Below are 72,089 nucleotides of genomic sequence, written 5' to 3'. Positions count from 1 at the left end.
CAAAATGACTCCAACCCCTCCCTCTTCCTCCCCCTCCCCCCCGCATTCCAAATTTTCCCAAAACCATGTGCTCTGCAATCTCCAACGCTTTCCTGGGCCATTCAGAGGAATAACAAGGTTTGTTTACTCCTCTAAAGAGACAAACTGCAAGCTTATCACTTTAACTAGAGCTAACTATCACTTCAATTGAAACTCAGCAGGTTTAGATTATAAGTAAATCAAGTGTATTAACAAAAGGAGATAGGATTTTAAGTGAACTCAAGTATAAAAGATAGAGTTAGCAATAGTTACTTGCAAATAAAAGTGGAAAATGCTTGCTAGAGAATAAGACTTAACAAAATTACAGTCTTGGTTCAAGGTAAGACTTTACCACACTACCTTCCAGAAAGATGCATGATCACTCCCTTAGTCAGGATCTTCCACAAAGTCAAAAGTGCTCGGTTCCTTTGTCTTCTTAGGTGAAAGATAACATGGGGTTCTTTGCCCCTCTTTTTCTAATCCAATGAACCTTTGAAATGGATTCTTCTGAAGTAAAATTCATTCAAGCTGTGAGGAAGGAGACATGGAGCCTGGTGATGAAGGAAGTTCCATGCTGGCTTCTTTCCCTGCTAGTGTTTGCTAAATTGCAAATTGAACTGTTCCTGCAATCTCCTCACCCTGCCATGATGCAGAGAGGTTATCGCCTTCCCTTTTTAGTTTGATGGTTTTGTTTACCTTTTATGTAAATGCATTCCCATTGTCTCTTAAAGTACTTTGGAAGTACCTTCCAGGTGGTAGTCCTTTGTGTCAGGTGGGATAACATCAGCCCTGCCTGGCACACACACTTTAAGAATATAGATTCATAGATTCATAGATATTTAGGCCAGAAGGGACCGTTATGATCATCTAGTCTGACCTCCTGCACAATGCAGGCCACAGAATTTCACCCACCACTCCTAAAAAAGACCTCACACCTATATCTGTGCTATTGAAGTCCTCAAATTGTAGTTTGAAGACCTCAAGGAGCAGAGAATCCTCCAGCAAGTGACCCGTGCCCCATGCTACAGAGGAAGGCGAAAAACCTCCAGGGCCTTCCAATCTGCCCTGGAGGAAAATTCCTTCCCGACCCCAAATAGGGCGATCAGCTAAACCCTGAGCATATGGGCAAGATTCATCAGCCAGATACTACAGAAAATTCTTTCCCGGGTAACTTGGATCTTACCCCATCTAAAAACCCATCACAGGCCATTGGGCCTATTTACCATGAATATTTAATTACCAAAACCATGTTATCCCATCATACCATCTCCTCCATAAACTTATCGAGTTTAATCTTAAAGCAAGATAGATCTTTTGCCCCCACTACTTCCCTCGGAAGGCTATTCCAAAACTTCACTCCTCTGATGGTTAGAAACCTTCGTCTAATTTCTAATCTAAATTTCCTAGTGGCCAGTTTATATCCATTTGTTCTTGTGTCCACATTGGTACTGAGTTTAAATAATTCCTCTCCCTCTCTGGTATTTATCCCTCTGATATATTTATAGAGAGCAATCATATCTCCCCTCAACCTTCTTTTAGTTAGGCTAAACAAGCCAAGCTCCCTAAGTCTCCTTTCATAAGACAAGTTTTCCATTCCTCGGATCATCCTAGTAGCCCTTCTCTGTACCTGTTCCAGTTTGAATTCATCCTTCTTAAACATGGGAGACCAGAACTGCACACAGTATTCCAGGTGAGGTCTCACCAGTGCCTTATATAACGGTACTAAAACCTCCTTATCCCTACTGGAAATACCTCTCCTGATGCATCCCAAGACGACATTAGCTTTTTTCACAGCCATATCACATTGGCAGCTCATAGTCATCCTATGATCAACCAATACTCCAAGGTCCTTTTCCTCCTCCGTTACTTCTAGTTGATGCGTCCCTAGCTTATAACTAAAATTCTTGTTATTAATCCCTAAATGCATGACCTTACACTTCTCACTATTAAATTTCATCCTATTCCTATTACTCCAGTTTACAAGGTCATCCAGATCCTCCTGTAGGGTATCCCTGTCCTTCTCTAAATTAGCAATACCTCCCAGCTTTGTATCATCTGCAAACTTTATTAGCACACTCCCACTTTTTGTGCCCAGGTCAGTAATAAAAAGATTAAATAAGATTGGTCCCAATTCCCAATATGTTTGTAATTTTGAATTTGTCCTCCATACATATACCACACAATAATATTAGTGATCAGTATGGTATTAGCTTTCTATTGCTATCTTACATGACACTTTTTAGATATCGGCTCTGACATTAATGAGTTGGAGTACACAGAACTGGTCAGGCCAGCTGAAATTCACTACCAGAGACAAGCGAGCCCCTGGCCCTCTTGTATTGGGATGCTGTTTTGTGACCCTAACCTATATCAAGGTTGCCTAATATGTGGCATCAGAGGGGTTATTGCTACTAACCTCAGGTCATATGTATCCCAAGTATTAAGTGAAGGCCACTTGGGAATTGTAAAAATGAACATCCTTGTCAGGGGTTTTGTGTGGTGGCCAAAGAGGGATACATGAGTAGAGAAAACGGCAAAACAATGTCAAGGTTCTCAGCAAATGCAACAGATGCATAAACATACTTCTTTGCATCTTGGGGAGTGGCCAACCACCTGATAGCAAAGAATCCACATAAACTATGCCAGATCATTTATAGAACATGTGTTTTGGATTGTGGTAGACGACCATTCTAAATGTCCTAAAGTATTCTGTATGGATTTAACTAAATCACTGCACATGGTGGAATTGTTAAGACAATTGTTTTCATGGATGGGAATTCCTGATCAAATTGTGATCCTGGAACTCAGTTAATATCTGAAGAGTTTCAATTACCTATCAGATAAAAGTGGCACAAACACGTAAACCAGCTTTCGAGCACATATTCAGTGTCATGCTGTACTCCAGAGATGCCTGTTGAAAATACTGAGCCTACAACACAGTCCCAGACAGTGACTTGTTATAGTACTAGTAAGCCTCATATCCTTGTTTCTACTACATGAGACCCTAACGCTACAGAGCAGGAAGATGTTGCTGATACAGCTATACCAGAAAGTACAGACACTGTTTCACACACTGTTGTGATGCCTATGAGACTTTATCCAAGAGAAGTCATAATCCAACTCTCAGACTTGATTTGTAACATGTTGCTTATCTAAAGATAAGTATCTGTAACTCTTTTTGTTTATGTACTTTTACACTAAATGGGGAGGAGTATGTGGTGTATAGGAATTGGACAATCCCTTCAGCTGGAGCCCTCTCATGGCGCTCACTGTCTTCCGTGTTTCGGAAGTAAACAAACCTGGAGCAGCAGTGTGTATATGTAGCTAGGCCTTGGACATACCCCTCTGGTGTAATCCGGACCAGTGATCTGCTAGGTCACTCCAATCCTTGAGTCTAGGAGCCAGCCTTACCCTGCTCTTCTGTGAGAACCCCCATCCTGGGCTGTTCACGCACGGCCTCTAGATTGTAAGCTGCTCCCAGCAACTTGCAACTGAATGACACTAGCCAATATCTCCGGTCCCAGACACAACCCTAGGAACCTCTGTCTTGCAGTGTCTAGTTATGCCTGCTGGATACTGCAAGCTTATATGAGTTCATCAATTTAACAAAGAAATTGATATGTATCAGGCTTGTCATCCCAAGGGGAGTCTGACAAGATAAGTGTTCGGGGGATCCTGCACATTGACTGGCCCTTTGGGGAGCGGTCTCCCAACCCCAGAACTGTACATATGCAGAAAATCCAGCTCCCCTTTTGCAGTTACCCTGTGTTTCCCCCTCCCAGCACTGAGTCCTTCCCTGCCCCCTAGAGGGCTGTGATCTGTGCTCTCTGGGCTAGGTGTGTTTACCCTTTGATAAGACTCACCTTTCCCCAGCAGCTTTCCCATAACTGGTTGTTAGGATATAGATATTCAGGCCTGTCTGTAAAGGCCTATACTCTAAGAATTTAGGTGTATTCTTATCACTTAGCTAGTTATAGAGGTATAAAAGAAAGAATCAAAATCACTGTCTGCCGGTGTAAGGGCCTTCTCTTACTGTGACAGTCTGAGGCCCTGTTCTTAGGCTAAGGCCTTTGACTAAGCAGCAGAGGCAGCCATAAGCTGGGAAGCGAGCGGTCACATCCTTACATTCCAAACTAGTCCCATTGAAATAAGGTGCCATTGGGCTGTTAGGAATACAATCCTGTCCTGATAATGCCTATCACCTCCAGAGAAAGGGAAGAGCCTAGAAGATGTAAAAGGAAACTTAGTTTGATAGCATCTTGTCTGGCAAGAACTCACTTATCAATAGCTGGGATGTGAAATCCTCATTTCTTTGTTGTTCTAGCACTGTAGTCCCCATTTCCCTATTGTTTGTCTGTATAATCTCTGTCTGGTTCTGTGATTGTTTCTGTCTGCTGTATAATTAATTTTGCTGAGTGTAAACTGATTAAGGTGGTGGGATATAATTGGTTACATAATCATGTTACAATATGTTACGATTGGTTTGTTAAATTTCAGTAAAATGATTGGTTAAGGTATAGCTAAGCAGAACTTAAGTTTTACTATATAGTCTGCAGTCAATCAGGAAGTAAGGGGGAAATGGAATCATGTTTTGCTAACTGGGGGAATGGGAACAGGAACACAGGTAAGGCTCTGTGGTGTCAGAGCTGGGAAGGAGCACACTAAGGAAGGAAACTGGAATCATGCTTGCTGGAAGTTCACCCCAATAAACATCGAATTGTTTGCACCTTTGGACTTCAGGTATTGTTGCCCACTGTTCATGCGAGAAGGACCAGGGAAGTAAGTGGGTGAAGGAATAAGCCCCCTAACACTGGTCTCTGTATCTCACCAGCCTGGGGGAAAACTGTGACGCTCTGAACCTCGGGGAAACACCCTACACCCCCATGTTCATCTTTATAAAATGATTGTGTGGTATCCATAGGTTTGTCATGTTGGGTGTCTTCAGAAGGCTCATGATGCATTGAGCATGGTTGTTATAGTGATGTTACAGTAATGTTATAGTAAGGTTATAGGTTATAATTTCATGTATATAGTTATGAGGCTGAAAATGTATCCTCATGGCTGAAAGCAAGCCCAGGCAAAAACTCTCCAAGAGCAGAGGGGCAGTTCACACGTCAGAGCATGTATGGGATAAACCCAGCCCAGCCTCACAGGAACAAAGGACGCTGGCCTAGGTAACAACAAAAGGATCTGTTAGACTGTTGGGTGAGTCACCCCCCTTCCTTTGGTCAGTTTGGAACTGCAATGAGGTAATGCTCACCTGACTCTGAAAGGTGGGGGCAAAGCCAAGAGGGAAGAAAGAGCATGATAAAAGGGAGAGACGTTTGCCATGCTCTCTCTCTCTCTCTCACCTATATTTACAGACACCACACCAAGCGACTGAAGCACTGATCAAAGGGGAGCGCCTGGCTGAAGAGCAACCAGTCAGCCTGTGGTGAGAAGCATCTAAGTTTGTAAGGGCATTGAAAGTGTTAAGATCAGCTTAGAATGCATTTTGCTTTTACTTCATTTGACCAAATCTGACTTGTTATGCTTTGACTTATAATCACTTAAAATCTATCTTTATAGTTAATAAATCTGTTTGTTTATTCTACCTGAAGCAGTGCATTTGGTTTGAAGCATGTCAGAGACTCCCCTTGGGAGAACAAGCCTGGTACATATACATTTCTTTGTTAAATTGATGAACTCATATAAGCTTTCAGCGTCCAGGGGGCATAACTGAGCTCCATGTCTAATGAGTGTATACACTGAATTATTGCATTGTTTCACATGAAGATCCTTCAGAGTAATCTGCTGTAGATAGGGAGCCTATACTGTTGTATGTACTGAACTTGGTATGTGGATAAAGGACTTCAATCTGGACTAGCAAGCAAACACGTTTCATAAGAACTACGGTAACATTAAAAAATAAGGGGTAAACTTAGTTCTGTTGTAATAATGTAGGTACTAATATAGCTATCCCCAGCAAATCCCTGGTTAGAGAAGGCACGTCAGAATAAGAAACCCTGTGTAAGTCAGCTGTTCATCGGTAACATTGGGTTGCTTTTATCTGGTCTCCATTCCTGACTGAACTAGCCCATTCCAGATAAAAAACAAGAAATAAAGGAAACTCTCTATGGGCAGTTAAAATAACAAAGTAGACATGGAACACTTAACATTATTACAGATTGGCTGACGTGCAGAGCATGCTACATGAGATTTCCAACTCCTGCACTAATCATTAGCGCCAATAATGACTGTCTAAGAAGCGGGGGCAGTCGGAATACAGTTCAGAGACCTGGAAAAAATACTATTTTGAAGGCAGATTTACTTTAAAAAGTAATTGGGACAAGTGTCTCCAGTGATAAAACTTAATACACTCAAAAAGCTCGGCACTCACCTTTTAATTATGTCCCCAGACTTAACATAAGAAACTGCAGCATTTGAGGAAAAGAGGCAGAGGCTTCAGAGCTATAATATATATTTCCCAACTTGTGTGTACCATTCAGAACAGCCCAGCACTGGCAGCAGTACTGGATTTACCATGGTGTTGGGCCCAGAGTCAGAAGGGGCCCCGACCAGCCTGATCCCCAGGCCGGCTGAATTGGCCAGGAAAGCTGCCCATGCCCCACTTCTTCCCCAAAGCCCCGCCCCTGCTCTGCACCACCCCTGCTCCACCCCCACTCTACCCTTTCCCCTGAGCAAGGTCCTGGGGGACTGCAGCAGGGGTCAGGCGCACCCTGCCCTCACCGGGTGGCAGGAAGTGGAGCCAGGGGAGCAGAGCTGGGGGTCCATGAGTGCGGGGTCGGGCCCACCCTGCACTCACCGGGCGGCAGGAAGTGGAGCAACCCGGCCCCAGCCTGCTCTGCTGGCTTGTACTAGGGGTGGTTCCCTCCTGCCCCCGAAGCCTTGGGAGGAGATGGAGCAGTGGGGAAGGGGTATGCGATGGGCAAGAGAAGCGGGGGAGCAGGGGCTAGCAGAAAGGCAGTGGGGAAAAAGGGGGTGAGGTGGGGAGGAGATGGGGCAGTGGGGAAGGGGCATGGGATGGGGAGAAGAAGGGGATGGGAAAGTGGGGGCAGGGGGGGAAGTGAGGGCTGGGAGAAAGAGGCAGTGGGGACGAAGGGGGTGGGGTGGGGAGGAGATGGGGCAGTGAGGAAGGGGCATGGGATGGGGAAGAAAAGGGTATGGGGAAGTGAGGGCAGGGGGAAGGAAGGGGATGGGATGGGGAGGAGATGGAGCAGTGGGGAAGGGGCATGCGATGGGGAAGAGAAGGGGTGGGGGGGTGGGGGAAGTGGGCGCTGGGGGAAATAGGCAGTGGAGAAGGAAGGGGCATGGGATGGGGAGGAGAAGGGGATGGGGAAGTGGGGGCAGGGTGGGAAGCGAGGGCTGGGAGAAAGAGGCAGTGGGGACAAAGGGGGTGGGGTGGGGAGGAGATGGGGCAGTGGGGAAAGGGCAAGTGAGAGTGGGGAGAAGGAAGGGGAGAGTGGGGAGAAGGAAGGGGATGGAATGGGGAGGAGATGGAGCAGTGGGGAAGGGGCATGCGATGGGGAAGAGAAGGGGATAGGGGGAAGCGAGCACTGGGGGAAAGAGGCAGTCAGGAAGGAAAGGGGTGGGATGGGGAGGAGATGACATGGTGGGGAAGGGGCATGGGATGGGGCAGAGAAGGGGATAGGGGAAGCGGGGGGCCAGCATGAAGATCCCCTTGGCAGCAGCTGGGGCTCCCTTGTTAAGCAGGCCCATGAAACCCTCAGCCTGACAAGCCCCACTTCCCCTGCATCTTTACTACCCCAATGAGCCCCCCAGGCACCCTCCCCACTGAGCCCCAACCACCTACACCTGGACCCCCACCCAAATGAACCCCACCTCCCCTTCACCCAGACCTCCCCCTGCTGCGCTCCAACCACTTTCACTTGGTCCCCCCTGAGACTCCAATTGCCCCTGCACCTGGAACCTCCCTGAGCATCCAGATCCCCCACTGAGCTGCCTGCATCCAGGTTGCCCCACACAGAACCCTCTTACCCCCATCTAGATCCCCCCACACGAAGTCCCTCTGCACGTGGATCCTGCTGCCAGGCTGAACCTCCCTGCCCACATCTGGTGTGCCTGGCACAAAAGGAGCAGGGTCCCAGGGTGTTTCTGTGGCAGGCATGGCCCTTGTGCTGTATTACGGTCAGGTTCAGCCTCACTGCCAAATTCCTGTCCCAGGGGTGTGGGGGAGGCTGCAGGGTATTCTCCCACCTCCATGCAGCCAGTGACCTGTGCTCCCCAGTGCCATGGTGGAGCTTCCACATTATTTATTGTAAAAAAAAATTGCAGAATTTTAAAATATTATGCACAGAATTTGATGCAGAATTCCCTCAGGACTATGGGGCACTGTACAGCTGTGATGGTGGGACTGTGAAGGGGGTGCTGGACAGTAGAGGATCTGTGGGTGGAGGAGCTGGGCGGGGGTATGGTGTGCAGGGTGCTGTGCAGTTGTGGTGGGAGGTCAGTGAGAGGGGTGCTGGGCATAGTGGGTCCGGGGGCTTTGGGCATAGGGATCTGTGGGGGAAGGCTCTGGGTTGGGGAGTGCTGGGCATAAGGGCAGGGCTCTGGGCAGGGGGGCAGTGTGGAAGGGGTATGCTGGCAGCGCAGGGCTGGGCAGGTCAGTGTGCGTCTAGCAGTTGTGGGTTTGTAAACAGTGCCCTTTTGCTGGGCTGAGTGGGGCCACTCCCGTTGCACTGTGCATCATTGCCCCCAACCGACCCCTCACTCTGCGGACCACCGCCCCCATCACGTGCCCTATTTCCCCAATGGGGGCCAGAAATATGTTTGGTGCTGGGCCCACAAAAAGTTAATCTGAAACCTGACTGGCAGAGGATTGGTAAGAAGACCCAAGAGCCCTCTTCCTACTCTAGTTTTGTTTCTAGGCAGCCCTGATGACTTTTTTTCCTGAGTAACTTGTAGAGTTTGTGATGCTTTCATGGGGTGTCCAGAACTGTAATTCACTTTGTTACCCTTCTGCCTCAGCAAGAAAGATATTTGCTGCTACAAAACTGTGTGCCAACTTCCTGACACTCCAGTCTGTTAGACAGCCCAACAAACTTCTCAGGCCCCTGCCAGTCCTTACCTTGCCTTTCAGGGAACTCTTGGTGACCCCAGTCCAAATCCCCAGGAACAGCATTCCTCTGCAGCAACCAGCCCCTGTCACTGGATGCCCACAGAAATACCAAATCTGCTGTCTCCAAAGATACAGAGTACACACCAGCTTGCTGGCTCAGCTGGGGATGCACCCCTCACTTTAACATAACAGCACTGAGATGGATTTATAATTAAATAAGAATAAATTTATTAATAAAGAACAGAGATTTAAATGATACTAAGCAGAGATTAATAGAAACAGAAAATGGTTACAAATAAAACAAAAATATAATAATGCTTGCTAGTGACTAAAGCTTAATGGGTTACAATCCTGGTGTTGTCTTACCCCAAGACTCTTCTTAGCAGGCTCCAAGCTTTATAAAGCAGCCTTCTCACTTACAATTACTTCTCAGCATCAGCAACCCATATAGTTGGAGCTCCACTGTTCATAGATGCAAAAAGAAAAGGAAGACTTGTGGCACCTTTAGTGGGGGCTAACAAAGGGATTCTCTCCCCTTTCTCAGGTAGTCCAGTAACCCTTTGAGATGTGCTCTTTGGAAGTGTATCCCCAGATAAAGTTTTTCTCCCCTACTGCTCGTGTTCCAGTGAGCTGACGCCATGCTGTTTCCTCATCCTCCTGATAACTGGTGTTTACTTCAGATGCAAGAGAACTGCCCATTGTCTCTGGCATCATCCTGCTCAATTTACATGATAGACACAGGCAAATAGGCAAAGCAACAGTCCTTTGTCTAGGACAAACTTGTTTATCAAGTCCTCCTCCTGCAAACATATTTTGGGAATATATTTCCAGCATACATACATACATTTTACACACCATTCGTACATACATCACACAATGGTATGAACAACTGGTGTGTCACCAGCTTTCATTTGCTACACACATGACACTCTTTACAGCAGGAGTCAGCAACCTTCGGCACACAGCCCATCAGGGTAATCCGCTGACAGGCCGTGAGACATTTTGTTTATGTTGACCGTCTGCAGGCACAGCCCCCTGCAGCTCCCAGTGGCCTCGGTTCACTGTTCTCGGCCAATGGGAACTGCGAGGGGGCTGTGCCTGCGGATGATCAACGTAAACCAAATGTTTCACAGCCCGCCAGCAGGCTACCCTGATGGGCCGCGTGCCAAAGGTTGCCGACCCCTGCTTTACAGATTAATACTATGATGACAGTGCATTAGGTGAAGTGAGTGTGTCCATCCATGTAGATATCTGCACCTGTCTTTGGCATTGAAGGACTGTTATGATCACAGTGCTGAACAAGACACAACTGTAGGATTTTATGGACATGAAGATGCAGAAGATAGGCTGAACAGGCAGTCAGTTATGGGGAAGATTTAGGCCCTTCTAGTAGTTCCATCCATGTAGATATCTGCACCTTCACAGAGCCCTACTGAATGCAGTGAGGGAAGAAACAAGGTTTTTTTATTTAAAAAAAGGTGGCTAGTATTGAGTAGTGCATATATTAATTGGATTAAGATACTATGCAAATCCAAAATAAGATTTATATAGCAAATTTATTCTTCTTTTCTTATATTATTTTCCATGAATAATCCCCAGTAGACACTAGTGAAGTGGTTTGAAGAAATGCAAAGCAGAACTGAGCTTTCATCTCCCTGAGTGGGTGTTCCTGAGCAGTACTCATGAGAGATACTGGTCAAACTTGGCAGGGCAAGAGATGTTGGGTAGCACAAGCACAAAAGGAATATGAAAGCTTCACCCTGAGAGAGAGAATTTTTAAGTGGAATACAAAATTATGTGCAGAAACGTGGGCTCAACTCTCTCAAAGCTGAAAATTACACAGTACTTTCAAATGCAAATGATGTAAAGATGTCTTGTATATAAAAAGGTAAGAGTGCTCATTTAGTAATGACACATAATATCAAACACCTTTTAAGTTAAGCTATCTGGAGTGTATAAGAGTTGTGAAACTGAGCTATGCTACAGCAGAAGTAATTGAACAGATATATTTACTGAGGCTTTAAAAATATGCTATAGTGTGCATTTCTTACTCGAGATTCTGTGCCCCTATGAAGGCGGCAGCTTAAATTAACTTGATTTTTCTTTGCCACCATAATGGCACATGAACACTGCAATGTGGGGAAGTCAGCACTAGACTGACTTGGCACCCCGTTCCAGCACCCCTGGGGGCAGTAACCAGACTTTTGGTGTCCGGTCAGTACTTCTGACCGGACACTGTACAGGTCCCCTTTCAACCGAACTTTCCGGTCAAAAACTGGACACCTAGCATCCCTAGGAACCTGCTATCCAGCTACCTAGCCCTTCTGGGTGCAGGGCTGGCCCTTCAGACTCCCCTGTACTTAATCACACACTCTCCCAGAATTCCACTGAAAGGTATGAGCGTTCTGGTTTACTGTGTAACTCTCTTTGGAAGCTTGTAGCTTATAAAGGACAAGAGAGTACAGATCATTTAGAACACAACAAACATTCTAATTGCAATGCCCCTCACTAGCTCACCCTTCTCTTGGGAGTCCTTGGGGACCATCTGGACTCAGGAAACAGGCCGGGCCCGCTGCCTTGTGAGACTGCCACATGCCGGGCTGCTGCTCCTTCGTGGAGACTTCTTCCCCAGTGTCTGTGACCTTCCTCTCTCTTTCCCCCAGCTTCCAACATGTTTCCTTATCTAAGCCCCTCCTGGTTACCTGATTTCCTTTGTTCTGTGTCTGGTAACTTTCCATTGCTCCGACTTTCCTCTCCTTTCAGACAGAGGAAGAAGTGTTTGCTCCCTGTTGAGCATCTCCATTGTCTGTTCAAAGCACCCTCATTAAGTACCTTCCCATTGTCCTCAGCCTGGACTGTACCTGCTGCATATCCTGTCAGCAGTGGGGGATCCATATACATATAGGCTTTAAATGACACAGTAATTTCAGGATCCTGTTTTATCATCAAGAACTCATAAGATGTACAGACAGAGCCTCCCAGTTCATCACAAGAATATCACACATCCTTTAGAAATCTCTTCATCTCAGTGCCATCCTTACTTCAACAACAACATCATTTAAAAATGTATAAAGACTGTATCGTGAATTTGTTTGTGAAAATGTCAGTGGAGCTGCTCTAGAAAAATCATCAAAAAGGAACTATCTTCGTGATTGTCTTTAAATGGGCTTATATTGTAAAGTCTGAATTTTAAAAGAAATCATCTGGTCATGTTAGCTCTGTGCTTCTCTGGAGGCATGAGATCTTACAGTATGTGATGCAGAGGTTGCTATGGCAATTTTGCATTTTTTCAAGTATTTTTTTAGATTTCTTCAGTTGCTATTAATAAATTTCCTGAAATACTTTGGGAAAAAAAACCCCTAGTCTACCAAAATAACACTTGTCTGTCATAAATTAGCTGTTTAGAGTCCAATCTTTTTCCTTTCAAAGTCAATGCAAATCTCCCACTGACTTTATATGGGAATATGACTTGGCCCCAAATATTTGGAATTTTTAATATGATAGTGCCTCCTAAATATTGGGTGTTTTTTTTAAAATCGCAAAGTACTGCAAATGCCCTGAGTTCTGACACAAAATAATTGCATCAATACCTGATGACCATTTGCATTGGTGCATTCATCAGCCATGTATGCAAATTTTTGGAATGTGGTGAGAGAGTTCTTCTCTTTTTCAACTGTTGAGTCTTTCACTGTTGCACCACATGGGTCTAGCCAGTCAGTTGAGTTTCTTGCAGAAAGTAAGCATTTGCTGATCTTGTTCGGAATCAGTGTTCAACCTCAGGATGAACAAGTGACAATGCACTTAACATTGGCCTCCAGTTTGTAGTGTGTGGTATCTCTTGCCTAAATAGAAAGTATGATGCCACGGCCATGTTTGTTCGCATGAACTGTATTGTGTCTCCAGCATTCTTAACAGCCTCATTAACACTCACCAGTGCTGTCCTTGGTTAGTGGAGACTCAGAGTTCAGAGGTGCTTTCACATGAGTTTACCTCCCAGGTGGGGGGCAAGAAGGCATCTTGCTCGTTCCTCCAGCTGCTCACTGTTTGCTCTGGCCACTGTTTTTCGTTGTGCCACTGTTCACGCCATCGCTCTGTTGCCAGTGGCCCTGCGCTGTCTCCTTCTGCTGCCACCTGCCACTGTGATCTCTGTGAGTTGGTCTCTTGAGGTTCCACACAGCTTGCAGTGATTTCAGCTGCACTCTCCGTGGGGGAACCTCGCTGCTAGTGCAGACTGGGCCGTCTCTTCCACAGAAACACTGTCCCACAGCAGGTCTAAGCACTTAGACCTGATTATCAGTGATTTCAGCTGTAGTGATCACTTAACAAAACAAAGACTTCTATGGAGCCTAACCACTCTGTCTTTAAACAGTGGAGAGGGGCAGGTCAAATCGTACTTGTGACTCAGTCAGACCATCAAGCAAAACACCTGCCCCCACCGTCTCTCTTGATGCCCTCAATCAAGACAGGCTAAGTACAGTTCTACTGCCCTTTACTCATACAATAAGAATAACAACATTTCTTTACCCCCCCTCCCCCACATTCAAGTGATTTGTAACCCAACCCCAGCCAAAATCTATCACTTGGGCAACACAGCTCTGTTTGCTGGATACCTAAGTAGATTAGGTGTGAGTGTAAATACAATCTGGTCCTGAAGCCTTTCCCCCCAACCCCCAGCTCATCACTAGCTGTCACTATTAGGCTGGCCAACATCATCGAAATGAATGCTCTGACATTGCCATAAAAAACAACAGCTGTATAAGGAAGCTAGTCTATGTTCATACTTTTCAAATCCATTATACTTTTTCAGATACACGTATTTTATGATACATGTTATATGCCTTTAAAGTGTGTATTAATGTTTCAATTTCAATTCAAATTTCCAAACAATCACTAAATTGGTGACATTGCATGTAACTAGTTCACAAAACTGTGTGTTGGGGTGGGGTGTTGGGGAAATTCGGGGGGGGGGGGAAGAGTAAACACCCCAATGTGGGGGTTTAGGGAAATCCCCGCTCACATGTGAGATCATGACCTGGAGCTGCCATCATATGAGGCATACATCTTAAGACATCACACAGGCAAGATATGACAAAAACAAGCTCATTTAAGAATAGTATATGTGGATAGACTGGGTCTCTTCACCATTGTAAATCAGGATTAATTCCATTACTACAATAATATTGATAAGCAGCACCAAGTAATAAGTTATTTGTGAGCCATATTCTGAGCTCAATTCCACCAAGTAAATCCAAAAGAACTCCTATTAGTAGCTCTATGATAGTGTAATATCAGAATCTTTATATCTTTACTCCATCAGGGTGATTCTGAAATATAGAGTCAAATAACTATAAAGTCCCATTTCACTAGATGGAAACTGCACCTCTTAAGAAAGAGACCAAAAACCATTCAGTTTTTGGCTTCTTTTTCTGCTACTAGCCTATGAGGGGAAAAAAAAAATTGAGTCAAAGTGCCTTATTGGATGTAAGACAGTTCATCGGCAAGAAACTTAGCCTTCTCTCTGCTGAGAAGAATTACTGCTTAATCACCTAGAACACATCATTCTTCAAGAGACCTCAAGCAGTTTATTCCAACATGTCTTTTCCAGCATTATAGTCTGATACCTGCCTCACACATGAACACAGTGTGTCTGCTGATATGACTGAGAGATTCACTCTGGTCTTCCAGACTCAACTCCAACTGTGTACTGACAATGTTTTAAACAAATGGCTCCCATAACATTACCCTCTTTTCTTTTAAGGAACCCTGCATAGGAAGGGTGTATGTGCGGATAGAGCGGAGAATGGAGGGATGAAGCGGGTCTATAATTTGTCTTTCCATTAAAATAAAAATGCTTTCTCAAACACAACCAACAAGGGAGGCACCACTTGGCAAACAAATATTAAGTGAACTTGCTGGACACATTAATACTTTGTTCCAGAAAAGTGTACTGAGTGTATTGTTAGTATACCACCACGTTCAGCTTGTATAGTTTGATGTGGGGGCAAAGACCTTACAGAGAATTGAGGCATCTTCTTCCATATGATTTTTTAATTAGCTGCCATCCGCTGCAAATTGGCCCACTAAAAAAATGCTTGTCAGAGTATTTTTTATATATCCCAGGAACAATTCACCTTGTGATGTATCCGGGGGGCGGGGGGGTGAAGTCTATCAGTAGAAGGGCACTCACTCCAACCCTCCCCTCTGTTGGTGGTAGATTTTTAACAATGGGCTGTTGGGAGTGCCCAAGAACTCCTCTCCAGCACATCACTGCTGGACTCCCCTAGGATTAATTCAGGGGTGTAACAGAGCACAAGATCCATGAATGGCCCAGGGGGTAGCTGCCAGACTCCAACATAAGCAAAGAAAAGTGAGTTTCCCAGACTGCTTCTCCCAGTGCTGCTTCTGGTTGGCTTGTTTTCCATATTCACAGTGATTCTTTCTAACTGTAACTTATGTAGTAGCCCAACCAGGATTTATCTTTCCTTTTCAGGTCTTTTGGGACTAAGTAAAAGCAGCATGTGGAGGATGGGATAGTGAGATGTCCCTTAGCTACAGAGAAATCCAAGATGTAACACCTTTGACTCCCAACTTTCCTTTACAGTTTGAATGTAGACAAGTCAGCCAGAGGGTGTACACTCCCAGAAATTTCCACCTCTCTCCTTCTGTGTGCTCCTTTCTTTCCTATTCCCTTTCTCCTGTTTAAAAGCTATCTTCTTTGGCTGGTTTGCTGTGCAAGAGAATGAATCCAAAATGGAAGAAGACCTGCCATTTATAGAACCAGCCCCTTCTGCAAGTGGGATTGCACTAATCAGAGGGCTATGCTAAGGATTAACAGTGTGTGCCACAGCTCTAGTTGAGCAACCCTTCTTGGACACTCACCAGACTGCTTCAAGAGGACCCAGCTGCTGGACCCCATGTGTTTTAAGCCTTCAGAGTCTGAACAGAGCCCAGACACTGTCCCTATCTTGGAGTCCCTAGGCACACCCTCACAGTGCAGATCTTCTATCTAGCATCCCCTCTTGAGAGCAGCCTGCTGCCCAATCCCTGGAACTAGTACTGGCCCCTCAAGATTGCCTGTATCTTAAAAACACCCTCTCCCACAATCTCACCCAAGGTGTGAGCTGTCTGGATTATCATTTAACTCTCTCGGGAGGCACTTGATAAGGTGTAGCACATAACACATATAGGCTTTGCACAGGACTCAAACACAGCATTTACTTAAGCATGGGAAATACACAGAAAGTATAGATCATATAGAAAACAACAAACAACATGAATGCAATGCCCCTTACTCTAGCTCGATCTTCCTTTGTCAGTCCTTGGGGGACCATTTTTGTTCAGATAGGCAGGGTTCCCCCATGCCTCATCAGGCTCCTACAGCAGCTTCCCTCATCTTGAGTTCATGAAAATGGCTAAAGATCCTGAATTAATCAGCTCCTGCCCTTTATTAACCTTCCAGTCCCTCAGCCAGGTGACCTCCAGATAAGCCTCAACAGAGGATCACAGAACTCTGGCATGTGACTTTGTTGCCACGTGATCCCTTCCCTGACAAATCAATTCTCCAGCCTAGGAGTCAGCCTATTATGTAGATCGATCCCATTTCAATGGGAGAGCACTTAAGTCAATGACCCTCTATCTATAGTCAACCCTGTATCACTAAGACTTGGAGTTTTAGTCTGACATAGAGATAAGCAGACAGCAGAGAAGACAACTAGTCCCTACATTGAAAATGGAGTTTTCAGTTGGATAAACATACATACAGAGCATTCATAATCTGACACAGAATTCATAAATTGTACAGACAGATTTCCCAAGTCATCACAGCATTCATGCAGCTCTAGACCTGACTGCAGTGCTAGCTCTGCAGGACGGGGTGCCAGAGAGCCAGAATCCTTATTGTTTAATACGATTAAAGTCAAGTCTTTGTGCATATATTTTCATATGCAATGTATCATACCATCTTATTTGCTTTTCTTCATATTTATTTGCAGGCTCTGCAATTGTGTGATAACAATGACCAGCACCTTGTGTTGCCCCTGAAGGCTTGGTATATTACACTGTAGATAGGGAAGTGAATAGGATAGTTGTCTTTTGCCAGAAGTTAAATTTTACAATTAGAGTCTACAGCACCCCATGTAGGTGGATGTAAAATGTTACCAAATCAGCATTCCCCACTCACACTGGTGGGGTAACATTTTGTACCCACTTGACACAGTTGTAAATAACTCCACAAAATGCAAGACAGATGACAAACCTGTCCTGTGTTTTATATCCATGGATTATCACAATAGACACATAAAACCATACATAGCAGGGACCTGGTATATTTCTCAACTGCATTTTCAGAACTCAGTATAAATCACTGACAGGATTAAAGTATAGATTGGTAAAAGTGAAACTACTTTTCAATTTCTATGACAAAACAAACACCAATCTTTTGGGGGGTTTTAGTTAGAATATTCTTGAATCTCATCTCACTAGTAAACTGAGTAAAGGAGAATTATGATACTGACATGTCATAGTCCTCACTTGAACAGACTAAGGGTATGTCTACACTATGAAATTAGGTCAAATTTATAGAAATCTTTTTTTTAGAAATCGTTTTTATATATTTGAGTGTTTGTGTCCCCACAGAAAATGCTCTAAGTGCATTAAGTGCATTAACTCGGTGGAGTGCTTCCACAGTACCGAGGCTAGATTCGACTTCAGGAGTGTTGCACTGTGGGTAGCTATCCCACAGTTCCCGCAGTCTCTGCTGCCCATTGGAATTCTGGGTTGAGATCCCAATGCCTGATGGGGCTAAAACATTGTCACGGGTGGTTCTGGGTACATATCGTCAGGCCCCCGTTCCCTCCCTCCCTCCGTGAAAGCAGCAACAGATAATCGTTTCACGCCTTTTTTCTTGAGTTACCTGTGCAGATGCCATACCACAGCAAGCATAGAGCCCGCTCAGGTAACCGTCACCGTATGTCTCCTGGGTGCTGGCAGACATGGTACTGCATTGCTACACAGCAGCAGCAACCCATTGCCTTGTGGCAGCAGACGGTACAGTAGGACTGGTAGCCGTCATCATCATGTCTGAGGTGCTCCTGGTCGCCTCTGTGAGGTCGATCAGGAGCGCCTGGACAGACATGGGCGCAGGGACTAAATTTGGAGTGACTTGACCAGGTCATTCTCTTTAGTCCTGCAGTCAGTCCTATTGAACCATCTTATGGTGAGCAGGCAGGCAATTCGGATTGCTAGCAGTCCTACTGTACCATCTTCTGCCAGGCAGGCAAGAGATGAGGACGGCTAGCAGTCCTACTGCACCATCTTCTGCCAATTCTAGGCTCAGGAAACAAGCACAGACTGGTGGGACCGCATAGTGTTGCGGGTCTGGGAGGATTCCCAGTGGCTGCGAAACTTTTGCATGCGTAAGGGCACTTTCATGAAATTTTGTGACTTGCTTTCCCCTGCCCTGAAGCGCATGAATACCAAGATGAGAGCAGCCCTCACAGTTGAGAAGCGAGTGGTGATAGCCCTGTGGAAGCTTGCAACACCAGACAGCTACCAGTCAGTTGGGAATCAATTTGGAGTGGGCAAATCTACTGTGGGGGCTGCTGTGATGCAAGTAGCCAACGCAATCAAAGATCTGCTGATATCAAGGGTAGTGAGTCTGGGAAATGTGCAGGTCATAGTGGATGGCTTTGCTGCAATGGGATTCCCTAACTGTGGTGGGGCCATAGACGGAACCCATATCCCCATCTTGGCACCGGAGCACCAAGCCGGCGAGTACATAAACCGCAAGGGGTACTTTTCAATAGTGCTGCAAGCTCTGGTGGATCACAAGGGATGTTTCACCAACATCAACGTGGGATGGCCAGGAAAGGTACATGACGCTTGCATCTTCAGGAACTCTGGTCTGTTTCAAAAGCTGCAAGAAGGGACTTTATTCCCAGACCAGAAAATAACCATTGGGGATGTTGAAATGCCTATATGTATCCTTGGGGACCCAGCCTACCCCTTAATGCCATGGCTCATGAAGCCGTACACAGGCAGCCTGGACAGTAGTCAGGAGCTGTTCAACTACAGGCTGAGCAAGTGCAGAATGGTGGTAGAATGTGCATTTGGACGTTTAAAGGCACGCTGGCGCAGTTTACTGACTCGCTTAGACCTCAGCGAAACCAATATTCCCACTGTTATTACTGCATGCTGTGTGCTCCACAATATCTGTGAGAGTAAGGGGGAGACATTTATGGCAGGGTGGGAGGTTGAGGCAAATCACCTGGCTGCTGGTTACGCGCAGCCAGACACCAGGGCGGTTAGAAGAGCACAGGAGGGTGCGGTGCGCATCAGAGAAGCTTTGAAAACCAGTTTCATGACTGGCCAGGCTATGGTGTGAAAGTCCTGTTTGTTTCTCCTTGATGAAACCCCCTCCGACCCTTGGTTCACTCTACTTCCCTGTAAGCTAACCACTCTCCCCTTCTCCCTTTGATCTTGCAGAGGCAATAAAGTCACTGTTGCTTCAAATTCATGCATTCTTTATTCATTCATCAGACAAATAGGGGGATGACTACCAAGGTAGCCCAGGAGGGGTGGTGGAGGAGGGAAGGAAAATGCCACACAGCACTTTAAAAGTTTACAACTTTAAAATTTATTGAATGCCAGCCTTCTGTTTTTTGGGCAATCCTCTGTGGTGGAGTGGCTGGTTGGCCGGAGGCCCCCACACCGCGTTCTTGGGCATCTGGGTGTGGAGGCTATGGAACTTGGGGAGGAGGGCGGTTGGTTACACAGGGGCTGTAGTGGCAGTCTGTGCTCCAGCTGCCTTTGCTGCAGCGCAACCATACACTGGAGCATACTGGTTTGATTCTCCAGCAGCCTCAGCATTGAATCCTGCCTCCTCTCATCACACTGCCGCCAGATTTGAGCTTCAGCCCTGTCTTCAGCCCACCACTTACTCCTCCCAGTCATTTTGTGCTTTCCTGCACTCTGACATTATTTGCCTCCACACATTCGTCTGTGCTCTGTCAATGTGGGAGGACAGAATGAGCTCAGAGAACATTTCATCACGAGTGCGTTTTTTTTTCTTTCTAATCTTCACTAGCCTCTGGGAAGGAGAAGATCCAGCAATCATTGAAACACATGCAGCTGGTGGAGAAAAAGAAAAGGGACAGCGGTATTTAAAAAGACACATTTTATAAAACAGTGGCTACACTCTTTCATGGTAAACCTTGCTGTTAACATTACATACATAGTACATGTGCTTTCGTTACAAGGTTGCATTTTGCATCCCCCCACCGTGTGGCTACCCCCTCAACCCTCCCCCCTCCCCGTTGCTAACAGCGGGGAACATTTCTATTCAGCCACAGGCAAACAGCCCAGCAGGAACGGGCACCTCTGAGTGTCCCCTGAAGAAAAGCACCCTATTTCAGCCAGGTGACCATGAATGATATCTCACTCTCCTGAGGATAACACAGAGATAAAGAACAGATGTTGTTTAAACGCCAGCAAACATACACTGCAATGCTTTGTTGTACAATGATTCCCAAGTACATGTTACTGGCCTGGAGTGGTAAAGTGTCCTACCATCGAGGATGCAATAAGGCTGCCCTCCCCAGAAACCTTTTGCAAAGGCTTTGGGAGTACATCCAGGGGAGTCGCGAATGCCAGGGCAAATTAATCCTTTCACATGCTTGCTTTTAAACCATGTATAGTATTTTAAAAGGTACACTCACCGGAGGTCCCTTCTCTGCCTGCCAGGTCCAGGAGGCAGCCTTGGGTGGGTTAAGGGGTACTGGCTCCAGGTCCAGGGTGAGAAACAGTTTCTGGCTGTCGGAAAAACCGGTTTCTCCACTTGCTTGCTGTGAGCTATCTTCCTCGTCCCCAAAACCTGCTTCTGTGTTGCCTCCATCTCCACTGAGGGAGTCAAACAACACAGCTGGGGTACAGGTGGCTGAACCCCCTAAAATGGCATGCAGCTCATCATAGAAGCGGCATGTTTGGGGCTCTGACCCGGAGTGGCTGTTCGCCTCTCTGGTTTTCTGGTAGGCTTGCCTCAGCTCCTTAAGTTTCATGCGACACTGCTTTGTGTCCCTGTTATGGCCTCTGTCCTTCATGCCCTTGGAGATTTTGACAAAGGTTTTGGCATTTCGAAAACTGGAACGTAGTTCTGATAGCACGGATTCCTCTCCCCATACAGCGATCAGATCCCGTACCTCCCGTTCAGTCCATGCTGAAGCTCTTTTGCGATTCTGGGACTCCATCCTGGTCACCTCTGCTGATGAGCTCTGCATGGTAACCTCTGCTGATGAGCTCTGCATGGTCACCTGCAGCTTGCCACGCTGGCCAAACAGGAAATGAGATTCAAAAGTTCGCGGTTCTTTTCCTGTCTACCTGGCCAGTGCATCTGAGTTAAGAGTGCTGTCCAGAGCGGTCACAATGGAGCACTCTGGGATAGCTCCCGGAGGCCAATACCATCGAATTGTGTCCACAGTACCCCAAATTCGACCCGGCAAGGCCGATTTAAGTGCTAATCCACTTGTCAGGGGTGGAGTAAGGAAATCGATTTTAAGAGCCCTTTAAGTCGAAAGAAAGGGCTTCATCGTGTGGATGGGTGCAGGTTTACATCGATTTAACACTGCTAAATTCGACCTAAATTAGACCTAGTGTAGACCAGGGCTAAGGATTATTATTGCTGATAAGAATAAGATCTCTAAAGGAGTGACCAATTTCTGTCGGTGGTACTATGAACATTATGAACATACACAATAGCAATATTTAGGCATAGATCCAGGGAATTAACAGTTGACAGAATGAAGAAAATGTACATACACAGCATTTGGGATTATGTTATATATTATAACAGAATGATCCACAAAGCATAAGGCTGCATGTGAACTGGTGGTTAGGACAGGCAAGTGGGAGTAAAGAAACGTGGGTTTTATTCCCAGTTCTGCCACTGCTCACTGATATAGGGTGATGTAAGGATTCCACAATCTAGCATTAAGTGATGTTGGACAGTCATGACTTGCAACTAATTGTCCTTCTGGAACAGACCATCACTAATTTGCGGGGGGTCTTGGGAGGGAAATAGACCTATTGTTTTGGTTATGGTTGGCTGAGAAGCGAGTGTGGTCTAGCAGGTAAATGGCATCAAGCAGACTCCCGACTCCTGATCTCACACCAATTGTGCACCTCTGACCTACACCAGAATCAAGCCCCTAGGAGTCAGTGACATTGGATCTCTTTCTAGCTCTGTCACAGTGTGACCATATGGGTGCCAAGCACTTTACCTAACTGTACTTAGGTACTCAAACTGTAAAACAAGAATAGAACCAGACTTTCAGCCTGGCCTTAACCCAGCCTCTGATTTTGCTCCTGCAATTGATTAGGCTTAGTCATGCACTTATAATTAGGATCATCATGATATTTAGATACCAGACTGAACCTACAAATCAGGTCCAAGCAATCTAACAATCTTTCTGTGTACAGACTGCAGATCCGAAAACAAGAAGCCAACTTTCACAACCTGTCCGTAACATTTACCTACCTGACAAGGGAGTTATCAGAAAGCATGAAATGTGCCTGATTCTTCTTAGGCTTGCACTGTGTCACCATTGGTACCTGTGCAAATCTGAACGGTGACATTTTACACTTTGCACTGATGACACTAGGTGCAAGGCAGTGGCCCAGGGCCTGGTTCAAAGTTGTCTTGTGGCCGCTCACAACCCTCAATTAATTAGTTTGGTTCAAAGACACTTTGTGATCCCTGCCCCCACCACAACCCCTGAAAGCTTCAGTGCAGAGAGTATCTTCTGGGGCAGCTCAGAGGAGGGAGGGAGTAGATGAAGGTTATGGCTGGGGCCCTCCTCAGGGCTGCTCAAGCCTGTGTCAGGTGGTACACTGGTCCATGGCAACCCTTGAATAGGGGAAGTGCAAGCCACATCCCTTCTATCTCTGCACTGGCCCTAAGACATCTACCTCCCAGGGTTTATAAAGTGCTTTGGAATCTTCAGGTGCAGAGCACGATAACCATGCAACGTTCCCTACTAGCATTTGTATTGCTAATTATAACTTCACACTTCAGCTGATTAACTTATTTTCTCAATTAAGTGAGTATCTCACACACATATAAAGATCCTTTACCAAGAGTTCTCTTCCTTCTTTATGAACTGGAACATTTGAGTGCTCTGCGTGTTGCACTTTTTCTCCTTCTCTCATTTCACATGGCATTGTTGTCTTGTGGAAATATTCCTCTTCTTGTAAGCTATTATGCAGCATGAACATTAATTTTTAACAGTTTTCATACTGCCTGATAAAGGGCACCACCAGTTGTATCAAGAGAGGGCATATCCATTTTTAGTGTAATGCCAGTTCCTGCAGTGATGGATTTTTATAGCTCTGTGTGAGTTCTCTGTAGGAGAGGTAACTACTGAAAGCATAATCCACAATCACAGAAGGACAACCAAGAGAAATAAATTCATGCAGTGCTACACTTGCAAACAGATCTGCAACTTCAATGTCCTGCAGGAATTTGATCAGCTGACGGAGCTCAGACGGATGAATATATATTCATAGAGTAAACATTTTCTTCAGCCTTCTTAAGAAGAAAGAAAGAAAGAAAGATGTCAGAGAGGGGAGGGAAGGATTAAGGGAGATTAAAGTTCCTGATTGCCATTATACAGTATAAAAGATAAGGACCCCAGATGTCCCCATACACATCTTTATTATTAGACAATTTATAAATGACCATTTCATATGAAGCAGCATCTCTTAATGATGCAGCGTATTCCTGGGCTTTCAGTCTTGCCTTTGTCTCAAGAAAATAATTTTTCTTGGTGGTAGACTGATAATCCAAGCAATGTACCCTTTAGAAGTCTTAAAATATTGAATAATAACCCATCTAACATAAACAGGAGCTAGTTATCTGTAGGTTACCCATTTCATTCCTCCCCCCCAAAGCTTGTCTGAACACTCTCAAAACATGCCAGCGATTGGAGGATAACACTACAAGCATGTATCAGGTTCCTAACAAACAAAAATGGTCAGAGCCCAAGTTCTGCATCTCATCCAGAGGTGACCTCCTGCAGCACAAATGCTCCTAGCACCATGCAAGTGTATTAGCACATTGCTAATCACACAGCCTATGAGGGAGTCAGGCAGCCCAGGGAATAAGTCAAAAACATCTATTCTGGTTCTTTCCAAATGGATTTTTTTCTGTCTTTTCCTCACATGAAAAAAAATATAAAATTTTGACTTTTCATCCTGATTCAGAATAAAAGTTTTTTCAAAAAAATTGAACTTTTTTGTGGGAGAGAAAGACTTTTTTCTGGCCAGCGTTGTTTGTTACACCCACCTGTTGAGTCATGACTTAAACTGAAACTATCATTGCCTACCAACATGGAGCCCTGACCTGGTATGGGTCTGTAGGTATTAATGTAATACAAATATGAAATCAGAAGGAATGAATTCATGGTGTAATGTATTGGTACTAGCAAACACTCTGACACTGTCAACTAACCTATTGCCCCTTGTGCTTAACTGGACAGAGCTACATTCAGCTCATTTATTAGGCTCCACTAAATGGGGGATGAGGCAATTTTCCTGCAGGGAGCATATTACTCTAGTATTTTCACTGACTACCACTGTGATCCTGGAAAACTGCCTCTGTCCCCACGTGATACTGCAACAGTTGAAACCTCTCAGACCAATCAATCGAAAGTCCTCCCTGGTTTAAACAAGAGCAGGATGGAGGCTCTCTCAGGGAGTGGATCCTCCACTGGGGGATAGTAGCAACAACCAGGGAACCTGAGAGGAAAGCCACTTCATATCCCAGATCTGTTGACCTTTGGGACAATATTGCATGGCTGATTTGTTCTCAGGCTTCCTGGGAGGGAGTCATAAATTGCTGATTACAATCGGCATCCCATCATCCACAAGTTGAGTTATTACAGCTCTTTTTACAAGTAATTTTTAATTCTTCTAATATGGTTTAATGGGTCCACAATTTAGGACTGGGGCATATTTCCTAAAAGGGAACAAAACAAAACTGAATTAAATAAACAGAAAAGCTCCCCAGTGTGGGGCTCAACCAAGTCCTATGAGTCTGGCTGTGGAGCTCTCCCTCCCACAAGGGTTTTCGGAGAGGAAAAATGGTGTGATGGAAAGCAAGAGATCTGGATTCAATTCCAGGCTCTGCTATAGACTACCTATATGACCTTGGCCAAGTCACTTACTCTCTCTGAGCCTCAGTTTGCCACCTGTAAAATGGGGATAATAGCACTTCCTTACCTCTCAGGGATGTTGTGAGGATAACTACAATTAAAAATTGTGACATGCTCAAATATTATGGTATTGGGTGGGGAGGGATATATAAGTATCTAAGGTAGATAGATTTATTCTCCCCACCTCTGTTTTCCAAACATAGCCTGTTAGCTGAACATCTGTACAAAAAGAAGTTTAACCCCTTGTTCAATGGAGACAATGAAGTTTCCTTACCCTTTATCTCACTCCAATATAATTCCTAGATACTATGGTGACAGATAGATATGCTTAAACAGATTAAACAGAAGTCAAGATTAACCAAAGGTTAACTGTATCCCCCAGTTGCACTGGCTCAAGTGCTGTTCCTAACTAGGAGCTACCCAAGAGTGGAGCCCCTAGCTTTCATCCTGTGGAGCTGCTAAGCTTCTCAGAGTTGAAGCTAAGGTCTAATGCAGCTGATAAGCAGCATATGAATGGAGCCCTGCAAGAATTCTGCTTCTAATGGTGCTCAGCTAGTTTTGATGCCGATATCTGGTGTCCCGAAGTCCTTGGCAAAATTGGGATTCTGCTGTCATTTCAATGCACAGCTCACCTTGATTTAATCCCCCACTTCTTTAAGGCAGCACCTCTTGTACACTAATGTATCACTTTCCAGGATGTACACAGAGATTCAGCCATTAGGCTGGTTCCTTCCAGGCACCTTCAATTTACACTGAGTCTTAAAGTCATCGTAAACTATATTGGCAGCCAATGAAAGCATTCAGGAACGCTTACTATTGCAATAAAAATTAGTAGCCTAATGCCAGCAGAAACATACTGAATAAACTGTGTGTTACTGCACCAGGTTGGGACTGTGACAGGCTTAGGGAAGTTAGACCTGGTCTACACTCAGATTTTACATCGGCATAGCTATGTCTCTCAGGGGTGTGAAAAATCCACACGCCTGAGAGACCTAGCTATACCGACCTAACCCCCAATGTAGACAGAGCTAGGTTGATGGATGAATTCTTCCATTGACCTAGCTGTTGCGTCTCGGGGAGGTGGATTACCTACTTGGACAGGAGAACCCCTCCTGTCGGCATAGATAGTGTCTACACTGAAGTGCTACAGCAGGACAGCTGCACTGTTGTGGTGTTTTAAGTGTAGACATAACCTTAGTCACCCAATGCAAGCCAGAAGCTTTAGGCTCCTTTGAAAATCCTAGCCTCATGATACAGCTCTCTGTAGGAATCCAATTCAGGAGGAATTATAATAACCTACCTGGATCGTAATGAAAGTCTGAACTAGCAGCTCCACATCAGCACTTGAAAAGAGAAACTTCAGCCTGGCAGTATTTGGGAGATGATATCGAGCTGTTTTAGTTATGCTATTACTTAGTTCATCTAATGGTTGGCTGGAATATATAGTTACTTTGACTGTTGTCACTGGTTGAGTGTAATCTGTAGTAACTGAAATCCATCCACATAACCTGGGGGAAGGGAAAGTGAGAATCAGAATACAGGGAGTAATTAAAAGAGTGAAGCTGTAATTGATTAGAATTGTTAATATGCATAAGAGAACAATGCAAATAGAGCTCACTGATAATATACAAGGAACTTCCTGTAGACCAGGCCAGACCAAAGATGCCTCAAACTTGCATAAAATAAATGCAACTGTTATAATATTGGTTACAATTTAAAAAAGAAAAACGTATCAGTCAGGGGGTCCATCCCTTCAGATAAATCTGAAAGGGGTAACTAGGTGTAAAATATTTGAGAACTGGTTTTCTACATATGTCATTACATAATGAGATATATTTTGGCTGCAAGACAAACTTGGAAATATCATGACAGGTTTCAGAGTGGTAGCCATCTTAGTCTTTATCAGCAAAAACAATGAGGAGTCCTTGAGGCACCTTAGAGACGAACACATTTATTTGGGCATAAGCTTTTCTGGGCTAAAACCCACTTCATCAGATGCATGGAGTGGAAAATACTTTTTTCCACTATTACTATTTTCCATTCCAGGCATCTGATGAAGTGGGTTTTAGCCCATGAAAGCTTATGCCCCAAAATATTTGTTAGTCTCTAAGGTGCCACACGGACTCCTCATTGTTTTAGGAAATATTATGTGCAACATGGCCTGTTTAACTGAGACTTGAGTTTTGCATTTCCTTACTTTATGATTTTTAACTTTGCAGTCTCAATATTGCTAATGCAGTTTTATGCTTATAATTTGATTTTAAAACATCCTATTTCTTAATAATAGCATTTAAATGATCCCAATAAGGCTTTGAAGTTGACAGTGCATCTAGGACTTTGGAGTCAATGCGGGGCAAGTCCTTTGTTGAATACAATATTTGAGGAATACCATATTGGTAAAAAATGAGGCATAAAATAAGTTAAATAATAATATCGATATTTGATAAATGTGTTCAATTAATAATTTCCAAGCAGCCTTAACAAATGTTTATTACAGAGACTGTTTTGCAACGTTACCTATAGTGGTCACTACCAGTCATTGTTACTATAAGTTTATATTAACATAAGCACTTAAAAGATAACCCAACATACTTTAAAAATAATCACAGTAGAATCTTACCAGTACATATGTTCCATAACTGGCTCATAATACCAGCAATCTCTCCCCACTCCTCAAATATTTAATAGCAGATTACAGTAGAGAGCTCATATTATGTTGTCCTTTTGTTTCAAACTACAACTTTGAACACTTAGTAGTAGTAGCATGCTATGAAATATTAAACAATGCTTATCAGATAAATCAAAGTACATTCTGAGTACATGCAGTCTCTCATTTTTTCCGTCATGTTGGTTTGCTTGCTTACACATTTGAAAAATTTTGCACGTCCCAATGAATCATTCAGTCATTCATGTGAATAGACAAGGTCCAACTCTACTTAAATAATTTCATACAGGCATAAACTTGACAGATGAGACCATCCAACCAAATACCAACATACATATGTTTCCTTTGCTACTAATTCAGACTTTTTAATTTGGATGAAAGCTTTCATTTTTTTCTAGTCTCTTTCTGCTTGACTCCAAAGTAAGGTTATAATCTCCTGTTTATGGCAGAATGTGTCAGAGTGGAAATGAATGCCACCAATGCACTGCAGGATTGAATAGGAGAGGATGAGGATTTACTCCTCTTCAGCTCATTTATCTACATAAATAAATAATAATAACAATAACTAGCCCTTATCTAACACTTTTCATCCCTAGATATCAAAGTGCTTTACAAAGGAGGTCAGTATAATTTATCCCTATTTTACAGAGAGAAAACCGAGGCAGAGAGAGATATAACTTGCCCAAGGTAACCCAAGAGGCCAGTGGCAGGCTGTCAGTAGAACCTAGGCCTACTAAGTCCAGGTCCAGTGCTCTATCCACTGAGAAAAAATAATGAGGTAAAGAAAGTGCAGCATGGTTTAATGCTTTCAGTCTAATAAGTCTGAATGGTTTCCCAAGTATTTGCGTGATTGCCTGATATAAAATACAGAATACCAAGACATATTTAGAGATAGGGCCCAAACCCCCCCCCACCACCACCACCAAATCCTAGACTTAAGAGATTCAGATCTAAATTTATCTTAACTTTGAAGTGTGGTCCCCTTTCTAATTATATATAATAATTGAGGGCAGTCACTGGCATAATTGGCCATCTGTGTATTTTCATATGTGTGAAATGAACACTAGGAAAAGTTATTCATGCTTTTGCAGCCATGTTCACAGAGAGCTGATGGATAATAATCTTTAAGACTGGATTCCAGATTAAATGTATTTTCTGGATAAAATGCAATTTTCCTCAGTTATGTTGAGTGTTATTAAAGAGCCACAGGCATGACTGCAAAACCTAGTGGCTGGTGGGGCTATCAGGGGGACCAGAAAGATTCTAGCCTGTTTCTAGGGAAAATCCAACAGCATTTGCCATCCCCAGTCTTCTGTTTTCAGTTTAGTGTTCAGTCTTGTATAGCTTCCACTATTAACGACAGTACAATATTTCAGGGAGACGTCTTCCTAGCCATCTCTTTGAAGAAAACTGATACAATGTATTTACTACATGTGGCATTTATGGATACAGAAACTTTCAGGAAGGATAAAAATTAAATCAATCAATCATCCTCCACACTTGAAAAGCACAATGGGGGAAAGAAATCAATGCACAGCATAGGCCAAATGTGGGTAAAATATGAGAAGCAGTAGAACTTTACTCAAGAGATAAGATTCCATTAATATAAATGGGGGCAGGTCACATGCCCCAGTCCAAGTCTTTCTATGGTTAGGTTTCCACATAAAATCCATGTCTTTATGCAAGCCCACAGTAAAAGTGGCTGCAAAATAGCCCATCCATCAGTCTCCTGAAGACAAACAAGAATAACACTAGATTAGTGTAAACAGGGAAGAATGTGAAAACTGTGGTCCACTCGGACAATAATAATATTTTTCATTATTATGCGTCTGGTTCCTAAACACTGTGGTGATGGCTACCTTAGAAATGTTTGTATAGATGTTTCTTAGAGTTTTTGTGCTGTCTGTCTATCTGCACACTCAGGAAACCAGCTCTGCATTGGTGCAAATTCAGATGGTTTTCTTTGCACGCAGGAGCATTTGAAACTTTAATAAAACCTCACATTCTGTAGAAATCAATAGGGCCAGCAGAAAATTGATATAAGAACATAAGAATGGCCATCCTGGGTCAGATCAAAGGTCCATCCAGCCCAGTATCCTGTCTACTGACAGTGGCCAATGTCAGGTGCCCCAGAGGGAGTGAACCTAACAGGTAATGATCAAGTGATCTCTCTCCGGCCATCCATCTCCACCCTCTGACAAACAGAGGTGAGGGACACCATTCCTTACCCATCCTGGCTAATAGCTATTAATGGACTTAATCTCCATGCATTTATCCAGTTCTCTTTTAAACCCTGTTATAGTCCTAGCCTTCACAACCTCCTCAGGCAAGGAGTTCCACAGGTTGACTGTGTGCTGAGTGATAGTATGACATACCACCAATACTAATCCGAGACAATGTCTGTGTGAACACAAAGAAAAGGCTTGCATTTGCTTTCATTTGTAGTCAGTTCTTGTCTATATTTGCTTCTCAGGAACATCAGATAAGTACATATTTCTCCTTCCCCCTATACGCAAAGGTTACTCAACAAGTCTACTGATATATGAAGTGGCTGGATCAGCAATATTTGTTGTCATACCACCTTCTGCTGTGACCTTATCAGATCTTACAGGTCAATCAGGATTGTATCTGATCTGTAATTGGATGGGAGGCCTCAAAGGAAATCCTATGATGGTGCAGGAGAATCAGTAGGTGTCAGCCTTCCTCTTGAATTGGTATTGAAATAATGCCCAAATATGGTGCTAAATAGCACTGCACTGCTGGGGGTATTTTGGATCTTGCAGCTTTGGGCAAAAATGACATTCTACCCAATTGTGGTCCTTTAGGGTCCCTGACATATTTTAGAACAGAAGATACCCTGGCCATATTCTAATTTAGGCAATCACATTCTGCCAACCAGAGTTCCTTCTGCAGTTTCAGTGCATAAATTATTCATCATCCTATCCTAAATTGTGGTGGAGCTTTTCGTTAAACAACTGCTAGGTTCTTATGCCAGAGGTGGCTGCATGTAAGTGATTGGTGAACTCTGACCTTAATAATTTTGGAACCCCAGAAGCAGGCTATATGGGCTTGCACCTGGGTAAGTGGACAGCAGTATAAGCTATCCAAAACATCTGCTCTGCTGGGGGAATTCAAGGCAGCTGGCACAGTGCAGGAAGTAGACTGGACAGAGCCAGGCAGCCTCCTCCTGAGGAACTCCTGCTGTAAATGAAAGCTGTCTAAAGAAGGACAAAAAGAAAAGGAGGACTTGTGGCACCTTAAAGACTTACACATTTATTTGAGCATAAGCTTTTGTGAGCTACAGCTCACTTCATCGGATGTATAATGGTATAGGCCTCTGTCCCCATGGCCGTATTGAGGCACAAATTTACAACCAATAGACTAATGGGGGAGTGATGAATCAAGCCCATTTAAAAAAAAGTGCTTTTGAATCCTTTGAGATAGAAGGCACTATATATTTTAATATATTCTTTTAATTCGGATTATTTTCTGTGTTCTCACACAGTTCTAATGGAAGACTTTGGTTTATGGAAAAATACCCAACTAAGCTAATAATAATTAAGTGGTATCTTCACATTGCCAATAATGTTACCTTCATTTCCCAGTATTCAATAATATTTTTTCTATTAGATTTTGGCAAAGGAGGGATGCTCTCCCCTCTCTTGTTTAATGATATTCAAAGCATGTCGATTGTAGGGCTGGAAGAACTTTCCAAGAAGTTTTTTATGTCTCTTACTATAACTGTTGAAATTAAAATGCATGAGAGCAAAATGGCTCTTACAACACTTGGAGAGGAAATTCCTTTTGTTGCTTCTTTAAGATGTTAGTTCAATATTTGGACTGTCATATTTTCCTTAAATCATTTTCATCTACTTCAGTATTTCACCAGCATATATTTGTTTTTCTAACATTACACTATTTTATGTATTTTTCTTGGAAATTACAGTTCTAAACAACATACAGTACCTAGTTTTAGTTGTTAATTATTTAGAATCCACTTCCACAAATCCATGCTTTGAATGCACAATGCAAGGTGCAAAATAAATGAAAATATATAGGGCCTGAAGTCAATGGGATTTGGATCAGGCCCAAAATGCTTTCAAGTTTGTACACAAGACAGCTCTTAAAAGAATCTGCTAAACTGCCATGGGGTCAGCTGTCAGTAACCTTGTAACACAGTTAGAGGCATTTATCACAACTAGAATTGCAAGCACACACACACACACGTAGATTAAGGTGAATCATAGCAATCATCACAGAGATTAATTAGGGCTGGCCCAATCCTGACTTCTGTCAGAGTTCAGGGCATTCAGCACCTTATAAAGTGTTCTGCCGCTTGCCCTTCAATTGGGGGTCCAGGGTCCTGATATTCAAATTTATGTTGTTCCTGCCCTGCACAGTTTTCCAGAAATACTGTAAATGAGAAGCCTTCTGCAAAGTATAATTCAAAGGCTTTGTGCATGGAGAGCACCGCTCTGATCTACTCACTGCATTTCCCCTTATTTTAGGTAAAGATATCTGGATGTTTAAATATTCCTAGAGAACCAGATTAAGAAAATGCATAGCCAGTGCACTCATGATAAAAGAATATTAAGCTTGCATGCTCAAATATTGGCTGGAAATGAATTTCAAATTGCATGTTTTTTGATAATAATCAAAGCTTGCAATTTGCACTTGGTTGGTTGGTTACATATGCCATCCACTCAAGGAACAAAAGAAATGTTAATGTGATTTACTTATCTAACTAAACAAAGCAGGAATTTCAAAGCTCAAATATTTAATATTTGTTACAAATTATTTGCAGCTATGCAAGCAGGAAATATTTTTTGTGAAGGAATTTGAAAATAGTTTTGAATAATAAATACAGCAGCTGAGAAGTTTGCAATCTGCTTGCAAACATTTCACAAACAGAAAAGTGGGTGAAATGCAACCATTTATTATGAATTATACACTGAGCTCTACTACTAGACATTACATCACTTATCTTTCTCACATATGGCAATTTGTATTTTTGCAAACTCTTAGGTTATGATGTTACTACAGAGTTAGCCTGGGCTAACCCCCTTCCTGTCTACATATGAAATATTCTCACCCAAGTTTTCTGGTGGTTTCAACCTAGCTAGCTGGCACAGCTGGGGTTATAGACTAGAGCCCAGGTGCTGCTTTTACCCGGGTTGGTAACCTGCCCACTTTGCAGTGAAGATGCAGGATAAATCACTCAAGTGCTGATAGTCCTCCAAAGCCTTCCCACAATTCCCCCATGATGCTGGCAGACCAGGTGCCAGCTCATGCCAAAGTCCCCAGGCCTCACTGAACACTAACAAATGCATAGCTGGAAACCAATCTGGCTCATCCTGTGTTAGCACAGTTAAAATAGGCATTCGATTTATAGAAATGTGTTTAGTGTTAGACTTAATGAAATGCTTGTGAGTTGCTGCATGCATTAATTTCATTTATAATATCTGTACCCCATGCTATAAGTAAAATTTAGGTGTTTTGCTCTATAAAAGAGTTTTCTATGAAACTGGAAACCCCCACAGTCAGGAGAGAAGCATTACCAAGTGTGAAATACTAGTTTACCACAAGAGGTATCATCTCCTGCTAAACAAAAGAAGCCCCATAGCTACCAGACAAGCCATTGTGGAACATCAGTGAATAAAAGATTTTGTTGATTGCTTCCTCCCACACCCAGGAAGAGGAGATGTGCATAAACATTAATTCCATCAGCATGAGCTCTGGGGAAAGGGAATAAAAATAGCTGTTAATAAGAAATTGTTATCCCTATACTGCTTGGATTTCAAAGTGAGGGTAAGACTTCTAAGTATAAGCAAGGGATCCCGACTGTTTAGCTTGGAGTAGCCCTGATGAACATATAGAGCTTGCACATTACAGCAGCTTCTATTACTTTTAGAACCTAAGATTGTAACTAATTTGTGTGTGTATGTTTACCTGATTTAATCTTGTTGTGACGGAGGTCCTAGGGGGCCACGCTGAGGTTACTCAATTAGGGTGAACTGCAATCCCCAAAGCTGGTGGATATTCCAATACTGAGATTTACCAAGCCAGCACAAAACAGCTTCTATAATACCTCACTGGTTAACCAGAAGCCAACAACACAGTTCCCTTAAAGCAGCCTCAGGCCTCCACCCAGACACCCAAGTCAAATATGGTTAGGATTACTGAAAATCTTATTCATTGTATAAGAAAGTTCTACCAATCCCAAAGGATCAGACACATTACCTCCCAGGTTAAAGAATATTCCACATCTTACCCAAATACACACTTACAGCCAATTCTTAGTAACTAAACTAAAATTTATTAAAAAAGAAAAGAGAGTATTGGTTAAAAGATCAGTATACATACAGACATGAGTACAGCTCTGAGATCAGATTCATAGTAGAGATGGTGAGCTTTGTAGTTGCAAAGAGGTCTTTCAGAATTAGTCCATAGGTTATAGACCAACATTCATATTCAGGGTGATCCAGATTAGGACTGGAGATCTCAGCCTTATGATTCAAGCATCCCTCCATGAATCATCAAGCAGATCTGAAATAAAAAGGATCAGGACCCAAGGGGTTTTTATACAGTTCCAGACCTTCTCTTGACAGGTCAGAGTCCTTAGGCGAACAATAGGCAATCATGGAGACTTTGAAGTAGATCTATTTCCTAAGCATCACTGGTAATTAGCTACACGGATTAACATAAGGCAATTGCCTGTTTTCCACAATTTGCAGGTGATTTGCTATACTTTTCAAAGAGAGATAAATACAGCAATATCCTATGTTTACAGTTCATTTAAATGTTAAGATGTCCTTTTGATCTCTGAATTAAGAGAATACAGCATAAACAGGGACTGTTTGATTACATTGTTAGCCTCTAACTATATATAAACACCCAAAAACACAAATAGAAAAGGAGTACTTGTGGCACCTTAGAGACTAACCAATTTATTAGAGCATAAGGTTTCGTGAGCTACAGCTCACTTCCTCAGATGCATATCGTGGAAACTGCAGCAGGCTTTATATATACACAGAGAATATGAACCAATACCTCCTCCCACCCCACTGTCCTGCTGGTAATAGCTTATCTAAAGTGATCATCAGGTGGGCCATTTCCAGCACAAATCCAGGTTTTCTCACCCTCCACACAATCACCAGCAGGAGAGTGAATTTGTGTGGGGGGGTGGAGGGTGAGAAAACCTGGATTTGTGCTGGAAATGGCCCACCTGATGATCACTTTAGATAAGCTATTACCAGCAGGACAGTGGGGTGGGAGGAGGTATTGGTTCATATTCTCTGTGTATATATAAAGCCTGCTGCAGTTTCCACGATATGCATCTGAGGAAGTGAGCTGTAGCTCACGAAAGCTTATGCTCTAATAAATTGGTTAGTCTCTAAGGTGCCACAAGTACTCCTTTTCTTTTTGCGAATACAGACTAACACGGCTGTTACTCTAAAAACACAAATGTTATCTACCAAAATGTCTCTAAGGGTTGAATTTGGGTCATCTATCCTGCAGTATGCTTAACCCTTTCTGGCCATGCATCACACTTGGAAGTAACTTTTATTTCTTCTTCTTAGTTAATAGATCTTCAGTTAGTTTGTTATAGGATTGGCTAAAAGTGTCACCATTGTTTTGAGATCTGAGGTGCAATTGACCTGGGGTGAGTGACCCTCCTTTGGGACTGCGAATAACCTGAATATTGTTTCAGAGTAGCAGCCGTGTTGTTGATTGTTGTGATTTTTGGTGTAAGGAACCATCTATCACAAAGGCAGGCTTGCCTGTGTGGCAAGATAGACCACAGCATGCAAGGGGACTGTGTGTGACTCCATGTTAAGGCTATTATAGCACTTGAGGAGTTAACACTTGATAGCTGGTTGGTGAAATCTAAGTATAGAACTAACAACCAGTGTGGGGTTTGTGCCCTGGTCTGTGACAGGCTGCCCTGAGGTTGGTACTCTCGTTGGTGTGCCACTCCAAGCAGCTTGACACCCCTGTGTGCCTAGAAGGACAGACAAGTTTAACCACAATTCACTAGGAAAGAATCATAAAGTGTCTCAATTTAGTGCAGTGCAAAGAACCCACAGTTATTCCCCCAGAAGTCATAACGACATACATGTGTGAGTACAGCACCAGTGAGGACACAGTAACAGGTAGACCTGTGCTATGTGGCTACTCAGAACCAGGCTAGGCTAGCCTGGATGCTCAGACCTTAGTGCTGATTACCTAAATTAATTCTGCAGTGAAGAGATATTCTTAATGTCTACCTATCAGTAACACCATTACACACATCGGAACTTTTAGGTGAAATCAGTGCTTCTTACAATGATTGCAATGGCGTTGATTTAAAATAAAACCATTGAAGGCTGAAACTATAGGAAAGCAAAGTTGAAAACCTCTCTGTAACCAGCATCCCACTGAGATGTGGGAACAAAAGAAGAAAGGCCAAGACAAATGCAAGTAGTGCTGGGGAGATGGAGGAGGGAGTCACACGCCCACATTCACCATTGCCAAGCAACCTGAAAACACACTGTATATCAGAAAAACATGGGTTTTGCACTGAATCTGAAGGCTTCCAGCAAAGCCATCTATTATAGGAACATTGTTAGTAGATGGAATGATGATACACAGAAGGAATTGCTGTTTTAGGAAGGTGTTTGAAAAATTAAGTTAAGAAAAGCATCTGCTAAGAAGACTACTGCTGGTGCAGTGCTGGACAACCCCAAAGGAAAAGAGAATGAAAATAGTTAAGGGACAGGCAGAAAATCCATGGAGTGCCTTATTGGCAAACGTTATCCAGATTTCTCATCCACCAAACAGTGCACACTGGAAAGTGACATTCTGCCCTGTATAGTTCAGACAAGTCCCAGATTGTAATAAGTGTAGGAGAAGCTGCATTACAACCTGAGTGTCTTTGACACACACACACACCCCTTCACTTTCTCTCTGCCTCTCCTGGACTTATGTCTGACAAGAGAACTAATGCATTGGACACTATCCACAATGGATGTAGGATTTGTTTGTATTCCAAGTGTTGGGCCCAACATGAATTTATAACACATTATTTTACCTAACTCAATCCATCTGCTTTTCTAATTCACCTATCACTGAGTGACCAGGTGCCAAATGATTGACCAAACATGAGGATATACAAAAAAGGCTGACCATTACAAATGGCAGCCCTTACAACCCATTTGGAGGGCCTGGTGCAATGAATGTGAACACCTGCTGATCATGTAGTGTGGTGTGGTTGAAGGATGAATGCTCAGGGAGAAGGGGATTTAACCAAAACACATCAGGAATACTCAGACCTTCCCCACCAATGTGTTGTCCTCTGCTTTTCTCTGCCTTGTTGCATGGTGTGTTGTACTGCTGAGCTTTTCGATAAGGTAAGGTAGATTCAGACTAGCCACACAGACAGCTGGGTTCAGACGTTAGTCTGTATTTCTTTATCCCAAATGGCTACTTGAACAGGGTACAAAGGCAAACGGGGTACAATGGCAATACTGTCTGCTTTCTCAGCGTTTCTGGAGCATGAATCCACCCCATTTTTTGGTGGCTTCAATTTTTGTGTTGATGATATATCCAGCACCTTTAGTCCCCTGCCTCCTCCCTCTTGCTTACTCTTTTGTCTTTCAACTCTCCTACTTCCAAAATGACCACCCACTTGACTTTGCATTCACTAAGAATTGCTCTCAGATCTTTCTATCACTAAGATCCTTCCTGCCAATGACTACCTCATCTCCTTTAACATTCTCCTTCCCCCCCACCTCTCCATGCAGCTTTTCTATTGCCTCCAAATCATTTAGTGTCTTGACTTGTCAGCTGCTCAAAGTCTCCCACCTGTTATTCTCACATCCACTGAGTCAGCTGTTGTCCATTCACTCCACTCTCTCTTCCACTTTGACTCCCACTTTGCCATCTGTTACTCTAACCCCAACCCTGGCTCATGCTCAACATGTGCTTTTTCCATTCCTGCTCCTAGGCTGCAGACTGCCTCTGGAGAAAATCCCATGACCCTGGAGACTTCCTCCATTACAGATTTGTTCTCTTTCAAAGTAACATCATTGGTAGCTATCAGATTGCATCATTATATTTAATTGCTCATTCTGCTTATGTAATGTGTACAGGAGTTAGATCTTCAGAAAATGCTTATTGACAGCTGTGATACAGTTCTTCTTAGAAGCTGAAGATATCAGTAATAAAATTGGCTTCCTTCCTAATTTTTTCTGGCTGAATCTCTCTGAGAATCCTTCCAAGGAGTAAGTACTGCCAACAGGTTACTCCACTGTAAGTGAACAAAACATTACTAGGTGTCAGAAGCCCTGTAAGTGCAGAAACAAGCCCAAGAGAGGAACTGGCCAGGATAATGCATCTGCCCCAAATGAATTAGGAAAATGTGTACAAAGTTGAAGGACAAGCAACATTTAGAGCTCATTTTCAAACATCCCAGATAACCCAAAATTGAGAAAGAAAAATACTGTTATCTGCTAATTTGCGCTGGGAAGAAGGGTTGTGATACTTACACTTAGATATGTTAGCTGAAGAGAGGGAAAAAAAGAGCCAAGGTCATATTAAAATGGTTTTGATGAATGTCATCCCAAAAGCATTGAGAGTACAAGAGGCAAGTGAACCCACAGAGCAGCTTGCGACAGAGTAAAAGTTGCCATTTAAAGACTGTGCCTTTACTGATATCAGTGAAATGATTTGAGACACAAGAATGTTTGGGACTAACTCACCCAAAAACTGACAAATCAAGGAAACGAGCTTGATTTACATAAAGCATCAGACACTGGTGTAGCCCCTTTAAATCTTTGTCCTGAGGGGGGGAAGTGCTGATTGTTCCAGGAAAAGGAAGTGTTTTGGGTGGTTAGGGAGAGCATGGAGAGAGGGAGAGCAACAGGATGTGTGCCTGAAACTCCAGATGGAAGGGCTGCAGCAAGCAGGCCCTCACAGAGTGAAGCAGCCAAGAAAGTGCCCGAAGTCTGGGAGGGACAAGGCGGCCGACCGGGGACACCCCAGGACAGGAGCCATGAGGAGCACTGCGCCAGGGAGGAATCTCCTGAGAAGGACAAATCAAAGCTGGATCCAATGTCACGGCTGCCCGGAGTTATATGGGGCTGTGAGTACTGGGGCTTGTGACTACATTGAGAATAAGGAGAGAGGCTGTTAGCTAGTTAAGAGGGGAGGTGGTCACTCTCTGTGGCTTTGCAGAGAGCGGCAGAAGAGGGCACCAGAGGGGTTTGTTGGAGAAAGTTCACTGGTGCTGTCAAGGTTCCTCTCGCACTCTGAACTCTAGCGTACAGATGTGGGGACCTGCATGAAAACCTCCTAAGCTTACTTTTACCAGCTTAGGTTAAAACTTCCCTAAGGTACAAATTAATTTTATCCTTTGTCCTTGGAATAACCACTGCCACCACCAAACTCTAACTGGGTTTACTGGGAAACGTAGTTTGGACACATCTTTCCCCCCAAAATCCTCCCAACCCTTGCACCCCACTTCCTGGGAAAGGTTTGGTAAAAATCCTCACCAATTTGCATAGGTGACCACAGACCCAAACCCTTGGATCTGAGAACAATGAAAAAGCATTCAGTTTTCTTACAAGAAGACTTAATAGAAATAGAAGTAAATAGGAGTAAAGGAATCACCCCTGTAAAATCAGGATGGTAGGTACCTTACAGGGTAATTAGATTCAAAACATAGAGAATCCCTCTAGGCAAAACCTTAAGTTACAAAAAAGACACACAGACAGAAATAGTCATTCTATTCAGCACAATTCTTTTCTCAGCCATTTAAAGAAATCATAATCTAACATATACCTAGCTAGATTACTTACTAAAAGTTCTAAGACTCCATTCCTGTTCTATCCCTGGCAAAAGCAGCATACCGACAGACACACAGATGCTTTGTTTCTCTCTCTCCTCCCAGCTTTTGAAAGTATCTTGTCTCCTCATTGGTCATTTTGGTCAGGTGCCAGCAAGGTTACCTTTAGCTTCTTAACCCTTTACAGGTGAGAGGATTTTTCCTCTGGCCTGGAGGGATTTTAAAGGGGTTTACCCTCCCCTTTATATTTATGATAGGTGCCAAAGATGACCAGGAGCACGCAAGACTCACCATTGGACTGGAACTTTGTCCAGGACTCCTGAACTCTAGGTGCAGACACATTGCTTAGTGTCTGACCTTTCAAGGCCTGTGGGGCCTTGTGTTGAATGCAGCCCAGTTTTAGCACTCCCCTTATACTTCCCCCTGTGGTTTTTCTCCATTCATCTTTCTGTGAATAAATATTTATCTTTCCTCTATTCATTGTAACCAAAGGTGGATCCAGATGGCTGGCACTTAACATTAAAAAGGTTGCAGAGCAGTTTTTAAACTAAGAGATGGGGGAAAACCAATTGCTACAGAAAAGGAGTACTTGTGGCACCTTAGAGACTAACCAATTTATTTGAGCATGAGCTTTCGTGAGCTACGCTCATCTGATGAAGTGAGCTGTAGCTCACGAAAGCTCATGCTCAAATAAATTGGTTAGTCTCTAAGGTGCCACAAGTACTCCTTTTCTTTTTGCGAATACAGACTAACACGGCTGTTCCTCTGAAACCTGTCAATTGCTACAGAGGCTCACGTGGATCGGACGGAGACTTCTCTTAGAGGAGGGTCTAGTGATAGAGATTCTCTAGGTTTTAGTCAGGAGGAAAGGATGGAAGAGGATAAAGTATGGGCCAGATCAGACGAGAAACAGATTCTTTATGTGAATGACACATCAGAAAAGGATAGTGACAAGTTTTTAAAGTGCTTGTACACAAATGCTAGAAGTCTAAATAATAAAATGGATGAACTAGAGTGCCTCATGTTAAAGGAGGATATTGATAGGCATCACAGAAACCTGGTGGAGTGAGGACAATCAATGGGACACAATCATTCTGGGGTACAAAATATATCGGAAGGACAGAACAGGTCATGTGGGGTGGAGAGTGGCACTATATGTGAAAGAAAATGTAGACTCAAATGAAATAAAAATCTTAAATGAATCCACATGTTCCATAGAATCTCTATGGATAGTAATTCCATGCTGTAATAAGAACATAACAGTAAGGATCTATTATCAACCACCTGACCAGGACAGTGATAGTGACGATGAAATGCTAAGGGAGATCAGAGAGGCTATCAAAATAAAGAACTCAATAATACTGGGGATTTCAATTATCCCCATATTGACTGGGTACACGTCACCTCAGGACGAAATGCAGAGACAAAATTTCTCAATACTTTAAATGACTGCTTCTTGGAGCAGCTGGTACAGGGGAGAGGCAACTCTTGATCTAGACCTGAGTGGAGCGCAGGATCTGGTCCAAGAGGTAACTGTAACCAGACCGCTTGGAAATAGTGACCATAATATAGGGCCGCCCGCCAAAAACTCAAAAGGTAATAACAAAATGTTTTTTAAGTACATCAGAAGCAGGAAGCCTGCTAAACAACCAGTGGGGCCCTTGGACAATCAAGATACAAAAGGAGCACTTAAAGACAATAAAGTCATCGCAGAGAAACTAAATGAATTCTTTGCTTCAGTCTTCACAGCTGAGGATGTTAGGGAGATTCCCAAACCTGAGCCGTCTTTTGTAGGTGACAAATCTGAGGAATTGTCACAGATTGAAGTGTCACCAGAGGAGGTTTTGGAATGAATTGAGACACTTAACAGTAACAAGTCACCAGGACTAGATGGCATTTACCCAAGAGTTCTGAAAAAACTCAAATGTAAAATTCCGGAACTATTAACTATGGTTTGTAACCTGTCCTTTAATCAGCTACTGTACCCAGTGACTGGAAGATAGCTAATGTAACACCAATATTTAAGAAGGGTTCTAGAGATGATCCTGGCAATTACAGACCGGTAAGTCTAATGTGAGTATTGGGCAAATTAGTTGGAACAATAGTAAAGAATAAAATTGTCAGACACATAGAAGAACATAACCTGTTGCCCAAAAGTCAACATGGTTTCTGTAAAGGGAGATCATGTCTTACTAATCTATTAGAGTTCTTTGAAGGGGCAACAAACATGTGGACAAGGGGATCCAGTGGACATAGTGTACTTAGATTTCCAGAAAGCCTTTGAAAAGGTCCTTCACCAAAGGCTCTTAAGTAAATTAAGTTGTCATGGGATAAGAAGGAAGATCCTTTCATGGATTGAGAACTGGTTAAAAGACAGGGAACAAAGAGTAGGAGTAAATGGTAAATTTTCAGAATGGAGAGGGGTAACTAGTGGTGTTCCCCAAGGGTCAGTCCTAGGACCAATCCTATTCAACTTATTCATAAATGATCTGGAGAAAGGGGTAAACAGTGAGGTGACAAAGTTTTCAGCCGACACTAAATTGCTCAAGATAGTTAAGACCAAAGCAGACTGTGAAGAACTTCAAAAAGATCTCTCAAACCTAAGTGACTGGGCAACAAAATGGCAAATGAAATTTAATGTAGATAAATGTAAAGTAATGCACATTGGAAAAAATAACCCCAATTATACATAGTGTATGAGGGGGCTAATTTAGCTACAACTAATCAGGAGAAAGATCTCGGAGTCATCGTGGATAGTTCTCTGAAGACGTCCATGCAGTGTGTAGCGGCCATCAAAAAAGCAAATGGGATGTTAGGAATCATTAAAAAAGTGATAGAGAATAAGACGGAGAATATCTTATTGCCCTTATATAAATCCATGGTATGCCCACATCTTGAATACTGCATACAGATATGGTCCCCTGTGATGGGGCAGAGTGGCCCCACACTGGTACCGCAGGGGTTAACCCTTCCTTCCTAGCAGAGGAAACCATGCCCCGGAAGCTCTGCTGGGCATGCTCCAACTGGAGAACAGGTATAAAAGCCTGCAGAGCTGCTCAGTCTGGGCTGACTGCTGGAGGGGAAGGAGGCATGCTGCCAGTTCCTGAGGGGGGACAGCCAGTGCACCAAGATATGGAGGCCAGCCAAGCCAGGATGCAGCCTGATACCCAGATGGGTATGTCACAGGAGGGGAACAGACTGGAGGACTGCCCAAAGTGGAGAACCTGGTGTTAATGGTAGGAAGTGACCCAGGGGAACTTTAGAGGCAAACAGCATTAGAACCACACAGATGCTTGGTGTATTGTGGGTGGATCCCTGCTGAGCTGGTGGCAAGGGGAACTTGCCACTACCAGGGCCCTGGATTGGGACCTGGTGGAGAGGGTGGGCCTGAGGTCCCCCTACCACCCTCCCCCTGCACTGTGGGAATCCTATGGACTCTGGCTGCTAGGCCACACTACCCTGCTTATGAGAGGGATTGTATGGACTCTGGCCATTAGGCTGCTTTGCTCCCATGTGGGGAGTGAGTTATATGGACCCTGGCCATTGGGCCACACTGCCCTGACACTTGGTGTGAGTTTCATGGACTCTAGCTGCTAGGCTGCACTACCCTGACCAAGGGGTGATTGTGTAGAGGGAGGCCATTAGGCTGCAACCAGCCACCCACAGAGAGGTGGGGATGTGAACTTGTGAGTGGTGAGGTCCTGACACCCCACCCCTACCACAAAGCGGTGTGTAGTACCAGGCCTGCCACATCCTCTGACCTCAAAAAAGATATACTGGCATTAGAAAAGGTTCAGAAAAGGGCAACTAAAATGATTGGGGGTTTCTAACGGGTCCCATATGAGGAGAGATTAAAGAAGCTAGGACTTTTCAGCTTGGAAAAGAGGAGACTAAGGGGGGATATGATAGAGGTATATAAAATCATGAGTGGTGTGGAGAAAGTGAATAAGGAAAAGTTATTTACTTTTTCCCATAATATAAGAACTAGGGGCCACCAAATGAAATTAATGGGCAGCAGGCTTAAAACAAATAAAAGGAAGTTCTTCTTCACTCTACACAGTCAACCTGTGGAACTCCTTGCCTGAGGAGGCTAGGATTATAACAGGGTTTAAAAGAGAAGTGGATACATTCATGGAGGTTAAGTCCATTAATAGTTATTAGCCAGGATGGGTAAGGAATAGTCTCCCTCGCCTCTGTTTGTCAGAGGGTGGAGATGGATGGCAGTGGAGAGATCACTTGATCATTACCTATTAGGTTCACTCCTTCTGGGGCACCTGGCATTGGCCACTGTTGGCAGACAGGATACTGGGCTGGATGGACCTTTGATCTGACCCAGTATGGCCATTCTTATGTTCTTATTTCTTATTGTACTCTTCCAGTGAGCATGCGTTCACTCTGGGGGGTTTGGAACAGGTGCCCCTGCAGTGGAAGAGATTATCCCTGCTGTGTCCTGAGGGCACCTTTTCTTAGCCAGAGCTGCCTGCAGAGCGGACTCCATCTTAGCCACAAGGGCACTAAAGTTACACTGGTAAAACCCATGAAATGGCACATTCCCCACTAAAATCCACACCTAAAAAAGGTGGTGTATGAAGTAGCAAAACCTCATTATTATTTATTTGTACTATGATAGTGCCCAAGGGCCACAAGCAGAATCTGAGTGCTGGGCACTGGACTGAAATAATTTCTGGTCTAGATTAATACAAGATGCAATAGCTGGCTGTAGAGGTAGTGAAGGAGGTTTAGAAGAGGGTACCAATGTGTGGAATGCATGTTGCATAATATGATCCTAAATTTGCTATCTATTTACTGAACTCACATGGACATGAACTCTCTATAGGATGTCTCCTACCTACTTAGTCAGCACCCTGACAAACAGTATGTGGGCTGGCTTGAGACCCTTTGCAAGGAGTAGATTCAGTTAAATGTATTTCATGGCTCTTCACAATTATTTAATGGCACCCAAAAGGTTCGATCCTGCATGCCATTAGCATGTGGACTTCCTATCCAGTTTGAGAGTTCTGCATGCCAAAAGCTTGCAGGATAGGGCCCTCAGTCCAAAAGCAATTCATTAAATTAAAATATAAATCGGACCCACAATTCCTGTGAAACTCTGAGACAGTCGCTTAACTGCAGTTTTCAGTGGGGTGTGCTACTTCAAAGACTTCTGCTGTGCATCTTCTTAAGCCTTTTTGAGAAGATCACAAAATTAATCTTAGCCAGATCATCCCACTCATTTTCCTACTGCTTAAAAAAAGGATGTGTGCAAAGCTTGTGAAAGTATTTATGATTTTCCTGAGCATTTTTGGCATTAGCTATTTTCTTATGAGTGTGTCTATATGTACATTTATTTTATGGCAACCTGGGGTGTGAATCTAACCTGCACTAACTTGCTGCTTGTGGACCCTGCTGACACACAATAACAGTTCCTCGGGGCACTTTGATGTACCCTGCTTTGAAATGGGAGAAGATTAAAGTGCAGGAAAGATCAGCAGGGTTCACATGAAAGCTTAGGGCAGCAGATTCACACCCCAGCTTGTCGTGAACTATGTTTGGATAGACAAACCCTGTGATTAATTTTTATTATTCCCCCACATAAAATACCACAAATTACAACAGAAAAAGGAAAACATAAAAAAAATCCCTGGAAGAGAATTAACAAATAAGATTAAAAACAGCATATTAGTAATAGTTTAATTCTGTATTTTGGGGCTAATGACATGTTGTTAATCAGTATTCAGCACACTAAATAACACTTAACTCTTATTTTTCATCATTAGATCTCAAAGCACTTTGCAAAAAATCATCCCGCTTTTACAGATGGAAAACAGAGGCACATTGTCTAGTCTACTGTCACTCAGCAGGCCAGTGAAAGAACATTTATCATAGAATATCAGGCTGGGAAGGGACCTCAGGAGATCTAGTCCAACCTGCTGCTCAAAGCAGGACCAAGCTGCAATTTTTGCCCCAGATCCCTAAATGGACCCCTCAAGGATTAAACTTATAACCCTGGGTTTAGCAGACCAATAGCTCAAACTACTGAGCTATCCCTCCCGGATGGAGTAGAACCCCAGTTTTCTGAGTCATCCCTGATCCCAGCAGGCCTGAGAGCTGCAAAGGTGTTACTGAACTGGTCTGAGAATTGTCTTAATCCTAACCTGATACCCCATTGTTGACATGTCTGAGAACAGGAAAAGCACAGTCTTGCCTTTGTGTTCTCTATCTCCATAGAGTCAATTTCTTGTCTTTCTAGTCAGTGAAGTTCTATATTCAGACTATGGAAAGAAATCACAAATTTTGGTTGTGTTAGCTCCTTTACTCTGCTCATTTCATCAGTGTGCTCATTCTAAGGTTCAGTAGGTTTCGTGACTCCTTGAACAATTTAATTGTCAGTCATAGTCTGAGTCATTGGTCATGAGCATGGAGCCACTTTTCAGCTGCCTTGCAAACATTTTCTGTCAATTCAAGTCTTTCCATCATCCTCCCAATTTCCTTCTCCTACCGAGTGCTTCTGTTTCTGGCCAATATTTTAAATACTGTACAGGCAAATGTGAGCATGACTTCTGCATGTGTACCATGACTGCCTGCACAATTGTGGTCTTTAGACACTCAAATGACCAATAATGTGTCTCACTACCCATTTGCACATGCATTACATAGGCTAATGTGATTCAATAGTTACTGGGACAATATTGCATCTGAAATTCTAAATATGACATTTTTTCCTCCTTTTTTTTCCAGAATACATACCCAGCAAATAGTGCACCCAATAGTTTGCAACATGGTAACAATTCAATTCACTCCACTGCACAGGTGAAGCCGTTCACAAAGTCAGGCTTTATCACATGTTCAAGGATAAAGCCTCACAAGACAGAAGCCATACATTGATCCAGAGATTGAATATAGAATGTGATGTTTGGGGGTAGAAAACCATACTTTCTCTCCTGTCAGTGTTTTCATAGGCAGGACTACTGAGTGGTCAGGACACTTGTCTCTAAGCAGAATGGCTTTGGCAGACATTTTGTTGCAGCAGAGAAAATTTTTAACAGAAGGCACCCAGTTTTTTTTAAAATCTTCAGTAGGTCTTCTAGCTGTTGGCAATGGTACTGTGTTATAGGAGTGCTTGTATGTTAATGTGTCCAGCATATCAAGGAGTTACATAACAGCCAGTGCAGAAAAGCTCATGGCAATCAATTGCAGGGGCACAAAACTACAGTTGGTCTATTCTTCATCTTTTTGTAACCCTTGTGTGCTGTCTCCCTGGTGCTCTGAGCTAATGGGTGAGTGGATATCATTTCCCCAAACACAGATTCATCAGCATTCTGATGAATGATGATACCTTCTCAGCATTCAGAACACTTTCCTCCATGATTTTTTTTCTGTAAGTACAGAGCGCTGCCCCAACATTGGCTACCAGGTCCCCTTAAGTGCTGAGGCCCAGATGTGGGTGGAGGTCAGAGGATTCCTGGCTTAGGGTAAGGAACCAGGCACCTGTACCACCCCAACAGAGAGGCAAGGGGCCAGAGGCCCAATATACTAACTGCTAGACTGCCTGGCCCTCCGAGCACCCTATCACATCCCTGCCCCATAATTCCATACAACTGTGAAAATTTAAATAGATGAAAAGCTTAAAGTGTACAGATCAATATCTGTCAAAAACAAAAAATAATCAAATTCTGCCAACTCTAGTTATAATTCTTTCTTGTATGAATGTAGTGTTCTAGCTGAATAAGGGGCAGTGGGAAAACAGGCAACACAATAACTATAAAAAAGCAACCTCCCTGCAAACACAGGGGAGGCAATTACAAGACAGTAGCATTCTTCCAGGCCCCAGGCCAAAGTGACACAACTGCCAATCTTAAGAATTAAGAGATCAAAAGAACATTAAACAATGAAAAAGCCTTTCTCAGGAGAAGACAGGGAGCAGGTGTCAATGGTCAAGAGCTGTCAACGAGCAGGCTGATGCAGAAAGAGGCTCCATGGGAGTGTCTGAAAGCAACTGAGGCCTGAGGGAAAGACAAGCAAGAGTGTAGATGGTTTATTGTTTTCTCTTAAATGCTTTGATTCTAAAGAAATAATACTTTGCTTTAAACAAGCTGTTGGGTTACTAGATATCACTGTCATTGCTCCTGAAACAGAACTGCAGTGTCTAAGCCTAAGTCAGACTGGTTGAGGTAATCATGTTTAGTACGAGGAGCCTGCAGACCAAACCCAGTCTGAGAGTGGAAGAATCATGTGACTGCACCCTTAAGACTGATGCCGGCTAGTGTCCTGACACCTGAGAGGGCATGCGCTTGAAGAAACCAAAGGGGGTTAGAGATATAGTTAGCCTAGGGTTAGGTGTCTCTTGTAACAAAAACCCTTCTTTAGACTTTCAATAGCATTTAGTCTAAGGCCACTTTTGCATTTTTTTTCCTCTGGGCTCCATTATAGTGGTAAAATCTCTCCTATAACTATACACACATGCCTGAGGTAACAAAACGCTTAGGAAAGCAATGTCCAGCATAAGAATGTGCTTGGTCTGGAATGGAATATCATCTGCAAGATCATCAGCCTCAGTGTCACATGTAGCGGCCTGACCTTATGAATGAAAGACATATAGTGGGCTAGATTCTGCTTATCCAGCCACCTGTAAGCCCCTTCTATAAGAGGAATCCCCAGCTGGGTCACAACTGGAAAAGTAGCTCTTATTCACCATCATTCTGGTTCGTGGTACACAGGTATTTCTGGGGAAAAGGGGATATGGCTGGAGCATCTTGGTGCTGTGGCTATCCCTACCTGTTGTACTGGCCCTTTGGGGCTCTGACTAGTCAGGCATAAGTCACATAGCCTGAGAGGTGCTGTGTTGTATTTCAGGCTGCAGAGAAGAATTGTCCTCAGATGGCCCCAGGATCCAGACACAAAAACAGTGGTATGAAATCACCTTTCTCCTCTTTCCTGATCTTGTAGCACATCACAGCCAGACCATAAAATCTGGTCCAGTATTTTTTCACCACAAACAACACACCTATTAAACAAGGGGGAAATGTAATTGTTTGTGACATGTTACTTTAAAGACTTTGAGTGTAATTCTGCTGAGGCTGTTTGTCACCAGTAAGTTTTCCACTCATGGCACAATTTGCAAAACTACTCTAAGTGAATGGATTCACTTTCTTTTAAAATAAGAATAGGGAAACATCCCTGATTTTGCATGCTTATATCTAAAAGCTATAAAACAAGGGATACCATCTACATCGCTGAACTAAAACTTTATATAATTTTTTTCAAACGGGCATGCTGAACTAAGAGCAATCCATTTATTTAAATTCCACTTATTTCATGTTCAGGAGACTGTTTGAACAGCAGACTGCAATTAATGACTATGTAAATAAGCTTAGTATAAGCAAAGGACATGTGCTTTCCTCTCCATCTACAGAGCATCTGGTAGAGGGTTTAATTGACCTTCTCTGCTTGCTATATATTGCCAATATGCATAGCATCAGTCTCTATAGACTTCTACACACTTTGTAAAAGCCTGAAGTATCTTCTAATTTATGGCAATTAGTCAGTTCTTAATTAGAAGACAAAAGGTAATGCTGATAGTATGCAATACTTCATTGTCAGATTTTCCTGCGCACTTCAGAATAAGTGATACAGACTATCAGAGCTTAGAAAAATATGATGAATGCCAATTGTCATGTTTAACTTCTCCCCAGTTTTTCTATTGTTCTGAAATAGGGCAAGAGTTGGTCTGATCTTGACTGAGAATCAGAAGCTGTTTCTAAACAATAACAAATGAAGTACATACTAAAGTCGTGGCCGCAGGAATAGCAATACCATCCCCCAAAATCAAATTCTGCCCCCACTGAAGTCAATGTCAAAACTCCCATGTGTGTGTCTTTAAACAGGATTTCTTATACCACTCTACATCTCTGAAATATAGAAACTCACTCTCCACTAGCTAAATTTCACAGCTGTGATGTAAGTGCAGAGCTAATTTTCTTCAAAGCTGGAATAAAAAAAACCCACCTGGGGGAGATACCTGAGTTTCAGCAATTTAAATAAAATGAAGTAAAACAAACACCCATCACCAAAATAGTTTTACCCTGACAACTGATATCCACAGTGGTGTCCCTGTGAACATCAGGCAGTCCCTGTGCTCCACTCACTGAACTTCCAGTGTGGGGCCCAAAACTGGACACAGTACTCCAGATGAGGCCTCACCAATGTCAAATAGAGGGCAATGATCACATCCCTCGATCTGCTGGCAATGCCCCTACTTATACAGCCCAAAATGCCATTAGCCTTCTTGGCAACAAGGGCACACTGACTCTCATCCAGCTTCTTGTCCACTGTAACCCCTAAGTCCTTTTCTGCAGAACTGCTGCCTAGCCATTTGGTCCCTAGTCTGTAGCGGTGCATGGGATTCTTCTGTCCTAAGTGCAGGACTCTGCACTTGTTCTTGTTGAACCTCATCAGATTTCTTTTGGCTTAATCCTCTAATTTGTCTAGGTCCCTCTGTATCCCTACCTTCCAGCGTATCTACCACTCCTCCCAGTTTAGTGTCATCTGCAAACTTGCTGAGGGTGCAATCCACACCATCCTCCAGATCATTAATAAAGATATTGAACAAAACCGGCCCCAGGACCGACCCCTGGGGCATTCCACTTGATACTGGCTGCCAACTAGACATGGAGCCATTGATCACTACCTGCTGAGCCTGACAATCTAGCCAACTTTCTAACCACCTTATAGTCTCTTCATCGAGCTCATACTACTTTAACTTGCTGGCAAGAATACTGTGGGAGAGCGTGTCAAAAGCTTTTGTAACTCTCTGAAAGAATGTGCTCCATTGTCATTTCTTGAAGATGAGCAACCTATATAATGTTAAAATTTGTTTTGCTCTCATCTTGAGTCTGTAACTTTGTATCTGAGGACACTATATATTCAAAGTGCGTGTATAATTTGCCTGCAAAGTTTGTTCCAAAGAATAAAAAGTTATAAGCTTCTGTTTCACTAAACAAATAAGGGCCTGATTCTCATTTCACTTACACCAATATAAGTGAGGATTAAGCCTGTCTTCACTAGAAATGCTGCAGCAGCACAGCTGCGACACTTCAGCCATGCCTCTGTAGCGCTTCAGTATAGACATTCATTACAGTGATGGGAGGGGTTCTCCCATCTCTGCAGTTAATCCATCTCTCCAAGAGGTGGTAACATGGTTGACGGAGGAATTCTTCCATCAACCTAACGCTGTCAACACCAGGGGTTAGGTCTGCTTAACTGCATCTCTCAGGGGTGTAGATTTTTCACACCCCTGAACAATGTTGATACCAGTCAGCTCTGTGTTCTTGGGGAACCAGGGCGCAGTATCCAGCCTGTCTGACTCATGAAAGACACCCCCCCCCCCGCACCAGCCTCTGCTTAAACCAAAACCCATTAGAGAAAAAACTTGCAGAGAGCAATGAAGGGTGGATGGGAGACACACCTAGACCCCTCCTGACAAGGGTGACAAGAATAAGACATTTCCATTAGCATACAGAATGGAAAACAGACAACTCCCCTAGCCTCAACTGCATGAAAGATGGGACAGGACACATCTCAATTTGCATACAGAATGGAGAACAGAGAACTGCACTGAACTGTGGGACCAGAAAAGCAGGGAAGCACGGCATCATGGGATCTCTGCTCCAGCTATTAATGAACCTATGCCTGCACACACCCAGCTCAGCAATTATAAGACCAATTCTAGTATAAATCCTTGATTTATAGCCAAAATACTGAAGCAGCCTAGTTGCATTGTGAGCTCCCTGGAAGAAAACACCACTCATAGCCAAGAGGGATTAGGCTAGACAATAGGAGCTGAAGAAAACCCTTGAGGCATCAGCTTACCTATACACAAATCTAGTGTTCTCCCTTGAACCATTGTATTTTCTCTACAAAAATCCTTACTTACCCTCCAGTCAGTGTTCTGATGCATGGACCCAAACTCCGTATCAGTTCCACTGGGACTCCGCTCCTGACTGATCATGCTGGGGGCTCTGCCTGTCTCCAGTACTCAGGACCCTGAACTAGCTCCATCACCTGGGGATCCTGACCAGTTCAAGCTCCATGGAGTGGCTGAGATCTCCCCCCCAGCCCCCCGTGTGTTTTCTTTTCTACCACAGGTGTTAACCTTTAATAATGTAACTTATGTATGTTTAGCGCTCCTTGTGTAGTTATCACTATTATTTAATAAATAACTTATGGTTAAGCTGGTTGCCTCTCTCTCTCTGAACTTTACTCTCTTGTGTTTTTAGCTTCCCCCATTTACTCTGCAGCAACGCTTCTTTTACCTAAGCTAAAGATCCCAGCAGCACCCAAAATACTGTGGGGTTTGCTCATCAAGTGGGTTACTACCAGTACAATTGACATGAAAGTGGGGATAGGGACGTGTTAAACCTGTGGCATATAAGGGGGGGGGGGCAGCTGAAAGTGCTGCTTGACCCAGCCCATTGAGTATAGGGATATATAAGGGGGTCAGCTTGCAAGTGCTGATTGACCCGGTCCGCTCAGACTTGGGGTGTGTGTGTGTGTGTGTATTCATCTGGTTCTAGGGCTGGAGGAGCCCAGTCCTGGGGAACCTAGGTCCTGCAGGATAGCTTCACTGGGAGGGGACTTGCAGAAGGAAGGAGTAGAGCTCCATATGAACGCACAAGTGACATAAGCAGTACGTTAATAGAATTACAGAACCCCACCCGCCCCAGAAGAGTAATCCTAATAAATAAGCATACCCCAAAGTAACGGGCACATCTGGTAACAATGTAGCTGGGTCAACTGAACATTTCAGTGTAGATCTGGCTGTCTCCCCTGTACTCGGTGCATTTACCTCTATGCAAAATTGGTGCAATTGAGAGGAAAACCAAACCCTGTCTGTTTACGTGAGAAATTTCTTACCCAGCTATGTCCAGACATAGATATTTCTAAAATTAGAATTTAAGATGCAGATTTTTATCTGACTGCTCAGCTGACAGCATTTCAGGTATGAATTCCAGAACAACATCTGAAGCAAAATGGTGGAAACCTTGTGTTTTCCTTGTGCCAGGCACATTTTTGTATGTGGAACCTGGTGTCTGGCACCTTAAAGAAGAAGGGTTCACCACCCACCATGATCCCATGGTGTTGAATGAGAGGGAGAAGTGGCATGATCAGGCCCCAACTTCAGACCCAGAAGTTCTGGGAGAATGGGGTGAGGGTGTGTAGGAACTTAACCATGTTTGCCATCCTGTTTGATATGAAAGGGGAGGTATATGATAGATGTGGGGGTGCTTTGTGGTGAATATTGATCTGGACCCCAAAACATGTTATATGTATAGGCTGTTGAGGTGGTGTATTGGAAAATCAGGAACAGAAGACAGTTTATCTCTCTCCCCCACCGGCACACAACCTTTGAATTTACTCAAATGTAATGACAGAGCTATTTCTCTTTTGCTGTTGTACGCAATGTACAAGACTCATTTTTGTCTAAGACCTCCTCTCCTGACATATTCCTCTGCACCCTGTTCAGCTAAATTCAGAAAGGAGTTAATGTAAAGTTCTTTAATATGCATATCTGTAACTCATCAACCCTAAAAAAGTAATGTAAGTTCTATGTGTGCGTGTCAATCGTGATGCATTAATTAGAAGAGCGGTTCTCAAACTATTTACCATCCAGCCCTTCTTTTATCAAAAGAAATAAATTAGGAGGGAAGGGAGTCAAGACAGTAATAGGAAATGGATGGCAGTTCATCTGCCTCACAGCTGAGGAAAGAATAAGTGGAGTCAGCATCTGATCAGCTAGGGAGAGCTGTGCATTTTCTTGTGCATTCCAGATTGACTTGTCAACCTGCAATTATCACATACACACATTGGCAAAAGAATAGAGAGGAGTTAAAAAGTCAAAGACTTAAAAAAACATACTTAGAAGGTTTTTCAAATCTCATGATTTTTAGGTCAATCTTATGATTTTTGGGGGTCTGATTCATATTTTTGATCTCTCTTGAGGGTGTCCCACTTTGATTATTGATCACTTGAAGTTAGCAATACTTCTGGGGCTGCCTTTTCAAAACCAGCAATCATGGGTGGGACCTTGAAGGAGTTAAGGATTGAGATGATTTCTAATTCCCAGTTCTTAATTCCAGTAATGAAATTTGGTCTTTCCTGTGTTTTTGAGCACATCGAAGCCAAAGAGTAGGGGGTGGATCTGGATCCAGCATTATAGATCCAAATGCTCCCAGAACACCAGAGGTGTTTGGGTCCATCTTTAAATCAAACTGTGACCTTACAGGTCTCGCTGCACTTCTGCCCACTGTCTAGTGTCTCTAAGAGCAAGCCTAAGGTTTTGGCTTCTTGCCATTACCTGTCTGTGGAATCTCACAGTTCTTAGAATCTTTGACCAGGACCTGGATGCATGACCGGGTGGATAACAATCGCTTATTACTGCACAGACCTGTCTCAGCCATTCTACCTGCATGAGCCTTCCTTTGAGAACCAGTGAAATTGATCAACCTTAAAAGCAAATATTTTTACTTAGCACCTGGAACAAAGCTTTAGAGAATTTTTTAGAGAACATTTTAAAACAACGAACAGCCTTCCTGCATATGAATGCTCATCTAATCTTACACATCCTCCTAGAAGCAAAGATCCACCGTGAACACAGTTGATAACATTCCCTGCAGTTTTTAACCCACCTGCCTTCCTGGTGTGAGGTCAGGTCTATGCTACAAACTTTTGCTGGCATATCTGGGTCAGGGTTGTGATGAGATATGATTTGTGACTGACCTTGCTGTGCCGTCAAAAGCCTCTAGCATAGATACAGTCATAAACTGTTTTGCCGATAGAGCTTATTTCACTTGGGAGGACTGGAATAAGCTGTTCCAGCACAACAGTTGGAGATGCTTTAGAAATATCAAAGGAAAAACTAGGTTAAAAAAACCCAGTAGATAAGTGGCAATCAGCCAAAGATTCTCACCAGGTTGAGAAGAATTCTAGAAGCATGAAAATATGGCTGATATATAGTTGTGGGTTGTAACCTAATAGGAATCTCTAGGCCTAGCAGCTTGAAATTTCTGACATATAAAATGAACTTGGTGAGTGTGAAGTTAGTAGAGTAGATTTATAGTAATAACTTGCTAAGAAGGATGGAATCTTTGCTGAGGTGGTCTTGTAGATTTTTATCTAGAGGCTAGAAATTAAGGGGTGTGCTATAAGCATTATGGCCAGTTGTGCAATTTCATGGGGAACAGATAGATGTAGATCCCAAATGTTAATAGTGGCGGGATACGACACAATCCTAATACAATGGGGTTCTGATCCATGACTGGGGTTCTAGGCTCTACAACAATAAATAACTACAAACTTTTAATTGTATTCGAAAGCTATGAAGATCTGAGATAGTAAATATATGTAGATTAAAACATAACCCTTAGGAGAATAACCCAGATATACACAGTGTGTGTTCTTCTAAGCATTAATTTGCCAGCAATTTGAAAAATGCCAGGGTCAAGGGTTAACTTAAAAAAACCCAGGAAAATCTACTCGATGTCCTGAATTAAATTCATATACTGCTCTAGGTCCATACCAGTAACTCTCATAGATGGAGATCTTGGGAAACATATTGCACTTCATAAATTCTCTTCATAGTCTCTTAGAATAAATGATATGCTGTAGATGGAGGGATCAACTTGAGATGCATATATTTTTCTGATACACAGTGCCAAGGGACTGAGTATATTGCAGCTTCCCATGCTGTACTAGTTGAGATTTTTTTATTGTTTTTCTTATAAAGATTGAATAAATTGCATTTGACATTCATAAATATACTTTTTCCTTTCTATCTCTACCCCTTTCCTTTGCATTTAATACCCCATTCAGATCTTGAATCAAGGAACCTGTGATATATATATATATATTCTGCATGGGAGTGGATGACGAGAGACTTCTGAAACACCACCCTATGGTATAATTCCCCTTTGCTCTCGCAAACTGCTTTAGTCTAGGACTCTAGAAAAAATAGATCTTGCTTGTTAGCGGCACCCACGTACCTGTCTTTGAGCGGTGTAATACAATGTGGGAAAACAATGCTGACAGCATTTTGATATGAATTTGGATTCCTCATATTCATATGTGTTGAATAAATTGGAGGTGCGGAATGATCCAGACAATTTTAGGCAAGGCACTACCCATTGCTATCCACTTGAGTATGTGTATAGTAATTTGGTACTGTTACCAAGTGAAGTTCCCACCCTACTCCAGCATATAACTGCATGGTATATAGTCCAGACTTCCTCCCTTGTGAAGTTTGACTTTACCAGTAACTTAAAAGGCTCAAATGGGACTTATATGGTGCATAGGCTTTATATAAGCTCCCCTGCACATCTAGATCATTCTCCAACCTTTGCCTGTTGTGACAAAGTTCCTGCCCGACCTTGGTGGGTCTTGCGCTTATTGGCGGATTTGCCACCTTGAAGCTTCATGGCAGCCCTCAGCTTGGCGGTTTTTCTGAACTCGCAGTCCAGGTCGACGACTCCTGTGTCTAACCAGGAGTTGGGAGGATTTTGGGGGAAACCAGGCCTGCGCTCTACTCTGGGTTCCAGCTCAGGGCCCTGCGGAATGCAGCTGTCTAGAGTGCCTCCTGGAACAGCTGTGCGACAGCTACAGCTCCCTGGCCTACTTCCCCATGGTCTTCTTCCAATGCCTTCTTTATCCTCACCATGGGACCTTCCTCCTGGCGTCTGATGATGCTTGTACACCTCAGTCCTCCAATAGTCCACATTCTCACTCTCAGCTCCTCACACGTACCACAAACTGAAGTGAGCTCCTTTTAAAACCCAGGTGCCCTGATTAGCCTGCCTTAATTGATTCTAGCAGCTTCTTGATTAGAACACCTGTCCGTCTTAATTGTCTCCAGAAGGTTCCTGATTGTTTTGAAACCTTCTCTGTTACCTTACCCAGGGAAAAGGGACCTACTTAACCTGCTCTCTGGCCTGGACTTTCCTTACTTTTTGCCCCTGCTTTTGGCTCTCACTCCCCCACCCCTCCCCGCGACCGGGCCCGACGCTTCCCCCCTTTCTTTTCTTTTGTGTTTTTTTTTTCCTTTCTCTGCTGTTGCTAGAGTGCTGGCCGGCTGTTAGCCCCCACCGACCCACCCACCCGCCCGCCCGCCCGCCCGCCCTCAGATGCTGCTGCCGCTCCAGCTGAAACCCCTCCCCCCAAGAGAGGGGGGGCCTGCTGGCCCGCTTCCCCAGAGGGGGACAGTGGAAGGACCCAGACCCAGCCGCTTGCTGTTTGTCTGCGGACCCGTCTCCAGTCAAGAGGATTCTTATCACTTGCTCCGGCATTTCTGGAATGCAAAAAAGAAAGCCCGGAACAGACAGAGAAAAAGCCGTCCACCGGAGGAACACCGCACGGGGAATCTACAAATCACTGTGGGGGGGGGGCCTAAGACTGAGTAACTTTTGAACTGTGCTCTTGTGTGGGGGGAGGCCTTAACTGTATCTTAACTGTGTTTGTAGGGACACAGGGGGTGTGGCACGGAGCTGCCTCCTGATCCATCTGTGTCCTCCCAACCCCCACACTACGATCTTCACCCCCTCCCACTCCACCATCTTTACTGGCTGTCCAACATCTGCTTCTGGACTCAGCTGCTCGCCCTGATTCCACTGCATGGGCCAGAAGTACCAGCCAGCCAAACAGGACCCTCTGTACAACCGTATGGTGGTTTATGTGCCCCGCCCCCTGAATTGTCCACCCCACAGCTTGTCCCTTTCTACCTGACCCCAATTCCTGTTAATCACCTGCCACCGCTCCCTGCTGGGGCATCAGCAATGGAGGGCACTGGGATGACCTCCGCCACTGCCATGCCCATCGCCTCCCCAGACTCTAGGGAAGTCCCCGCAGCTGGTGGGAAAGGCCAGGGCAAGAAGAAGGGGAAGGGCCCTGCTAAAACCACTGGGCCCTCCATGTCAGGGGCCACCCCCAACCACTGCATCCTCCCCTGCTACCCCCTCCACCAGCTCTGCAGATGTCCCTCCCTCAGCCCCCAGGACATATGCCCGGGCAGCGGCAGCCACCTCACCTGTCGCCTTGTCATCTCTCCTGCCCACCGCCTCTGCCACCATCAATAGCGGCTGGGGCCTCTTTCCCACCATGACAAGGAAGCACAGTGTCCGATGCCTCCTGGTGCCCGCCTCGCCCCACGTGGAGACCTACGTGCGGCCGCTGGTGAGGATGGTGGGGCCCTCAGCCGTTGTGGCGGCCTCCAAAATGTACAGGAAGGTCGTTTTCTTCTTAGCATTGGAGGCTGCCACTGAGGAAGCAGTGGAGAGGGCCTGGCGGTGGGGTGGGGGTGGGGTTGTTTGTCCCCCTAGAGCCGCTAGAGGACCTGGGCGTCCACCTGGTCCTGACCTTTCTCCCTCCTTTTCTCCCCAGTGCTGCCCTGCTATCCACCCTTTCCACCCTGGGGAAACCTGTTTCTGTTATCAGCCCTCTCCCGTTGGGCTGCAAGGACCTCACCCTCAGTCACATTTTTTCCTTCCGTTGGCAAGTGCAACTTTTACTGCCGTCGTTGGCGTGTGACGGAGTGGCGCTCGAAGGGTCCTTCCTAGTCCCCCACCAGGAGGCCTGTTACTGGGTGTACTTTTCCACAGGGGAAGCCCAGTGCTACCTCTGCCAGGCATCGGGGCATGTCGGGGGGGACTGCCCCTTAGCCTGACAAGGAGGGGCACCTGGGATCTCCGAGACCTGGCAGGACATCGGCCCCGTCATTGCTGACGCCCCTGGCCGCCCAGTACCCGAACCCGCCCCCCCTCCTCTTCGGACCACCGCTACTCCCGCTCAGGCCCAAAGGGCACCTCCCCTACAATGCCCAGACGAGTGGGAGAGCCCCACCCTCGCTGCTGACAATCTAGCAGGGCCTATGGAGGAGAGTGTGGCAGAGATACCACCAGGCATGGGAGAGAGCCTGCCCCAGGGAGAATCCTCCCTCCCTTATGCTGCCCCACCGTTCCCCCCCAAGTCCCTGAGACATTGCCTTTACCCCCTGACATGACCTCTGCTAACCAGCCCCCAGATGATGCCATGGAGGGCTGGGCCCTAGTCCAGGGGAAGTGAGGCAAGCAGAAGGCTGGAGCTCCACCTCATCTACCTGAGGCGGAGGCCCCCCGGAAGACCAGGAAGGGGGGCACTGATGCCGAACCTTCCACTTTGCCCACAAGTGCGTCCCATCCACCGGTGTCAGCCGGGAAAGACGTGGCCGCACCGGAGGGTAGTGTCTCCCCTCCATGGTAGACCCTCCCCTCTGAGACCCTCGAGGAAGCCCCTTCTGTCCTGATGCTACCCAAAGGCCCCGTGAACCCTGAGGTAACCGTCGTGGCGGGTGCCAGCGGGGAGAACCCTGGGGCGGCGGAAAGTGTCCTCTCCTCCATGTTCGAGGAGATCAAGGCCTTAGATCTGACCCTGGTCGCCCAGGGGGAGGATGACCTTTTGCCAGCAAATCTCTATCTGGGCAACCTCACTCCACCCCTCTTTTCCCCATGCTCCCTCCCCTTAACTGCTGCTTCCGCTCCCACCTCCGAGGAGCCCCGGTCTCCTCCACTGACCCAGCTGCTGATGGCACCCTGCTGACGACCACCGAGCCTGCTCAGGTGACAGCCGGCTCCATGCGGCCGGGGCACGAGTCGCATGGGGCACCCCCCGTTGGTGCGGAGCAATCTACTTCCTTCCCGGGTGGGGCTCTACAGAAGATAATCCACCTCCTGCTGCTATGGCCACTAAATCCACCACAGAGCGCACGCCCAGTGTCACTGAGAGCTCCCTCCCCACCCCCTTAACCTTTGAGCCTGATCGGGAGGTGCCACCATCCAGCTGCTTGCCTCCCGAAACCCAGAACCTCGCCTCTGCCCCTGCCCCTGCCCCTACCCCTATTCAGTTTACCTCCTGCAATGTCATTGCCGCCCCTGAGGCTGTCTCCTTCCCTCTCCCAACTGATGACCCCCAGGGAGCGGCCTTTGTGTTCTCCTGCCCTGACCCATTAGGAGCTGCTGTTTCCCCTCCACCGCCCCCTATCACCCCAGAGCTTGAGGCGGGCCTAGAAGCTCCAGCCCATCAGGCACCCTGTCAGAAGTCCGCACCCTGCTTGTCCATTTTAGTGGACCACAGGGCTGCACCAAGGGCCCCACCGGGGAACAACCGCGAAACCGTAACCCCACCCCACCATGAGCTGCGAGGAGAGCTGCGGAAGTTTTTAGAGGATGTCTATTGCTCCCGCAACAAGGTACAACTTGCTCTCCAGCGATGGGGGGACTTTTCTCAAATCCTCCGGGCCACAAGGGCCCTCATGGGGGAAGGTAAAGGGACGGGGAAAAAGGATGCTGCGGCCTACTGGCGGGTCCGCGTCTTCTGTGAACAACTACTCACCTACGGGATGGGTCACGGACTGCTGCGCGGTCTGCTGGGAGATGCGAGTGTCCCTGACAGCGAGGACCCCCCCAATCCTCCCCATGACACCTCTCACCATTGAACACCTGGGGTTGTAGGATGGCTCTCCGCAAGGTCCCAGGTGCTCTCCTTCCTTAGGGTACTCTGGTTTTCCTGCAGGAGACCCACACGGACCCGACCGCCAAAGACAGTTGACGGCTAGAGTGGGGGGACAGGGTCTACTTTAGCCATGCCACGGTACGACAGGCTGGAGTGGTGACCCTGTTCTCCCCCGACCTACGGCCCGAGGTGCTAGGGGTCGCCGAGGCCGTGCCGGATCACCTGCTGTATCTCCGGGTCCATAGGGAGGGACTCGTGGTTAACCTTGTTAATGTCTATGCCCCGACATTGGGCCCGGAGCAGCTGCAATTCCACCAGCAGGCGTCCGCCTTCCTCGGCACCTTATATTCTCCAGGAGGACTTTAATACCACCCTCGAGGAACAGGACCACTCGGGGACCGAGCGGAGCCCAGCTGCCGCGGACACCCTCCGGGAGATAGTCGAACATCACTCCCTAGTGGATATCTGGTGCGCCCACCACCTGGATGACACTTCCACGTTCACCTTTGTCCGGGTGGAAGCCCATTGGTCGAGCCACTCCCGGTTGGACCGCATTTATTTATCATGCTTCCATCTCTCATGAGCCCACTCCTCCAGCATTCGGCTGGCCCCATTTTCTGACCATCACCTAGCCACCATGACAGCCTCCCTCTGTGCGGAGAGGCCGGGGCCGGCCTACTGGCATTTTAACAACAGCCTGTTGGAGGATGAGGGCTTCGTGACGTCCTTCTGGGAATTCTGGCTGGCCTGGCGAGGGCGCGGCAATGGTGGGACCTGGGGAAGTGCATGTCAGGCTTTTCTGCCATGACTACACCTGGGGCACCAGACGACGGAGAAATGCGGCGATAGAGCAGTTGGAACGGGAGGTCTTAGAGCTGGAGAGGTGTCTGGCTGCCAGCCCCGAGGACCCGCTCCTCTGCGGAGCGTGGCGGGAGAAGCGGGAGGAGCTCTGGGCCCTCGAGGACCATTGGGCCCATGGTGCCTTTGTTCGATCCCGCATCTGCCTCCTTCAGGAGATGGATCGCGGCTCCCGCTTCTTCTATGTCCTGGAGAAAATGAGGGGGGTCAAGAAACACGTCTCCTACTTCCTGGCAGAAGACGGCACCCCCCTCAGGGAACCGGTGGAGATGTGCGGGAGGGCCCAAGCCTTCTACGGAAGTCTTTTCTCCCCGGATCCGACTGACCCTAGTGCTTGCAGAGTGCTCTGGGAGGAGCTCCCTACGGTCAGCGCGAGCGACCGAGTCCGGCTAGAGTTGCCTCTCACTCTGGCCGAGTTCTCGGAAGCCCTCCGTCATATGCCCACTAATAAGTCTCCAGGCATGGACGGGCTGACTGTGGAGTTCTACCCTAACCCTAACCCTAACCCAGACCTAGTCACCATCTGGGCCGAGTCTCTGCAGAGCGGGGTCCTCCCTCTTTCGTGCAGGCGAGCTGTGCTCGCCTTACTGCTGAAGAAGGGGGACCTCCGCGACTTACGAAATTGGCATCCCATCTCACTCCTCAGCATGGACTACAAAATTGTAGTGAAAGCAACCTCGCTGCGGCTAGGGTCTGTGCTGGCAGACGTGATCCACCCAGACCAGACCTACTGTCCCGGACCGCAGTATCTTTGATAACCTATTTCTGATTCAGGACCTTTTGGAATTCGGGTGTAGAGACGGTCTGTTGTTCGCCCTCCTGTCCCTAGATCAGGAGAAGGCGTTTGATAGGGTGGACCATGGGTACCTCCTGAACACTCTGCGAGCGTTTGGCTTCGGATCCCAGTTTATGGGTTTTCTCCAGGTGCTGTATGCCTCTGCAGAGTGTCTGGTTAAGCTCAACTGGACCCTGACCAAACCGGTCAGCTTCGGGCAAGGAGTACAGCAGGGGTGCCCCCTCTCGGGCCAGCTGTACGCTCTGGCAATCAAGCCCTTCCTCTGCCTCCTCCGCAGAAGGTTGACAGGATTGGTGCTGCAGAAGCTGGAGCTGCGGCTGGTCCTGTCGGTGTACGCTGATGACATGCTCCTCGTGGTCCAGGACTCGGGCGACTTGGCACGGGTGGAGGCTTGCCAGGCCATCTATTCGGCAGCCTCCTCTGCCCGGGTCAACTAGGTCAAGAGCTCTGGCTTGGCGGTAGGAGACTGGCGGCAGGCAAGCTCCCTCCCACCTGCGCTTCAGACCATCTGGTGGAGCGCGGGTCCGCTGCTCTACCTTGGCGTTTACCTTTCTGCCACGCATCCCTCTCTGCCGGAGAACTGGGAAAATTTAAAGGGCGGGGTGATAGAGCGGCTCCGGAAATGGATGGGACTACTCTGATATCTCTTCCTCCGAGGGAGAGCGCTGGTGCTTAATCAACTAGTCTTGTCCAAGCTCTGGTACCGGCTCAACACCCTGGTCCCAGCCCCGGGTTTTCTGACCAACCTCGGACATAGATTCTGGGGTTCTTTTGGTCAGGAATGCACTGGGCCCCTGTAGGGGTTCTTAATCTACCCCTGAAGGAAGGAGGACAGGGCCTGAAGCGTCTGCACGCTCAGGTCTGCGTCTTCCGCCTCCAGGCCCTACAGAGGCTCCTTTATAGTGCAGGCAGTTCGGCGTGGAGCACACTGGTGCACGTCATCCTGCACCGCATCCAAGGGCTCCAATATGACCGGCAGCTCTTTTATCTCTGTCCAGGAGGTCTTCCGCGAGACCTCTCCGGGCTGCCGGTCTTCTACCAGGACCTCCTCCGGACTTGGAAACGGTTTTTAACAACCAGGTCCGGGGCAGCCACCGAGGGGGCAGATCTTCTTGTGGAGCCCCTGCTACACAACCCCCAGCTCCATGTGCAGGTGGCGGAGTCCCGCTCAGTGCACCAGAGCTTGATCCTGGCAGAAGTCACAAGAGTCGGAGGCCTCCTGGACTACGACCGGGGAGACTGGCTGGATCCCATGACGCTTGCTCAGCGCATGGGGCTCTCCAGACCTCGTACCCCGTGGCGCGTACTTCAGGAAGTGAAGGCACGCCCGCTCGCCCTCTACCCCAGGCCCGCTGGACCTTTTAATTGGACCCCTGCCCCATAGACCCAATCGACCCCCTCATCCCTTTACAGCGAGCTGGCTGCATGAATTGCAACCAGTATGCTTCCAAACCACACCAAGGAAACATCTATACACGCTCGTGCTCCACACCCTTCACGCCCTCATCCTAGTGTCCCGCCCCGACACAAAGGGGTGAGACCTTCTGCCACCTTTGGAGGGTGAGCAGCCCCGGTGGGCCAGCCTATATTCCACCTTGGTTCCGAGGCCTATCAGGGACATCAGTTGGCGGCTCCTTCACGGAGCTGTGAGCACGGGCACGTACTTGGTGCGGTTCACCCCCTTTCCAAATACTTGTCCCTTTTGCGGTGTGAGGGAAACCCTGGCACACATATATTTGGAGTGCGCCAGGCTGCAGCCCCTGTTCCGGCTCCTCACAAATCTCCTATTATGTTTTTGGTTGCATTTTTCCCCTCACCTTTTTATTTATGCACTCCCTATCCATGGCCTCACAAAGTCACAGGATCTCCTAGTTAACCTCCTCCTGGCCCTGGCTAAAACGGCCATCTATAAAACCAGAGAGAGGAGGTTGGCCGAAGGAGTTTCCTGTGACTGTGGGGCCGTTTTCCGATCCTCGGTCCATTCACGTATAAGGGTGGAGTTCCTCTGGGCGGCATCCACCGACTCCTTTGATGCTTTTGAGGAGCGGTGGGCGCTGTCCAAGACTCTCTGTTCGGTGTCCCCGTCTGGCTCCCTTTGTTTTTACCCTTTGATTGGGGGAGAGAGTAAGGGACCGCAGCCCCCAGCCATTGCTGCTGCGGACACCACCACCTTAGAGGGGTCCTTTCATACATGGCTGCATGTGCCCCCCCACCCCGGGTTGTCCACCCCACAGCCTGCCGCTTTTGTTGGGTGCTTTCAGAGAGGGAATTGTTTGTGACACTCGGGCCTGGTGCCAGGTAACTCGAGGGGGTGGCAGACCTTGAGAGTCAATGAAGCCCTCGCTCTGGACCACCAGGTAACTCGGAAGGGTGGAAGACCACGAGAGTCGAGGAAGCCCCCCGCCCTGGGCCCAGGCAAGCTTGAACACTTCCCTCCCCTGAAGCTAATGAGAAAACAATTGTGATTGGTTGCTGTGTTACACATTGCATATGCTGTTATTTGTTTTTGTAAGTGTGTTATGCAAATAAAAAACACCTTTTTTTGCTTCAAAAAAAAATTACTCTCCTATAGCCAGCTGGCCTGACTGTGTCACACCGTGTTAATCAGAGTCATATGGGTCATTGGAGGCGTAAATGTACATGTACTGCATGGGAAGTTCAAAGGCAATAAACAACAAAAAGCAAATGAACTAAGCAAACTAAATCAAAAGAGACAGACAAAAAAGAGAGACACACACAACATGCACCGTGTTTGTTTTAAAGATAAAGGACTTCCTGTCTATTTTTTGGCTGAGGATAGTATTAGATGCTCAGTCACACGATTTTCAAATGATTCTCATCAGCTGGCGCTATCTCAGAGTGAAGCAGAATTCAATACATTATTTTTTTCTTTCAAAATAGTGATTGTGCCAACAAATAAAAGGTTCCAAAGCAAAGAGATTCATGAGCCTTTTGAACCTGGGTAGCTACTGGGATTCAGGGCTGACTTACAGCATGCATTAAATTTAAACTGCTTGGTTGCAGTTATCATTGGCGCACATCACACCAGCATCCAGCACAACCGACATTCTCTGCACACAAGAAAATTTATGCTGAAATAGTACAGATGTTTCAGGTCTGGATTTAGCTGTGTGGTCCAGCTTGCAGTGTCTAACTAGAACTAAAAAGGGTGAGATGCTGCCCTGTTTTGCACTTTGCTCCTCTCTGTAACCCTAGTCAGTGGAGGTGGCAACCGGTGTGCAAAAGGCAGAATGTAGTTCAGTGTAGCTTACTTTCAGAATCACTAAAAGAAAATTCATCCATAAGGGACAAAACAAACTAGTGTTCCACAATCTATAGAGTATTTGGGTTGGGTGATTGCTATTGAAAGCTTACAGAAGTGAGTCAGTCAGTTTTTGAAAAGTGATACCTACCTAGACTTATACCAGTGGAGGTTGTCACTGCCTATTCACAGTGTATAATTGTCACGGAGTCCCTGGGCGATGCTCTGGAACTGCTCCCCATGAAGCCAGTCAGGACTCTGGGGTAGTCGCCTTTCTGTGAGCAGCCTGTCTTCAGGACACACAGCTCACACAGCTTCCACCTTCCTGGGTCTGACCTCGGAGCATTCAGCATCCTCTGCCCCTCCGTGCGCTTCCCCCCAGTGAGTCCACTCAGGTGGGGCTCCTGGGGAAGCCAGAGGGTCCTGCACCCCCAACTTCACAGTCAGACGTGACTCTCAGCCAGCCAGTAAAACAGAAGGTTTATTAGACGACAGGAACATGGTCTAAAACAGAGCTTGCAGGTGCAGAGATCGGGACCCCTCAGCTGGGTCCATTTTGGGGGGCAGTGAGCCAGACAACCACGTCTGCACTTCACTCCATGTCCCAGCCAGCCCCAAACTGAAACTCCCTCCAGCCCCTCCTCCTCTGGCTTTGTTCCTTTCCCGGGCCAGGTGGTCACCTGATTCCTTTGTTCTCCAACCCTTTAGCTCTCACCTCCCAGGGGGGAAGGGCCCAGGCCATCAGTTGCCAGGAAACAGGGTGTCGGCCATTCTCTGTGTCCAGACTCCTGCACACACCGGCCCTCTAGGGCTCTGCAATGATCATACACCCTTACCCCACCACCCAGATACTTAAGAACTGCCTAGGGGAAACTGAGGCACACCCACACTATTCAGAGGAAACATTAAGAAGAGTCCCACTTCGTCACAATAATCAATTTTGACTGTGCAGAAAGTAAGATCTGAACTCTGTTCCTAACATAAAACACTGCATAATAGATACTCCTGCAAGCTCTATTTCCAGGGAAATGAATGTTAACATTTTTCTTTCCATACTGTGAATTTATTAGAGTTAGTTCAATAAAACAGGTATTTTATCCTGTTTCACTCTGAGAAAGATAAGGATTAGCTTGGAAATCTGCACATGGCATTATAATAGCATGATTTTGTTATTCCTTCAGGCTTTATAAGATGGGGAATTACTCTACTGTATTATGTGGGTAGAACAATGACTGACTCAGCCTGCACCATTTGTTTGTTCTTTGTAAATGTTACACCAAGAAGAGAATAGAATAAATCTCTAAAATATCTTTATTGAATAGGCCAAAAAATTTAAATGATGTGATCTACCAAGAACATTATTATTTTGAAGTGAATAGGAGTCATTTCAATTACTGTTCTGATTTTTCTTTACAAATTGATCTATCTCATGCTCATAAATCCTCTTGCCATTTTCTTAGCATAGCATTAAATCATCTCTGTTAAATGAAAACAAGATCTTCTGAGTAATTATATTAAACAGTAGAATTAAATTCTACCATAAATTTGGGAACAAAGTGTTGATGAGATGCTGGATTCTTTTACTATATAGATTCTATCACTATATACATTACCACTACAACTGCCTAATATGTCTCTGTTCCATGCCTTGTCAAGTTGTCAAAGAGCTTGTAACCCTCCCAGGAATATTCCAGAGAGAAATTTTTTTTAAATAAAACAGTAAAAATGAGGATAACCTATTTTCAAAGCATGGTGGATCATTGCAGCTTGACAGAATGAGTGTAGTGGTTACTTTATTTCCATGCAGCAGTCTTGTTTAAAGTGGTCAGTAGAGTGGCTATGTTAAAAAAAAAAAGAACTTTTTTACTTAATAGGTCTGTTCCCTTTTCATACTGTGAAACCAAGACATCTGTGGGAGAGTGAGTTGGATTGTATCCTGGCTCATGCATCATCAACAGAATTGTTAATGAGATTCAAGCGACAGGATTCTTATTACTGGTGATGTTGCAACAGGAGAGTAACCAGTCTGATATTCAGATTCCATACTGGGTTTGTAGGGTGGGCTCTCAATTTGGTGGGGGAGGAGGGGAATTTTTTCAGTAAAATCTAAGTTAATTTGCGCCCTGACTCAGGAAAGCAGTTAAATATGTATTTAACTTTAAGCATATACTTAAGTCGCATTGAACTGTGGCCTTGATGAGGAGTGTGACAGAGTGCTGGGCAACAGCCACTGTGCCACTTCTCTGATCACTGTATCACCAATAAATCGCCCTGGGGCTGTGGGGTGGGGGGAAGAGAATGGGAAACCTGAAGGGCAAAACTGTGCCTAATTGTTAGGTTAGAATGGCTGAGGCAAGTTAACATTAATTAGCCCATTAGCTCCGGGAGGAAAAGCATATGCAGAAGGATGAGAGAGATCAAGAAAGCTAAAGCAAGGCAGGATCTCAGAGTGATCTTGAAGGGAGAGATCTCCTCCCTCTCCTCACCTTGGTCTAATGGGGTTAAGGACTTACATATTATTGTAAATAAGGGGCTGCACACTGCTTTAAGGGTGATGGGGAAATATGGTAAATAACCACACCGTGGTGTTTACAAGCACAGAGTTTCTAAGCAGTCTCTGTGCACAGTGGAGGACAAGAGCAGAGGGCAAGCACCCAGTCACAAAGAGCCATGTAGCAATAAGAAATATGGACCAACACAATATTATACTTCACTATTGGCTCATAGTTTAGGGTGTGCACGATAGCTTAATAGAACATAAAAAGAAAAGGAGTACTTGTGGCACCTTAGAGACTAACCAATTTATTTGAGCATAAGCTTTCGTGAGCTACAGCTCACTTCATCGGATGCATACCGTGGAAACCGCAATTTCCACAGTATGCATCCGATGAAGTGAGCTGTAGCTCACGACAGCTTATGCTCAAATAAATTGGTTAGTCTCTAAGGTGCCACAAGTACTCCTTTTCTTTTTGAGAATACAGACTAACACGGCTGTTACTCTGAAACCTAATAGAACATAAAGCATACAGGAGCCTGGGGCTTAATTCTGCAAGGTGATGAGCATTCCTGGATGGTTCTGAGACCACTCACCTCCCATTAACTGTGACAGGACTGAAGGTGCTTCTCACCTCATGCTTGTGCTCAACATCTTGTGGAACTGAACCCCTGATGATCAACACAGTTCTTGGCACAATTTTGTAACAAACAAGACAGCAGTAACATTGAGAATCAGTCTTTTTATCTTTGATTTTAACTTTAGGGGACTTTTATTAAATCCATCCTTCTTTAAGGAGTTTTATACAACACTCATGTCTTATAATAGTTGTGTAATGTTATAGTTGCTATAAGCAGCCTTTGCGTTGTCTTTTTTCTATATTGTTATTCCTTTCCTTGCAGACTTCAAACATAACATAATAAAACAAAGTTCCTTGAAAATATACTCTTCAATCAGTGTAAACCTTCCTATATAAAAGAACAACAGCTCATTTAAAAATCCCAAACATCAGAAAAAAAAATTTTTTTTTTTAATACAAATTAGGTTATATCAGTATTTTAACTGAATACAGCTAATCCTGCTGGGACATAGCAGGATCTCTTACCCTCCAACAATAAACTGTCTAATCTACCCTTTTAAATTAGATGCTGATGAAATCCATCTCACTTCATTAAAGATCATTCTACTGAAGAAGCTAATAAAAGAATAAATTGGGACACAGCCCAGCACCTCTACCTTCTTGAAAGAGTTCTGACATTTTATTACTTTGTAATGAAGTATGTGTGCTGTGACATGCAGCAAATTCTGCCGCTAAAATGTGGAATAAGTTTTAGAACATTTTGCGAGGGGGGGGGGGGGGGCGGGAGAAGAGAAGGATTGTAGTTTGCTTGGAAAATTGATGGACTAATCCCCACCCAAATTCAGTTCTTGGACAAATATATCAAAGTGTGGAAGCTTATCAAAGCACACTTCAGAACTTTTTGTGCATTGTAACAGAGTCCACACAGCAGGACAGTACACAGCCAGCTAGTTATATTCTAGCTGCACACTCTGGCTTGCCATGCACTAACTTCCTGTTTAGACAAGCCCTTAGTGATTTCAGTCCAATACCTAGTAGATAGATAATCATAAAAGCCATCATTCCAGCTGTCACTTTTTAGTTGGCGCTCTCAGCAGAGAAGTTAATGGCTAAAAGGAGATGGATAGCGCATATCTCACCCCCAGATATAGCCTCCCACACCCCATGTCAGGTTGGAAGTACATTGGAAGGACAGTGTGGGAAGCTTAGAATCATAGAATATCAGGGTTGGAAGGGACCCCAGAAGGTCATCTAGTCCAACCCCCTGCTCAAAGCAGGACCAATTCCCAGTTAAATCATCCCAGCCAGGGCTTTGTCAAGCCTGACCTTAAAAACCTCTAAGGAAGGAGATTCTACCACCTCCCTAGGTAACGCATTCCAGTGTTTCACCACCCTCTTAGTGAAAAAGTTTTTCCTAATATCCAATCTAAACCTCCCCCACTGCAACTTGAGACCATTACTCCTCGTTCTGTCATCTGCTACCATTGAGAACAGTCTAGAGTCATCCTCTTTGGAACCCCCTTTCAGGTAGTTGAAAGCAGCTATCAAATCCCCCCTCATTCTTCTCTTCTGCAGGCTAAACAATCCCAGCTCCCTCAGCCTCTCCTCATAACTCATGTGTTCCAGTCCCCTAATCATTTTTGTTGCCCTTCGCTGGACTCTCTCCAATTTATCCACATCCTTCTTGAAGTGTGGGGCCCAAAACTGGACACAGTACTCCAGGTGAGGCCTCACCAATGTCGAATAGAGGGGAACGATCACGTCCCTCGATCTGCTCGCTATGCCCCTACTTATACATCCCAAAATGCCATTGGCCTTCTTGGCAACAAGGGCACACTGCTGACTCATATCCAGCTTCTCGTCCACTGTCACCCCTAGGTCCTTTTCCGCAGAACTGCTGCCTAGCCATTCGGTCCCTAGTCTGTAGCTGTGCATTGGGTTCTTCCGTCCTAAGTGCAGGACCCTGCACTTATCCTTATTGAACCTCATCAGATTCCTTTTGGCCCAATCTTCCAATTGGTCTAGGTCCTTCTGTATCCTATCCCTCCCCTCCAGCGTATCTACCACTCCTCCCAGTTTAGTATCATCCGCAAATTTGCTGAGAGTGCAATCCACACCATCCTCCAGATCATTTATGAAGATATTGAATAAAACCGGCCCCAGGACCGACCCTTGGGGCACTCCACTTGATACCGGCTGCCAACTAGACATGGAGCCATTGATCACTACCCGTTGAGCCCGACAATTTAGCCAGCTTTCTACCCACCTTATAGTGCATTCATCCAGCCCATACTTCCTTAACTTGCTGACAAGAATACTATGGGAGACCGTGTCAAAAGCTTTGCTAAAGTCAAGAAACAATACATCCACTGCTTTCCCTTCATCCACAGAACCAGTAATCTCATCATAAAAGGCGATTAGATTAGTCAGGCATGACCTTCCCTTGGTGAATCCATGCTGGCTGTTCCTGATCACTTTCCTCTCATGCAAGTGCTTCAGGATTGATTCTTTGAGGACCTGCTCCATGATTTTTCCAGGGACTGAGGTGAGGCTGACTGGCCTGTAGTTCCCAGGATCTTCCTTCTTCCCTTTTTTAAAGATTGGCACTACATTAGCCTTTTTCCAGTCATCCGGGACTTCCCCGGTTCGCCACGAGTTTTCAAAGATAATGGCTAGTGGCTCTGCAATCACAGCCGCCAATTCCTTCAGCACTCTCGGATGCAACTCGTCCGGCCCCATGGACTTGTGCACGTCCAGCTTTTCTAAATAGTCCCTAACCGCCTCTATCTCCACAGAGGGCTGGCCATCTCTTCCGCATTTTGTGATGCCCAGCGCAGCAGTCTGGGAGCTGACCTTGTTAGTGAAAACAGAGGCAAAAAAAGCATTGAGTACATTAGCTTTTTCCACATCCTCTGTCACTAGGTTGCCTCCCTCATTCAGTAAGGGGCCCACACATTCCTTGGCTTTCTTCTTGTTGCCAACATAGCTGAAGAAACCCTTCTTGTTACTCTTGACATCTCTGGCTAGCTGCAGCTCCAGGTGCGATTTGGCCCTCCTGATAACATTCCTACATGCCCGAGCAATATTTTTATACTCTTCCCTGGTCATATGTCCAACCTTCCACTTCTTGTAAGCTTCTTTTTTATGTTTAAGATCCGCTAGGATTTCACCATTAAGCCAAGTTGGTCGCCTGCCATATTTACTATTCTTTCGACTCATCGGGATGGTTTGTCCCTGTAACCTCAACAGGGATTCCTTGAAATACAGCCAGCTCTCCTGGACTCCTTTCCCCTTCAAGTTAGTCCCCCAGGGGATCCTGGCCATCCGTTCCCTGAGGGAGTCGAAGTCTGCTTTCCTGAAGTCCAGGGTCCGTATCCTGCTGCTTACCTTTGTTCCCTGCGTCAGGATCCTGAACTCAACCAACTCATGGTCACTGCCTCCCAGATTCCCATCCACTTTTGCTTCCCCCACTAATTCTACCCGGTTTGTGAGCAGCAAGTCAAGAAAAGCACCCCCCCTAGTTGGCTCCTCTAGCACTTGCGCCAGGAAATTGTCCCCTACGCTTTCCAAAAACTTCCTGGATTGTCTATGCACCGCTGTATTGCTCTCCCAGCAGATATCAGGAAAATTAAAGTCACCCATGAGAATCAGGGCATGCGATCTAGTAGCTTCCGTGAGCTGCCGGAAGAAAGCCTCATCCACCTCATCCACCTCATCCCCCTGGTCCGGTGGTCTATAGCAGACTCCCACCACTACATCACTCTTGTTGCACACACTTCTAA

This window comes from Lepidochelys kempii, chromosome 1 (assembly GCF_965140265.1).
Source record: "Lepidochelys kempii isolate rLepKem1 chromosome 1, rLepKem1.hap2, whole genome shotgun sequence".
In the NCBI taxonomy this organism is placed as follows: Eukaryota; Metazoa; Chordata; order Testudines; family Cheloniidae; genus Lepidochelys; species Lepidochelys kempii.
This window is presented reverse-complemented; position numbering follows the sequence as displayed.